We start from the raw sequence: 72,089 nt of genomic DNA on the forward strand, positions 1-72,089 counted from the left end.
TAATATCCCGAGGAAGCAGTACCTTTATATCTCGAGCAGACAGTATCTATATATCCCGAGGAAGCAGTAATGTTATATCCCGAGGAGACAGTACCTTTATATCCCGAGCAGACAGTATCTATATATCCCAAGGAAGCAGTAATGTTATATCCCGAGGAGACAGTACCTTTATATCCCGAGCAGACAATACCTATATCCCGAGGAGTCAGTACCTTTATATCCCGAGGAAGCAGGAACGTTATACCCAGAGGAAGCAGTACCTTTATATTCCGAGGAGGCAGTAACGTTATATCTCGAGGAAACAGTACCTTTATATCTCGAGCAGACAGTACCTATATATCCCAAGGAAGCCGTACCTTTATATCTCTAGGAGGCAGTAACGTTATATCCCGAGGAGGCAGTAACGTTATATCTCGAGGAAACAGTACCTTTATATCTCAAGCAGACAGTACCTTTATATCCCTATGAAGCAGTACGTTTATATCTCTAGGAGACAGTACCTTTATATCCCGAGGAGGCAGTAACGGTATATCCCGAGGAAGCAGTGCCTTTATATCTCAAGCAGACAGTACCTTTTTATCCCGAGGAGGCTGTACCTTTATATCCCGAGGAAGCAGTACCCTTATATCCCTATAAAGCAGTACCCTTTCATCCCTAGGAGGCAGTACCTTTATATCCCGAGGAGGCAGTAACCCTATAGCCTGATGAAGCAGTAACGTTATATCCCGGGGAAGCAGTACTTTAATATTCCGAGGAAGCAATACCCTGATATCCCGAAGAGACAGTGCCTTTATATCCCGAAGAAGTAGTCCTTTTATATCCCGAAGAAGCAGTGTCTTTATATTCCGAAGAAGCAGTGCCTTTATATCCCGAGGCGGCAGTACCTTTATATCTCGAAGAAGCAGTACTTTTATATACCGAGAAGGCTGTACCTTTATATCCCGAAGAAGCAGTACTTTTATATCTCGAGGAGGCAGTACCTTTATATCACGAGGAGACAGTACCCTGATATCCCGAGCAGACAGACCCGTGAAGATCCGGGGTAGAATAGGTCTTCAGCAACCCATGCTTGCCGTAAAAGGCGACTATGCTTGTAGAGGCGACTAACGGGATCGGTTGGTCAGGCTTGCTGACTTGGTTGATGCATGTTATCTTATCCCAATTGCGTGGATCGATGCTCATGATATTAATCACTGGATTGTTTGGTCCAGACTCTATTATTTACAGACCGCCATCATATAGCTGGAATATTGCTGATTGCGGCGTTAAACAACAAACCAACCGACCGAGCAGACAGTACCTTTGTATCCCGAGCAGACAGTAACTTTATATCCCCGAAGAAGCAGTACCTTTATATCCCGATGAAGCAGTACCTTTATATCTCGAGCAGACAGTACCCTGATATCCAGTGGAGGTCAATTTGGTATTTTAATCCACGTTGAGCGGATCCTGACACGGAGGGAATGAATGCGTTGTTTATTACAGTATCACGTTATAATTGCATCTACATGTACATACAAGGTCACGGACATGTTCATACAAAGAGACAAAAGTTAAAATATGTGAAAATGTTTACAAAATAAGAAGCAAAATTGAGTTAGCTTTAAAACGAGTTTTTCAATTTTTTGGTGTAAAATAACATTATTTAACTTTATTAATTTCATTTTTACATCTGTAGTGTTATTAATAATGCCTGATTATTGAAACCATTTGGTAATGGAACGAATGTTAACAGAGGATGGCTTTGGAAATGTAATGCTTTTCAACGCCGTTTAAACACAATTTAGAAAATCTTTCATTTGGTGATGAGGGGGGTTATTACAACGACTTAGCGTTTCTATTTTTAGTTTTAAGGAGCAGCTTCTTAGAGATGCTAAAATAGAAATTCTGTAACTCGGGAGCATAAGGTCATATTCTGTGCTAAAAGACGACTTGTATGGTCTTAATTGGGCGTCGATTGAACCACGGATGACTTAGACGCACATTACACGCCCGGACGTGTGTGACCCCATAATATACATGTAAGAACGTATTGCAATTTGAAATCGATGGCGTTGCAATATGCTTCGTCTTATACGGACATGCCCGAGGGGTGAGGTATTAAATTTTCGGTGCAGCCATATCTTATAGTCAATACCAATGGAGTTATAAGATCATATTGGCTTTTGAAAATGGTGTTTGCTTGTTGCTTAACGCCACATACGGCAATATTACAGCTCTATGAAGGCGGTCTGTAAAATAATCCAGTCTGGACCAGACAATCCATTGATTGACATCATGACCATCGATCCACGCAATTGGAATACGATGACATGCATTAACTAAGTCAGCGAGCCTGACCAATCGATCCCGTTAGTCGCCTCTTACGATAAGCGTAGTCGCCTTTTACGGCAAGCATGGGTTGCTGAAGACCTATTCTACCCCGGATCTTTTGAAAGAGGTGAGAAGCCAATACGCTGTGTCTTAAAGGGAGGATGTACGCTCTAGCACCCATCTCTAGTCTAGGTTTAGACGTTGTAAGTTTGTTTAACTTACGACTAACGGGATCGGGTGGTCAGGTTTGCTGACCTGGTTGATGCATGTCATCGTATCCCAATTTGTAGATCGATGCTCGTGATGTTAATCACAGGGTTGTCTGGTCCCGACTCGATTATTTACAGACCGCCGCATTATAGCTAGACTATTACTGAGTGCGGCGTTAAACAACAAACAAACAAAAGAAACAAACAAACATTTAGAGTACGAGTATCAGAACGTTGTGACTTAAAACACGCTGTTTCTCAAAGAGCCAACCTAATTAGCCAATGGCTGAGTTTTATGACGAACCAGCACGGATCCATATACTCCTAAGTGTGAGTATACAGTGCAGACACCGATGACTATCGACACTGAAACAAGCATATTGAGAATCAGTGACTTTGTAATCAAAGTTTCACGTCAGGACAATCCCGCCCCCACCCCTCGAAACCTGTGAAGATAGATTTCCACATCGGTCAATTTCGCACATAACGAAATCAGCGGAATGTATGATATATGTTTAATACAGACATTTACCTCCGACTAGTGATAATTAATATGGCTTTGAGTGAAAAGGGAATTGTCTTAAAAAGGCGTTTCAAAGTTCTTTAGGGCTTCGATGGATCGGAAGAAAAATGTCTAGCGACTGTGTACGTTTCCAACCCTCGCCACTTGAAATAGAATCACGAAGTTCTGATTAATTAACGAAGATAGCTGCATGTGTGCTTATGCTTATAAAGTCGAAACATGCCGGTCCGCCGATAAGGTGAGGTGAGGTGAGGTGAGGTGAGGTGAGGTGAAGGTGAAATGGGGTTGAACGTCGCGTCCAAGATTATTGCACTTATATAGCGACGTGCATGTACGTGTGTGTGTGTTTGTGTGGCTGCTTGTACTAGTCCGGACTGATGCCGATTTATAGTGCTAGCTCACTGAGATACCATGCCGCAGTTTAACATGAATATTCCACTCAGACACTGTATACTGACTCCGAGCTGACCAGTCCTTGTTTTAGCCCCTTAATGCCGAGCGCCAGACAGGGTACCAACAAGTACCATCTTTTAACGTCTTTTGGTATGACGCGGCGGGGATCGAACCCCGGACCTTCCGCTCTCCGGGCGGATGCTCTACCACTAGACCACGGAGGCGGTCCCGCCGATAAGGAATATTACTTCTGCAACCCATGCAGGGGCGACTAACGGGTCGGGGGTCAGGCTCGCTGACTTGGTTGATGCATGTCATCGATCCCAATTGCGTAGATCGATGCTCATGATGTCAATCACTGGATTGTCTGTCACCTTTGTCAGCGTGCCTGTCTACCCGACTCCGCTAGTCGCCTTTTACGGCAAGCATAGTGCACTTTATAAGTATTAGCGCACATGCACCGATCTTCGTTAATATATCATCGCGATATTTCGTGATTCTATTTCAAGTGGCGAGGACTATGGTAGGCATTTGGCATTTTGGTTGAGAATTATATAACGTTGCGCTGTGTTTACTTCTATCACCGTAAGATATGCTGTATTTTGTTTAGTAAGACGTATTAAGGTTTTTAAAATATCGATGAACCCCGATATCGATATATCGCCAGGATAATGGCGATATATCGCCCGGGATCAATCGTATTCCGATGACCCTCTTCTGAGTAACACACGGTTATAGCAACGCGCCCCCAACCACACCCGACCCGTGAAGATCCGGGGTAGACTAGGTCTTCATAACCCATGCTTGCCGTAAAAGGCGACAATTCTTGTCGTAAGAGGCGACTAACGGGATCGGTTGGTCAGGCTCGCTGACTTGGTTGAAGCGTGTCTTCGTATTCCAATTGCGTGGATCGATGCACATGATATCAATCACTGGATTTTCTGGTGCGGCGCAAAACAACAAACCAAACCACCACATTAATGCGGACTTAGGGTTGCGTATATCAGGAGTATATTATCCAGACAGTGCGTCGGATGTAGTGCAGATGGTGATGATATTGTGCATAAAACGGAGTTGGACTTTGTGAACGTCAGTGGTGGGCAATTTCCACACGGAAGCGTGTTGTAAGTGATTAATCCAGCGCTAACAGGATCTCAGTAAGAGGCTCTTGTCCAATGAGAGCTCGTTATTTGATAATGTTGAGTACAGTTTATATCCCCATATATATCAATATCAATATATATTAGGTTTTTTTTGTCATCATTGATCAACTGGCCGATCATTGAAAGGTGGTTAAAGATGTGTCAAATAGACACTAAGATAGATAGATAGATAGATAGATAGATAGATAGATAGATAGATAGATAGATAGATAGATATATAGATAGATAGATCTAGAACGAAAACATTGATATCCAAATAAAGTAACATACTGTCACTCGTCCTGTGTGTAGTACATTACAATATCATGTCTGTCTATTGATTTATTTAAAATCCCTAAGGTTCCCGACTGGAATTGCCATACAATGTCAAAAATGTCATGTTCGTGGCATGCAAGGATCCTGCTTTCATGAATCGGACATTTCGGACCCAAGTTCAATTCATGGGACCAGTGACGAAAATGTGTGTGTGTGTGTGTGTGTGTGTGTGTGTGTGTGTGTGTGTGTGTGTGTGTGTGTGTGTGTGTGTGTGTGTGTGTGTGTGTGAGAGCGATATGTGTGTGTGTGTGTGTGTGTGTGTGTGTGTGTGTGTGTGTGTGTGTGTATATATATATATATATATATATAGAGAGAGAGAGAGAGAGAGAGAGAGAGAGAGAGAGTTGCTTATTGGATGCTTCTGTTGACCTTCATTGAGCTTTTTATCCAAAATAAGCGAATTATGTAACCGCGTCAAGTACCAACAATATCATCACATACCACATTATCAGGTTTCCAGTTAATTCAAGCTTTACTGTAACAGCACAGTGTATTATAGTTTTCTGAAACGTCATTCATTCTTGCGTGCAACGACACACGTGCTGGGCTGATGGTTACCATCATCATGACTATTGACGGGACACGTCTCATACACTGATTCTGTGACGAACTTTATTGACAACCTAAACCTTCTGTGCAAACCCGCGCGTAGCCTTATGGTCGTTTCTAACAGCACGGTGTTCAGGAGAACCTTGAATATCCGGATGTTTATCCTGAAATGGGTGATTGACATGAAGCATTACTACTACGCTTGGTCTTGAAATGCTGTGCATGATTAAACAAATAAACACATGCAATTATGCAAATATAGTTTTGTCACCTATTTCCTGAACTCATAGATGGTCTTAGAGCATGCTCTATTTCCGCGTGATATGTAATGAACCTTCCTCCCATCTTGTTCCGTGTTCTTGGGATAACATCCCGTAATGTCTCAATTTACTTGGACATCATCACGTAATGTCTCAGTGTACTTGGACACCATCCCTTAATTTACTTGGACAACGTCCCGCAATGTCTGAATTTACTTGGATACCATCACGTAATTTACTTGGACAACGTCCCGCAATGTCTGAATTTACTTGGATACCATCACGTAATTTACTTGGACAACGTCCCGCAATGTCTGAATTTACTTGGACATCATCACGTAATTTACTTGGACAACGTCTCGTAATGTCTAAATTTACCTCACACCTGTACCCCTACTCACCTCACACCTGTACCCCTACTCACCTCACGCCTGTACCCCTACTCACCTCACACCTAAACCCCTACCCACCTCACACCTGTACCCCTACCCACCACACATCTGTACCCCTACCCACCTCACACCTGTACCCCTACCCACCACACATCTGTACCCCTACCCACCTCACATCTGTACCCCTACCCACCTCACACCTGTACCCCTACCCACCTCACACCTGTACCCCTACCCACCACACATCTGTACCCCTACCCACCTCACACCTGTACCCCTACCCACCACACATCTGTACCCCTACCCACCTCACACCTGTACCCCTACCCACCACACATCTGTACCCCTACCCACCACACATCTGTACCCCTACCCACCTCACATCACACCTATGATCCACGGCCATCATGCCACGACTCAACAACATATATGCCTACTCACCTCACGCCTGTACCCCTACTCACCTCACACCTGTACCCCTACCCACCTCACACCTGTACCCCTACCCACCTCACACCTGTACCCCTACCCACCACACATCTGTACCCCTACCCACCTCACACCTGTACCCCTACCCACCACACATCTGTACCCCTACCCACCTCACATCTGTACCCCTACCCACCTCACACCTGTACCCCTACCCACCACACATCTGTACCCCTACCCACCTCACACCTGTACCCCTACCCACCTCACACCTGTACCCCTACCCACCACACATCTGTACCCCTACCCATCTCACATCACACCTATGATCCACGGCCATCATGCCACGACTCAACAACATATATGCTTCTGCCCGTGTCATATATCATTCACAAGTGTCTTCCAACACCCCAACCACACACACACACACACACACACACACACACAAACACACAAATCCTCCCTGCACACAACACTTCAAAACACACAAACATACCCTCTCCGCTAACACAACCCCCCCCCTCCCTACTCACCTCACACCTGTACCCCTACTCACCTCACACCTGTACCCCTACTCACCTCACGCCTGTACCCCTACTCACCTCACACCTGTACCCCTACCCACCTCACACCTGTACCCCTACCCACCTCACACCTGTACCCCTACCCACCACACATCTGTACCCCTACCCACCTCACACCTGTACCCCTACCCACCACACATCTGTACCCCTACCCACCTCACATCTGTACCCCTACCCACCTCACACCTGTACCCCTACCCACCTCACACCTGTACCCCTACCCACCACACATCTGTACCCCTACCCACCTCACACCTGTACCCCTACCCACCACACATCTGTACCCCTACCCACCTCACACCTGTACCCCTACCCACCACACATCTGTACCCCTACCCACCTCACATCTGTACTCCTACTCACCTCACACCTGTACCCCTACTCACCTCACACCTGTACCCCTACCCACCTCGCACCTGTACCCCTACCCACCTCACACCTGTACCCCTACCCACCACACATCTGTACCCCTACCCACCTCACACCTGTATCCCTACCCACCTTACATCTGTACCCCTACTCACCTCACACCTGTACCCCTACCCACCTCACACCTGTACCCCTACCCACCACACATCTGTACCCCTACCCACCTCACATCACACCTATGATCCACGGCCATCATGCCACGACTCAACAACATATATGCCTACTCACCTCACGCCTGTACCCCTACCCACCACACATCTGTACCCCTACCCACCTCACACCTGTATCCCTACCCACCTTACATCTGTACCCCCACCCACACCCACCCACTCTCTTTGGTAACACACACACACACGCACACACACAAAAACAACAACACACACACACAAGGACACACACAAACACACACACATGGACACACGGACACACTCACACACACACACACACACACACACGGACACACACTCACACACACACACACACTCACACTCACACACACGGACACACACACAAACACACACACAAACACACACATCCTCCCTGCACACAACACTTCAAAACACACAAACATACCCTCTCCACTAACACAACCCCCCCCCCCCCCCCCCCCCCTCCCTACTCACCTCACACCTGTATCCCTACCCACCTTACATCTGTACCCCCACCCACACCCACCCACTCTCTTTGGTAACACACACACACACGCACACACACAAAAACAACAACACACACACACAAGGACACACACAAACACACACACATGGACACACGGACACACACACACACACACACACACACACACACACACACACACACACACACACACACACACACACGGACACACACTCACACACACACTCACACTCACACTCACACACACGGACGCACACACACACATACACACACACACACACACACACACACACACACACACATACACACACTCACACACACACACACACTCACACACACACACACACACACACACACACACGGACGTCCGCATCAGACCCATCTGACACAGGCCGTGTAGACAGCGGCTGTCTGGCTTCCCCGTACACGAAATGTGATAATGATTACCAGACATCCAACATGCGTGCCCCAACACTGAGCCAAATCCTCTTCACTTGTCTGTCTCGCAGGCTCCACATGCTATAGGTACGGCCAGACTGTGCAGGGAGTGATCATCAAGGCAATGTGCACGTGGGTCACCCACTTCCGCCGCTAATCAGGACAATCTGCTCCCGTTGATTACACAAACCAAAGGTCCACACCTCGACCACTTCCAGTCTCGCGACGTAAGGCTTCTTTTTACCTATCTACTTACATCTTACCTCACATAAAAAACGAAATGCCACAGCTGGGGTTTTGTTTAGTTAGTTACTCGACTCTTTTATTCCTCCAAAACAAAATTACTAATTACCAAGTTTATTCCTGTGGGGAATAAACCGGTATGATTAAGGCAACGTTTAAGTAACGGCTTGCTCAATGCTCAAATTGCTCTGTCTTCAAACCCGGGGCTGATATACACAGATGGTCCACTGTTAAGCTAATTACACATTCATTAATCAACTCTGTCGTAGTTAGGGGTGGGGTGGGGGGGGGGGGGGGGGGGGGGGGGGGGGGGGCGCAGATGCGAAGATGGATGCTCATGATGTCAATCACTGGATTGTCTGGTCCAGACTCGATTATTTACAGACCGCCGTCATTTAGCTGGACTATTGCTGACTGTGACATTAAACAACTAACAAACAAACAAACAAACAAACAGAAGCCCTACACTGTGTTTGATTCATTTCTGTGTTTGCTAGAGGCACGTTTATTTCCGTTATTTGCTTTGTAACCGATATGGTCAAAAGACGTAACTCGCAGGATCCAATCCAAATATTTAACAATAAATGTATTAGGTCAGTTCCGTATTTGTCAACACCGTGTATTGCTACTTCATGGGGGTTTCAATCAATATTTTATATAAAGCAGACATCAAGGCATAACAGTAACACGTTGTAGATGATGAGGTTAGTTTGTTGTTTTACGCGTCACTCTGATAGTAATGATGATGATGATGATGGTGATGATGATGGTGATGATGATGATGGTGATACCGCTGAAAATAAGACTACCATGATTATGATACTGATACTGATTCTTCAACAATTTTTATATTGAGAATCTTGAAAACCCCCAAACTACAGTGTAAAACAGTGTAAAAAACGTTCCTTGCTTATCATCCGCATCCCTGTTCGTTGACAGTTGACGAAGACGTATCTTGACCTCAGTATTCATAAGCGACGACTCTTGTAAAATATTTACAAGCGATGAATGTAGCGATTTTTCACAAACAATCTTGAGATTAAATTGGTTGGTAAGTCTGTCTGTTGTAATCGTTAGTTCTTTACAGGCGTCCGGAAATGTAGGAATTACAAATATCTTCCTCTTTAACGTACAAGTTACGTTTGATGTTCAAGGAATAACGCCCTTCTACATACTTCTAAGATTCGTCTTTGCCTCCATCATCGAAGGTTCATGTGAGAAAAGCATCACACAGAGATTGTTCATATTCTTAGACTGTTGACATTCTGGTCACCTTACACTATATTCCCTTACAATGTCCAGTCAATGTCATCACTGTCACCTTACTCTATATTCCCTCACTATGTCCAGTCGATGTCACCGCTGTCACCTTACTCTATATTCACTCACAATGTCCAGTCGATGTCACCGTTGTCACCTTACTCCACATTCCCTCACTATGTCCAGTCGATGTCATCGCTGTCACCTTACTCCATATTCCCTCACTATGTCCAGTCGATGTCATCGCTGTCACCTTACTCAATATGCCCTCACTATGTCCAGTCGATGTCATCGCTGTCACCTTACTCTATATTCCCTCACTATGTCCAGTCGATGTCATCACTGTCACCTTATTCTATATCCCTCACAATGTCCAGTCGATGTCATCACTGTCACCTTACTTTATATTCCCTCACTATGTCCAGTCGATGTCATCACTGTCACCTTACACTATATTCCCTCACAATGTCCAGTCGATGTCATCACTGTCACCTTACTTTATATTCCCTCACTATGTCCAATCGATGTCATCGCTGTCACCTTACTCTATATTCCCTCCATATGTCCAGTCGATGTCATCACTGTCACATTACACTATATTCCCTCACTATGTCCAGTCGATGTCATCGCTGTCACCTTACTCTATATGCCCTCACTATGTCCAGTCGATGTCATCGCTGTCACCTTACTCTATATGCCCTCACTATGTCCAGTCGATGTCATCGCTGTCACCTTACTCCATATGCCCTCACTATGTCCAGTCGATGTCATCGCTGTCACCTTACTCTATATTCCCTCACTATGTCCAGTCGATGTCATCGCTGTCACCTTACTCTATATGCCCTCACTATGTCCAGTCGATGTCATCGCTGTCACCTTACTCTATATGCCCTCACTATGTCCAGTCGATGTCATCGCTGTCACCTTACTCCATATGCCCTCACTATGTCCAGTCGATGTCATCGCTGTCACCTTACTCTATATGCCCTCACTATGTCCAGTCGATGTCATCGCTGTCACCTTACTCCATATGCCCTCACTATGTCCAGTCGATGTCATCGCTGTCACCTTACTCCATATGCCCTCACTATGTCCAGTCGATGTCATCGCTGTCACCTTACTCTATATGCCCTCACTATGTCCAGTCGATGTCATCGCTGTCACCTTACTCCATATTCCCTCACAATGTCCAGTCGATGTCATCGCTGTCACCTTACTCCATATGCCCTCACTATGTCCAGTCGATGTCATCGCTGTCACCTTACTCCATATGCCCTCACTATGTCCAGTCGATGTCATCACTGTCACCTTACTCCATATGCCCTCACTATGTCCAGTCGATGTCATCGCTGTCACCTTACTCTATATGCCCTCACTATGTCCAGTCGATGTCATCGCTGTCACCTTACTCCATATGCCCTCACTATGTCCAGTCGATGTCATCGCTGTCACCTTACTCTATATGCCCTCACTATGTCCAGTCGATGTCATCGCTGTCACCTTACTCTATATTCCCTCACTATCTCCAGTCGATGTCATCACTGTCACCTTACTCTATATTCCCTCACAATGTCCAGTCGATGTCATCACTGTCACCTTACTCTATATTCCCTCACTATGTCCAATCGATGTCATCGCTGTCACCTTACTCCATATGCCCTCACTATGTACAATCGATGTCATCGCTGTCACCTTACTCTATATCCCCTTAGAGTGTCCAAACGATGTCCTCGCTGTCACCTTACTCCATATTCCCTCACTATCTCCAGTCGATGTCATCACTGTCACCTTACTCTATATTCCCTTACAATGTCCAGTCGATGTCATCACTGTCACCGTACTCTATATTCCCTTACCATGTCCAGTCGATGTCATCACTGTCACCGTACTCTATATTCACTTGCAATATCCAGTCGATGTCATCACTGTCACTTTACTCTATATTCCCTCACTGTGTCCAGTCGATGTCATCGCTGTCACCTTACTCTATATTCCCTCACTATGTCCAGTCGATGTCATCACTGTCACCTCACAGTACACTATATTCCCTCCCTATGTCCAGTCGATGTCATCGCTGTCACCTTACTCCATATTCCCTCACTATCTCCAGTCGATGTCATCACTGTCACCTTACTCTATATTCCCTTACAATGTCCAGTCGATGTCATCACTGTCACCGTACTCTATATTCCCTTACCATGTCCAGTCGATGTCATCACTGTCACCGTACTCTATATTCACTTGCAATATCCAGTCGATGTCATCACTGTCACTTTACTCTATATTCCCTCACTGTGTCCAGTCGATGTCATCGCTGTCACCTTACTCTATATTCCCTCACGATGCACAGTCGATGTCATCACTGTCACTTTACTCTATATTCCCTTACCATGTCCAGTCGATGTCATCACTGTCACCGTACTCTATATTCACTTGCAATATCCAGTCGATGTCATCACTGTCACCCTACTCTATATTCCCTCACTGTGTCCAGTCGATGTCATCACTGTCACCTTACTCTATATTCCCTCACTATGTCCAGTCGATGTCATCACTGTCACCTCACAGTACACTATATTCCCTCACTATGTCCAGTCGATGTCATCACTGTCACCTCACAGTACACTATATTCCCTCACTGTGTCCAGTCGATGTCATCGCTGTCACCTTACTCTATATTCCCTCACGATGCACAGTCGATGTCATCACTGTCACCGTACTCTATATTCCCTTACCATGTCCAGTCGATGTCATCACTGTCACCTCACAGTACACTATATTCCCTCACTGTGTCCAGTCGATGTCATCACTGTCACCTTACTCTATATTCCCTCACTATGTCCAGTCGATGTCATCACTGTCACCTCACAGTACACTATATTCCCTCACTGTGTCCAGTCGATGTCATCACTGTCACCTTACTCTATATTCCCTTACAATGTCAAGTCGATGTCACCGCTGTCACCTTACTCTATATTCCCTCACTATGTCCAGTCGATGTCATCGCTGTCACCCTACTCTATATTCCCTCACGATGCACAGTCGATGACATCGCTGTCACCTTACTCTATGTTCCCTCACGATGCACAGTCGATGTCATCGCTGTGTCACCTTACTCTTTATTCCCTCACAATGTCCAGTCGTTGTCCTCGCTGTCACCTTACTCTATATTCCCTGTTGGGTGGTCAGTAGGTGAGGTGTTGGGTGGTCAGTAGGGTGGTGTTGGGTGGTTTATTGGTGGTCAGTTGGGTGGTCAGTAGGGTGGGGTGGTCAGTAGGTGAGGTGTTGGGTGGTTTATGGGTGGTCAGTAGGGTGGTGTTTGGTGGTCTGTAGGGTGGGGGTGGTCAGTAGGGTGGTGCTAGGTGGTCAGTAGGAAGGTGTTGGTTGGTCAGTAGGGTGGTGTGGGGTGGTCTGTAGGGTGGTGGTGGTGGTCAGTAGGGTGGGTCTTCAGTAGGGTGGTATTGTGTGGTCTGTAGGGTGTAGGTGGGTGGTCAGTAGGTTTGTGTTAGGTGGTCAGTAGTGGGTGGTGGGTGGTCAGTAGGGTGGTGTTGGGTGGTGGTGGGTGGTCTGTTGGGTGGTTTTGAGTGGTCAGTAGGTTGTTGTTGTTGTTGGTGGTGGTGGTGGTCAGTTTGAAGGGTGGTGTTGGGTGGTGTTGGGTGTTTTTTGGGTGGTCAGAAGGAAGGTGTTGGGTGGTCAGTAGGGTGGTGTTGGGTCGCCAGTAGTGTGGTGTTGGGTGGTCAGTAGGATGGTGTTGGGTGGTCAGTAGGATGGTGTTGGGTCGTCAGTAGGGTGGTGTTGGGTGGTCAGTAGGGTGGTGTGGGTGGTGTTGCGTGGTGTTGGGTGGTCAGTTGGGTGTAGGTGGGTGGTCAGTAGGGTGGTGTTGTGTGGTTAATTATAAGAACCGGGAGCGACCACTTCCCCTTCCTTTTGTCATTTTGTAGATATTTCATAATATGTATAAAGGCAACATTTCTGTTCTACTCTCCTGTTTTACTGAACACACAGGTCCATTTATGTGGATCTGAATAAACGATAGGCTGAGTTTATGTATCCCACACACCACGGATTACGGAGCAGAATAGGCCCTCAGCACTCATACCTGTCGCAAAGCCGAATAATAAGGATTGGGAGGTTACACTGTGCGACCTGCCTGAATATCGGTCATCGTGTCCCGATTTCCCAGGTCAATGTTCATGCTATCAACCACTCGTTTACCTCACTAGACTTGCTATTTTCTCGCCATATCAACAACATGTTTGACTTTCGAAACCACCTGTAGCCGTATATTGACTTTTGTGAAACTCAAAACTCATAGGTTAAAGTTAACGTCGTTATACTTTTATCGTGTGTGGTTATTTTTAGAAAAAAACATAACCCACCACCTTTCCCTTATTCTTTGTAGATTGAAAGTAACCAAGGCAAAAGAAAGCATGCAGCCTTGGTTGATAGCGGCTAAAATAAAACAAACAAGAATATTTTTTTTTCCATTGTGATGTATTTGATACGGATGTCATAGTTGTGCTTGGACCTTATGTGTGCAGGGTTTTGGCGACTATTTTCAGTCTAGTTTTTGTTTGTTTGTTTGTTTGTTGTTTTACGCCGCACTCACCAATACTCCAGCTATATGACGGCGGTCTGTAAATAATCGAGTCTGGACCAGACAATCCAGTGATTGGGATCGATGACATGCTTCAACCAAGTCAGCGAGCCTGACCACCCGATCCCGTTATGCGCCTCTTACGACAAGCATCGTGGCCTTTTAAAGTAAGCACGGGTTGTTGAAGACCTATTCCACCCCGGATCTTCACGGGTCTTTCAGTCTAGTAACGTTTAGATAACGTTTGTAATGCTATGATCAAATCCAATACCAAGTGTATACTATCTTTGTCCCCGCAGGTTATATTAATGCTTAACTGACATTAAAATGGACCCATGTGCTATGTCCAATTCATGTTCAAAACAATGTTTTGTTCTGTTCACAAGCCATTGTTTTTTCGCTCCCTATTGATAGATTGAAAATGAAAACAAAACATAGATACAACTAATAAAATAATTAAAGCTCACCTGATCTGTCTTAAAAAGTGTTTTTTGTGCACATATAACGATTAATATCAATGAAATAATCATGCCCGCGCGTATATAAGCGTTATCCTATAACCTTACATCACGATGCTCTTTGGCGAGCATAGATTCAATGAATCACGTTAACAGTTTCCGCTGGTCTCTCTAGCCTTGCTCCAAGGCTTTACTGAATGACAATTCCGTGGATGTATGGTACAGTAAACTACGGTTATAACGAACTCAAAGGGACTACTTATTTTAGTTCGTTATAACCGTAATTCGTTATAAGCATATATACAGCATAACTACAGCATATAGTCGGGACTAAAAAGTTAGTTCGTTATATCCGTTAGTTCGTTATAAGCGTGTTCGTTATAACCGTAGTTTACTGTAAATCAGATTCCGATTCAGTTTATTCAGAATTCCAGGCCATCTGACCCATAGCACATTACATTTATCTAAAATTTATAGGTGCATCTTAATATCTCCTTTGATACAAAGAACTGTTTTACAATTAAGCGATTTTTGTGAATTTGTTGATTTACATAATCTGACTATATTTTCCAATGTAGAGTTACAAATAGTTGCATTTTCACGCAAGTACCAGTTACGTTATACTGCCCAATATAGGCAATAAGAAAACACAAGACTTTCATCTTCTATTACAAACCAGATTTTACACAAGACTTCAGGATCATAATATTCGCATTTACCTCACGGAGTTTTGTATACCAAGATAACACACAGAGCTAATATCTGTTAAATACAGTTCACACTTAAGTATAGATTTACATAAAGTGTAGATTTCAAGAGATCGACGGTCACACATCGAGGCATGCCAATCTTGTTTAGCAGAATCTACAAGTTGCCGAAATGATTTAAGAAACTTATTACAATTTTCTACTTCCTGCCATAACCAAATATAACCCAAACAATTATTTGTAAAGAAGATTTTTAACATGAGTAGCCCAATTTCTTAACATCATGTAAGTTTATCTGGCATTGAAGATCGAAACTATTCGGACCAAGAATTTTATACAATTCACATTATATTTATCAAAAAGTGGACGTCTGCCACTTTCTCCAGATGTAACAGGATTTGGTGTAATATAACTAGTATATAAAATAAATTCTATCCTCAGTAGGGGCGCGCGTGGCCAAGTCGTTTTAGGCCACACCAGGAATCTATAATCATGAGTTCGAATCCCGGTTTGCTCCGATTATGTTTCTAGGTTTGTCTGCTCATGGGGTTCACCAAAGTGGTAATTGTCTGAGACCTGCATCACTTCGGGCTTTCCTCCCACATCAAGCTGACACGCCGCGATATATCCAGAATATTGTTTAAAGCGGCGGTAAACCCAACCCCTTTACTCACTTATTTATAATAGGCAAGTCTAGATAAGCTGACACTACATCCAGTCTTTTATAGGGACAGCATGTTCTTATTATTCATATAATCTAGGAATCATGATTTCAAACTAATAATTTCCATAGAGACTTGTGCAAGTCTATAGTTTCTCATACAGAACTGGTAACAAAAATATCTGTAACACCCAAGCAAGTCTACAATACTTGAAAATGAAAAGATTCCCTGGGATCCTGTTATATACTAAAAGGCAATTTAAGAAAACAAATCTTCAAATATTTTCATTTCAGAGACTTAATGTTAGTCTAAGCTACCACTTACGTTTATAGAACCTTGTCTAAATACCAGATCAACGCGATGACTGTTGCTCTGTTTTAGCCCAAACAGCGTATGAACCCCGACTCTTTGGCACGATAAGAGTTCCACTGTTGTTGTTTGTTATTTGAGAAAGCGGTACTCTGACATTAGGTTCACAAACCTAGACCAACATTAGACTGTGTCTTTCTCACATTTCAGCCTGTAAAGGGTGACAATCGTTTTACCATTTTTTTGTCGTGAACAGGATACATGTTTCAGGTGGGAGGCCGCGCGATGTCCAACCGCTTCTCGCATCAGGAAAATCCGCGGTTACGTCAACGACACAAACAACGAAACACAAAAAAAACGTCTTCTGCTGTGACGATCACGCAGTTAACGCTACAGACGCCGGTGTGAGTGTCCGCGAACAGGAAGTGTTCCGCCTTCGTCCGCGGCTTGCTGCTGTAATGTGTGAAATAATTAATTAATAAACTACGAGTGAATTCATCTCTAGTTAGAATCCTGTTTCGGAGGCGTTTTAAGTTAGTTATTAATTTGTCTTTATTTACACTGGTGAAATCCTGTTTCCATTTTGTTTTACACACTGTGTCAATAGATTTCTGAAAATATTCATCAGGTTCACTTACGACTACCGTTTTCATATTGTTCAATGCACAGGGCGAGACAGGTTTTCGACAACATATTGATATCACCGTACAATGGAAAGACATGGAAAACATGTTACATATCATTGCTTTTTCGCCTGTTTGCACATGTGGTATTTGTGAAAGATCGACAATTTAATTAATCATTTCAATAACAAAAATAATCATGTGGGTGGTGGTTATGATGATGATGATGATGTTTATGTTGTTGTTGTTGTTGATGATGATGATGATGTTGTCGTTGATGATGATGATGATGATATTTGTGAAATATCGACAATTTAATTAATCATATAATCAACAAAAATAACCATGTGGGTGGTTGTTGGGATGATGATGATGATGATGATGATGATGATGATGATGATGAAATACCAACTGAATACATATTGTCAACGACAATGATGACAATAATGAAAATGACGATTGCGATCGTCAAACACTGAATACAGACTACCCAAACTTAGACCCACAAAGCGTGGAAACACAGCCACTTTGTATATATGACACATCACACAGAAACCATACGCTGCTGATTCGCCCCAAATGCTCTTGGCCTCACAGAGGCGGCAAACAAAGGAGAGTGTTGAAGCAAGGCCCACTTGTTGGCTCGATACATCACCGGGTCATGTTGCAAGCCGGGGTTATATGAGAAGAACGGGAATACTCGAACTGGTGGGCACGGGATAGAAACTGCTTTAGTCAAGATTAGATCATGTGTGAAACGTGAACACTGTACTACAAGCTTACAAGCCTACAGCAGTTTCCGGGTGAGCGGTTCGGGGCACTGGCAGGAAGTTCTTGTGGTTTTGATGGCATTGGTGAATTTTGTTTGAGCTTGTTTGGGGCTTTGTGGAAGGCGAACGAATCTAATTTCTGGAGACAATCTCACTCCCCGAGTCTCTTTTGTTGTCCCGCGTGCCGATTGCACAGAACCTGACTCTTCATAAATACTCGTGTTTAGCGCCGACTCCAGTGTGTGGCTTTTAGATTGCTACAAATCTTGAGTCATCGTGTTGATAATTATAATTTCTGTTCATGTTTGCATTTTTAATTCAGATGATAGATTTCGGCCATGGGATGCTGGCCTGCTTCTGAAAGTGTCCGTACTCAGGATAATCAAGATACGATCGCTGCCGAATTATGACTGTAAACAGATCCGTCATCAGGATATCGTTTACACATTCTGTAGACCGATTGCACGTCCTAGGTCTGTCTGTCTGCCTACCATCTAGGTGTCCTAGGACTGTCTCTCTGCCTACCATCTAAGTGTCCCAGGACTGTCTCTCTGCCTACCATCTAGGTGTCCTAGGACTGTCTCTCTGCCTATCATCTAAGTGTCCTAGGACTGTCTCTCTGCATATCATCTAGGTGTCCTAGGACTGTCTCTCTGCCTACAATCTAAGTGTCCTAGGACTGTCTCTCTGCCTACCATCAAAGTGTCCCAGGACTGTCTCTCTGCATACCATCTAGGTGTCCTAGGACTGTCTCTCTGCCTACCATCTAAGTGTCCCGGGACTGTCTCTCTGCCTACCATCTAAGTGTCCTAGGACTGTCTCTCTGCCTACCATCTAGGTGTCCTAGGACTGTCTCTCTGCCTACCATCTAGGTGTCCTAGGACTGTCTCTCTGCCTACCATCTAAGTGTCCCAGGACTGTCTCTCTGCCTACCATCTAGGTATCCTAGGACTGTCTCTCTGCCTACAATCTAAGTGTCCTAGGACTGTCTCTCTGCCTACCATCAAAGTGTCCCAGGACTGTCTCTCTGCATACCATCTAGGTGTCCTAGGACTGTCTCTCTGCCTACCATCTAAGTGTCCCAGGACTGTCTCTCTGCCTACCATCTAGGTGTCCTAGGACTGTCTCTCTGCCTACCATCAAAGTGTCCCAGGACTGTCTGTCTGCCTACCATCTATGTGTCCTAGGACTGTCTCTCTGCCTACCATCTAAGTGTCCCAGGTCTGTCTGTCTGCCTACCATCTAGGTGTCCTAGGACTGTCTCTCTGCCTACCATCAAAGTGTCCCAGGACTGTCTCTCTGCATACCATCTAGCTGTCCTAGGACTGTCTCTCTGCCTACCATCTAAGTGTCCCGGGACTGTCTCTCTGCCTACCATCTAAGTGTCCCAGGACTGTCTCTCTGCCTACCATCTAGGTGTCCTAGGACTGTCTCTCTGCCTACCATCTAGGTGTCCTAGGACTGCCTCTCTGCCTACCATCTAAGTGTCCTAGGACTGTCTCTCTGCCTACCATCAAAGTGTCCCAGGACTGTCTCTCTGCATACCATCTAGGTGTCCTAGGACTGTCTCTCTGCCTACCATCTAAGTGTCCCAGGACTGTCTCTCTGCCTACCATCTAGGTGTCCTAGGACTGTCTCTCTGCCTACCATCAAGGTGTCCTAGGACTGTCTCTCCACATCGAGGTGTCCCAGGTCTGTCTCTCTGCCTTACATCTAGGTGTCCCAGGACTGTCTCTCTGCCTACCATCTAAGTGTCCCTGGTCTGCCTCTCTGCCTACCATCTGAGTGTCCGAGGTCTCTCTCTCTCTCTCAACATCTAGGTGTCACAGGACTGTCTCTCCACATCTAGGTGTCCCAGGTCTGTCTCTCCACATCTAGGTGTCCCAGGTCTGTCTCTCTGCCTACCATCTAGGCGTCCCAGGTCTGCCTCTCCACATTTAGGTGTCCCAGGTCTGTCTCTCTGCCCACATCTAGGTGTCCCAGGACTGTCTCTCTGCCCACATCTAGGTGTCCCAGGTCTGTCTCTCTGCCCACATCTAGGTGTCCAAGTTCTGTCTCTCTGCCTGCCATCTAGGTGTCCCAGGACTGTTCTGCCTACCATCTAGGCGTCCCAGGTCTGTCTCTCTGCCTACCATCTAGGCGTCCTAGGGCTGTCTCTCCACATCGAGGTCCCAGGACTGTCTCTCTGCCTACCATCTAGGTGTCCCAGGTCTGTCTCTCTGCCTACCATCTAGGTGTCCTAGGACTGTCTCTCCACATCTAGGTGTCCCAGGTCTGTCTCTCTGCCTACCATCTAGGTGTCCTAGGACCTTCTCTCTTCCTACCATCTTGGTGTCCCAGGTATCTCTCTCTCTCTCTCTCTCTCTCTCTCTCTCTCTCTCTCAACATCTAGGTGTCCCAGGACTGTCTCTCCACATCTAGGTGTCCCAGGACTGTCTCTCTGCCTACATCTAGGTGTCCCAGGACTGTCTCTCTGCCTATCATCTAGGTGTCCCAGGACTGTCTCTCTGCCTACCATCTAGGTGTCCCAGAACTGTCTCTCTGCCTACCATCTAGGTGTCCCAGGACTGTCTCTCTGCCTACCATCTAGGTGTCCTAGGACTGTCTCTCTGCCTACCATCTAGGTGTCCCAGGACTGTCTCTCTGCCTATCATCTAGGTGTCCCAGGACTGTCTCTCTGCCTACCATCTAGGTGTCCCAGGACTGTCTCTCTGCCTACCATCTAGGTGTCCCAGGACTGTCTCATTGCCTACAATCTAGGTGTCCCAGGACTGTCTCTCTGCGTATCATCTAGGTGTCCCAGGACTGTCTCTCTGCCTACCATCTCGGTGTCCCAGGACTGTCTCTCTGCCTACCATCTAGGTGTCCCAGGACTGTCTCTCTGCCTACCATCTAGGTGTTCCAGGTCTGTCTCTCTGTCTGCCATCTAGGTGTCCCAGGACTGTCTCTCTACCTTACAATTCCCGTGCCCTAGGACAGGATTTATATGTTAAAGATTTCTGGCAGCCACACATTCACACGCACACCTGACGCGATACGGATACGTGGAAAGAATCACGTATTGACTTTTTGTTGGTTGTATCAGTTTCTTTTCACGACTCCTGTTCTGAAATACACAAAGCATTTACTCAAGGGCGTGTGCATATATTCCCAAACAATGATCCACTTGGCAAATACATAACCTGGTCTTTGTATAACTGCCAAGTACAATTTATGTAGGTCAGCGACCCATATATCTTAGCCTAGATGCATTCCTCTGATCAAACCGTCAATATACATCCCATTACATCCTCTTGAGTGGAGGTCGGCAAGGTCGACGTAATGGATTAATGGCTCCACTATCCCAACTCATGACCGGCGTCATGGATGTGAAGTGCCATCAATACTATCTTATTTGCTCATACAAAGCCGTCCAAACGAGGACAACAGACCCGCGGGTCATATACGTCAATACGAACGAGAAAATTAATAAATCATACATTTATTATTTCTCATGTTATTACAATATAACTATCTTCCGATACCGGCGGACGGGGCTGCGGATAAGCTATGACGAAGCTTGTTATGTGAAAATCGAATGAAGAGTGATTAACCGTATTCAACGAACAAAGCGTGAGTATTGTTTTATGCCGCTTTTAGCGATAAATAAAATGAATAATCCAGCAATATCACGGCGGGGGACACCAGAAATGGCCTTCACACATTGTACCCATGTGGGGAATCGACAAAGAGAGACATTTACAAATAAAGGAGTATATTTACACTGAGATTTTCCGAAGGATTCATTTTATTGTATACAGTTTATTGTACACTTCTTAGTTCAATTACGCTGATTAAACCATACTCCTGGGCAACATAACCCCATAACGTCGTGCTTGTGCATGGTCTAGCTAAATGTGGATCCTATGGTTAAAATGTCTGCTCGCTATGAACCGTATGGACAGATGACAACCAGGAAAGCCCATCCTGCCCAATACACCAAGTTGATTCTGTGAATTGTTGTTCGAATAATCGTTTACCAGGTTGTCGAGTAATATTTCAGTAATATTGCTGCTAACGGTGTGAAACTCACTCACTCACTCCGGGCATGAAGTGACACTTGCGTCGTCTGTATAAGATAAGAGGTCAATCACCAAGATACTACTCGGGGAAAGAGGCCGGCCCATTGATCGCCATAACAATACCACTATCACACTGACAAGGTAGTAACAATTACGACAACACCGACCCGCCGAGATCTGTCGGGGGTCCCTCGAGTCTGATTATCACCACCGTAATATATGGCGTCTGTTGTACGTGCTATAATCAATAAGCCTCACGTCGGTGGATCTGTCGCTGGTATATTGAGAGTGAACATTGTCCTGTTCTATTGTTACACTTGATAGTAACATATGTTTAATATGCATGGTAAGCACATTCCAAGCTTCGGCCGACAGGTGTCGCCATATATCTGTACACCCACGTTCACTGTGTTAAACTGCGATCTATGGGAATGGTACTTCCCGTTGTTAAATTCGCGTGACAATTAACCTCATTGACTGAGCTAGCATGACATCATTGACTAGACTAGCATAATGTTTGTTTGCTTGTTGTTTAACGCCGCACTCAACAATATTCCAGCTATATGACAGCGGTCTGTAAATAATCGAGTCTGGACCAGACAATCCAGTGATTGATATCATGTGCATCCGTCTACGCAATTGGGATACGATGACATGCATCAATCAAGTCAGCGAGCCTGACTACCCGATCCCGTTAGTCGCCTTTTACGGCAAGCATGGGTTGCTGATGACCTATTCTACCCCGGATCTTCACAGGTCATTCAGTCTAGTAACGTTTAGATAACGTTTGCAATTCTATGATCAAATCCAATTTTCAAGTGTATGCTCTCTTTTTACCACAAGCATTGGTTGCTGAAGACCTTTTCTAACCCGGATATTTTTGGGTACTAGCATTATGTAATTGACTTGACAAACATAACGGCATTCACTAGTCTAACATAACGTCACTAACTTGACTAGCGTAACATTATTGACTAGTCTAGCATAACGTCATTGACTTGCATAATGTCATTAGCGTTGATTGTGCGTAAACCAGTATCACCTCCATCAATTCCATAGTTATCACCACCATGTAAACTTAAACCAGCCAAGACCCATCCACGTTTTCCTTCGATCCCGGATCAAGACTTGTCGGGTCCACTTGGATAGATTGCGTGTTACAGTGAACACCCGTCAGCACGAACCCCTTGAAATTATAGAGGCCGCACATCGGACGGTTCAACAGGGTTTCCAGAATAACAGGGTTTCGCAGTATAAAGGTTTGTGAACTGACAACTTAACAAGTACCCTTAATTTAAACCTGATTGTGTGTCATCTTGAGCCGACCGGAAGGACTAGACAAACGCTCAGTCTCTGAAAATATATAATGTTGATAGAAACAAGCACCTACATTTAAATTGAAAAGTAACCCGGATGAGAGGAACCTTTGGAAAATCTAGACTTGCTTTATTATTTACTGATATGGTACAGGGACTGTGAGACAGACTAGGTGGAAGCTGGACGTCAGTCTCACAGTCCCTGAACCATATCAGTTTCCTTTCCGCCCATTTACTATAATGCTATAGCCCTAAATAAAGCAAGTCTAGATTTTCCCAGTCTGAATCTCCAATCTCACTGGGCTCCTTTTCAATTTAAATTTCGTTATTTGTTTCCATCGAAATTATATATTTTCAGGGACTAAAGGTTAGTCTACCTTATTGATTGATTGAGTGTGGTTTTGTGCCGCTTTTAGCAATATTCCAGCAATATCACGGGGGTGTACACAAGTAATGGGCTTCACACATTGTACCCATGTGGAGAATCGAACCCGGGCCTTCTGCGTGACGAGCGAACGCTTTAACCACTAGGCTACCCCGCCGGCCCTAGTCTACCTGAACGTCTACTTTTATTAACATAAGAATAACATCATTACACCGTCACTGATCTGTGTAAAACCTGCTTGGAGAAAAACTATTTATGTGATTTATAGAATTATTACCCTTAACCTTTCGCAAGACAAAACTGAAATAACTTACATGTGCGGACATGCATGTGACGTCAGCTAGGGGCACCACAATGACGTGACGTCACGGCCTCGTTGTTGTTAGCTGCAAGTAGCGCCATTCACGCCAATGCCTGCAACAGGCACGGAGGCCGAGGCTTGATAAATCAATACAAACTTATCAAGCCCTAAAATAGCACACTAACACGCGTCATGGAACAGATATAGGTGACTGAAGTTATTTGTAGGAGTTGAAATATTATGCCGCGAAACAATGGAATGACGCTACAGGTTCTATTCTAACAGCAGAATCAATATTGAGGAAGGAAACTTTATTCTGAGGCTATTTCTGACGTGATGACAGAGCTCTTGTAGACGCAAGTGCTTCCACAAAGTGTTCAGTGTCAGCATAAAACGGAAGACTCCAGACCACGTGTTTTGTTACTATGCTAAAATAATCACCATCAAGACTGGAATAATTTATGCCTGTGGGAATTCCGAAATATGTCTCAATACCTCATGTTTGGCGTACGAACAGACTAGTGGGGATTGGCTGGGCACAATGGTGTTGTTGCTTCATTGGTTTGACAGACCAATACTCGATTATGTGCAGACCGCTGTGGTATACCGTGTTTTGTTTGTTTTGCTTGTTGATTAACAGCACTCAGCAATATTCCAGCTGTATGATTGCGGTCTGTAAACAAACGAATATTGACTAGACAATCCAGTGATTGGCATCATGAGCATCGTTCTACGCAACTCGGATACGATAACATGCATCAACCAAGTCAGGGAGCCTGACCACTCGATCCTGTTATTTGCCTCTTACCACAAGCACACTGCCCTTTTACGGCAAGCATGGGTTGCTGATGACCTATTCTACCCCGGGTGCATTCCGTTATAGTAGCGGTACTGCAGTGGTGACTGTAAATGTGGTTCATGGTAACACACCCTTACAATAATACAGGTGAGGTGAAATGGGGTTTAACGTCGCGTTCAAGAGTATTGCACTTATACAGCGACGTGCATGCACATTTGTGTGTGTGTGTGTGTGTGTGAGAGAGAGAGAGAGACACAGAGAGAGAAAGAGAGAGAGAGAAAGAGAGAGAGAGAGAGAGAGAGAGAGAGAGAGAGAGAGAGAGAGAGAGAGATGCCTAGCGCCTGGCAGGGAAATAAGTATGGTATGACGCCAGGGGTTCGAACCCACGACCTTCCGCTCTCCGGCAGACGCTGAACCACTGAGGCGGTCCAAAATAATACAGTTTAAGTCACGTTTTTTGTACGGCATTTTTTTTACAGTGTATTGACATAGTACTGGGGAGACACCCAATAGACTGTGGTAATGTTAGCCTGATTCGATTTCTTTAACATGGTCTGTTAAAAATCAAATAAATCAAATATTCTTTTAATGATTGAGTGACTAAATGAGGGAGTGGATAGGTTTTAACGCCGCTTTGAATAATTTTGTAGTAGTTATATCTGAATCTCCCATCTCATTGGTGCTCCTTTTCAATTTAAATTGAGTTATTCGTTTCTATGAAAACTATATATTTTCAGAGACTAAACGTTAATCTTCTTGTCAGCGAAAGGAAATCCCAAAGTCCGGCTTAGCTGCTTTCCACATTGCTATAATCAAAGAGCCCTTGGCGCACACAGACCAAGGGTGACCCTGGCGACACTCGATCTGCGGATCCTGGCGCTTCCAACACACATAACTCTTCATGTGCCTTGCGAATTGTGGCGCGGTGCAAGTCCTTAAGGTTTTAAACAACTGTTACCACCAACTCCAGTACAAACTGCAATTATATGTTCCAAAAACTATTTTTTTAGTAATCCTGTGACATCCTCGCGAAATTTGAGTCATGTGGCGACAGTCAGAAACAGTTCTTGAAACAATCAAATAGATAAATTAGAATTGACAAGACATGTTGAGAAACAAATTAAAAATGCCAAGAACGTTTTTTTTCATTCTTTACGTTCGCATCACATGACAGAAATGGATATTTTTTAAATAGAAAATAGATACACGCGGAACAAAAGCGTAAAGAATGCGAAAACAAATATATTGTATGGAGGGGAAACAAAATGAATAATGACAGCAATGTACATCTATAGATTATATATTTAATTTGTCACATGTAGCAGTCACACCTTCCTGTCAAAATCCAATCTTATTTGATAAATAGACCAAACTAGAAAGCATACGTGACACGTGACATTCCATCGTTTGACCTAGTTGTCAGATTACAAATCGCTAAAACTGGTTGACAAATATGTCAGCCGCCCTTATTCTGCTCACGTGCGCTACTAATATTTCCTAAATGAAATTAATTATTTTGATTGATTCATATGAAGATCTATGGTAATTTTGTTTCCGAATGAGTTTTCCCCTCAACATCCCACACGCGTCATTAAAGTCAAAATTGTAAGGTGCACGCCGATACGATCCGTCACAGCGCTGTCTCACGTGCATTATGACATCTTGTGCACGTGCGGCACGGGATAGTCGTGCCGGTGATTGCGAGTGTGACGCGTCAGACACAGGTGTGATGTTGGGAGGCGATTGAATAGCGTTTGAGGAAAATGCGTTATTTGAACATTTCAATAGCCTAATTTCTGCTCTTGTGTAATCGGAGACAGTTCTTATGTTATTGTGCAACGGCTGCGATGCACTACGTCTGATAACAATCTGTCTGGGGAAGCCGTCAGCTCATGATGATGTCAAGTGCTGACGCTGATGAAACGATACGGTAATGCACAAACAGGGCCCTTGTGATAAGGCCATGAGCCCTTGCCGGGGATGATAATTGACTTCTGGCGAGAGTGGTCCCATCAAGGCAATTGAGTTGGAAGGACCAAAATGTATGGATAAGCACAAAATGGTGACATTTGTATTTTCTGTTTTTTTCTAGAATACTCCACATACATAATGTGTTTTGCACAAAAAGAGTCTTTATCGTGTTTAGGGTGAGACATTTATATACATGTATATAGAATTATGGTTGTTTTCGAATGAAGTGTTAATCACGTAAACCTACAATTGTGGAGCATTGTTTTTAAAACGAACCAAAACAAAAGAATTATAAAGACTGATGTCGTTTTATTGGGAATAAGGGGCGGTCGGGTAGCCTGGTGCTTTAATCGTTTGCTCGTCACGCCGAAGACCCGGTGTGGTACAGACGCGGCGAGTTAACACTTTAACCACAAGGTTCCTCATTTGCATGTATGTCAAGACTTAACGATGTGCACATGCTGTTAATTGAAAGAAAATCTTTTCAGAGATGTGAGGCTGCTAATGGACGTGCAATACAAGTCAAATGCAACAAAAATTTGGCTATTACCGTGGAATAATCAACATTTTTCGATTTCCCAGGGAATTGATGGGTACAAACAGATTCATTGTTCATACCGATACGCTTTATCGTGCTTCAACCATCAGCAGCAGGGATGATGTGCCGAAAAGAAAACGGGCAAATATAGCAACCAAAACTGCAGATCTTGTTATTTATTTATTGAATTTCAACATCAAAGCAACAGTTTTATTGAAATGCAAATTTGACATAATAAACTTCACCACCAACGCGCCTTCGCCAAGAAAACCACAACGCGGGGTAAATGCAAATCTGAGCAAAACGTCAACGACAGGCTAAACATTACCCCACGCCAACGACAGCAATGACGCCTCTGCGGCTTCTGCGCACGTCTGTGTAACGGCAGTTTGGACGCTTATTTAGATATAAACAGTTCTTGATTGCCGTCCGTGGCATTTATGATAAACCCATGCATAAGATATGGAGGGTTTAACGTCGGGACTGATATATTCTTTTGTCAGCCAAACAGGTTTTTTTTATCAAGTTCTTTTGTAATAGATGTAACACTGAAATATGAGTACGTAATTTGAAAACGACAATGGTTGAAAATGGGACGAGCTGAGGAACAGCTCAGTGTAAAATGGCAGGAGATAGTTCCACAACTCTGTGTGTCAATAGTTTAGTAGAATAATAACCAGTATCTGGGTTTGATTGGTTCTGTGTGTTTTGTGGGTATAGGGTCCACTCCGCTAAGGCGCCGGAATTTGCTGAGCGTCTCTTAGACGTGCCAGAAACCTGTGAATTTGGATTCGAATCCCAGAATAACACTGTTCATGTTTCAAGGTTTATCAGCACCACACCAGTGCTCGTGTGCTTATCAAATGTCAAACGTCTTCTCTCATTAGACCGACATGTCGTGAAATCACTCGATCACCCACTCACTCACTCACTCAGCGGTTGGACAACGGTTCACGTCACCGGGGTACAATGACATTTGAACTACGTGACACATTGACCACTCGATACTCGTTTAATCCAGAGGCGGATCCAGGATTTAAGAAATGGAGATATTCCACTTGGACCATTTGTACCTCAAGTTGGAGACCCGTGAAGATCCGGGGCAGTAGGGCTGGGACGGGTAACTCGGGTACTCGGGTGGGTCCTGAGTAGGACCCGGGTACCCACAGGACTACCCGGACCCGTGGTTAGTCACGTGATATATTGTTTAATGACAAAAACTTACTGCAGTGGTTACCCGGGTTGGGTCGGGTAATAGGGATCGGTAGTAAATTTGGACTCGTCCCAGCCCTTCGAGATAGAATAGGTCTTCAACAACCCATGCTTGCCGTAAAAAGCGACTATGCTTGTCGTAAGAGGCGACTAACGGGATCGGGTGGTCAGGCTCGCTGACTTGGTTGATCCATGTCATCGTATCCCAATTGCATGGATCGATGCTCATGATGTCAGTCACTGGATTGTCAGGTCCAGACTGGATTATTTACAGACCGTCGTCATATAGCAGAGTGCGGCGTTAAACAACAAACCAACCGACCTTAAGTGGGAGTGGGGGAGTCTCAAAAATCTGAAACACGATATATAAACCATTTTAAAGTTTTGCATGTTATCAATGAGAATCAAACGTTTTAGTTGTTAGGTAGGCTTGAGGAGAAATGAGGATCAAACGTTTTAGTTGTTAGGTAGGCTTGAGGAGAAATGAGGATCAAACGTTTTAGTTGTTAGGTAGGCTTGAGGAGAAATGAGGATCAAACGTTTTAGTTGTTAGGTAGGCTTGGGGAGAAATGAGGATCAAATGTTTACGTTATAATTTTTAAGGTAGACTTGGGAAGAAATGAGGATCAAATATTTTAGTTGTGAGGTAGACTTTGGGGAAATGAGGATAAAACGTTTCAGTTGTGGAGTAGACTTTGGGGAAATGAGGGTCAAACGTTTTAGTTATTATGTAGTCTTTGGGGAAATGAGGATCAAACGCTCGGTTATTAGTTAGAATTGCGGGAAAAGTAAGAGTTTCAGTAATGAGATATATTTGGGGAAAATGTGGATAAAGAAAAAGGTACTTCTTGAAACGTGTGTTATTATGTCAACATACTATCGACAAACAAATAGAAAGTAATTCTCACCATATCACCGTTGAAAAAAATTTAATTAGGCATTTTAATCCAAGTAATGGTATTGAACATCATCACCCGATGTAGTTTCATTAGTCCGAACCCCGTTAATCCTTCCTTCCGGATAATTACTGCTGGCAGCGCGTATATGTACAACGTATTCAGTACCCATTGCTCGTTTGTCCGGAAATTGTTAAACCGGGCGATTTCAGTGGGAACACTACTGTCCCTATTAAATTACAATTTCAAATTTTCACGCATTAGAGACTAAACTGAGAGCTGATGCAATTCCCTTTTTTACTTGTACCATATGTTCCGTGTTTTTTAAGGTGAATGATTGACTTGCCTTTACGTGTGTTTGTGACGGGTGCCACCGGTGGAGCAGGATGCGCACATCTTTTCGCGAATACTTGGTATCATCACTATGATAGTGATTCATAAACGCTTGCTCATGTAAAAGTCTGAATCGTACAAGCGAGTCTGCTTTTTGCAGAGATTTCGTATGATTATGGAATTAATTTCGTCCCTTTTATTTTATTTACAGTAGTCATAGCTGGTGATCCAGAGGTTTGTTTGTTTGTTTGTTGGTAACGCCGAACTCACCAATATTCTAGCTATATGACGGCAGTCTGTAAATAATCGAGTCTGGACCAGACAATCCAGTGAATGAAATCATGAGCATCTATCCAGGCAAATGGGATACAACGACATGCATCAACCAAGCCAGCGAGCCTGACCACCCGATCTCGTTAGTCGCCTCTTACGACAGGCATAGTCGCCTTTTACGGCAAGCATGTGTTACTGAAGACCTATTCTATCCCGGATCTTCACGGGTCTTGAGGTGAGGTGAATGGAGTGTGAGGTCGCGTTAAAAATTATTGAGCGACGTCCATGCGCATGTGTGTGGCTGCCAGTACAAGCCCTGACTAATGCCGGTTTTATAGTGCACTGCGATACCATGCCGCAGTTTAACATGGGTAACCTATCCAGACAGTCTTCTGACTCCGAACAAACCAGTCCTTGTTATATCCTCTTATTGCCGAGCGCAAGGCAGGGAAACAACAAGTACATATATTAACATATCTTGGTATGACACGACCGGGGATCGAACCAATGACCTTCCACTCTCAGGACGGCGCTCTATCCATCACGGATGCGGTGGTGATCTTGAAGTAAAATTCAGCAATAAACAACACTAGATATAAGCGTAGCAGCAGTTGCATGGTGGCAATACAAACAATCCGAGCACTGTAAGCTGTTGTTGTCGTCGTTCATACAATAGCATTGGAGTTGTTAACATCACATTGGAAACGAGCAGTTCTATAGCCGCATTGTTACAAACCTAAATGTACGATATTAAATGGTTATATTTCCCCTTTCCGCATGAATGACCTGAATGTTTGAAATTGATTTCAGTTATGAATACAGCAAGTGCTGTGCATATGACCCACATAAATGCATTTCCTTCAGCGTCTGCTGATTTAATTAGTCGCGCAGCTGTTGACGTGATCGCGCTTTGACAGCATCATTACGACGTGACCCAAGCAGTTTAACCTTCAAATGTTATTTACAATATAAACCAAGTTCGCAACACATGGCTAAACCTCAACGTTACAATGACATGATATTGAAATTGCAAAATAGCTCACCATATTTTTATACAATGGATTTGACAGCCGTCCTCTTGTAGGATCGTCCGATAATATCGATCAATGTTAAACATTGTTCAGTAATATTAATTTTGTCATTTGTATTCAAACCTTATGCATCTCAAGTAAACGTATATTTACAACAGCCGGGCGCTATATCATGTCCTTATTATTTATGAATCCATACATATAAGTAGGTACGTGGTTAGAGTATTTGTTATAGCGGCATGCGGTTTTTTGTGGTTTTGTAGAAGCACACAATGTTTTTACTGCTTTTTCTGCTGACACTGCAATGTCGGTCAGTCCGCCGACGTCATCACAACAACTGGTACTACTTCTACGATTTACACAACGGGTAATGCGCGTGCGCTGCAGACACATGTGGCATTGAGAGGATTATTTGCATATTCCTGTATGCAAGAAATCGGTGACGGCTCTCGTTGACACTTGCGGTTGCTCTCTCGGATCGCTTCAGTGGTATAGCGGTTGAGCGTCTGCGCGGAGAACGGAAGGTCGGGGGTTCGAACCCCAGTCGTCATACTCTCTCTCTCTCTCTCTCTCTCTCACACACACACACACACACACACTCACACACACACACACACACACACAAATGTGCATGCACGTCGCTGTATAAGTGCAATAATCTTGAAGGCGACGTTAAACCCCATTCCCCCTTACCAGTATTATTGTAAGGGTTTGTTACCATAAACCACGTTTACAGTCACCACTGCAATACCGCTACTTTAACGGAACGCACCCAGGGTAGAATAGGTCATCAGCAACCCATGCTTGCCGTAAAAGGCCACTGTGCTTGTCGTAAGAGGCGACTAACGGGATCGTATCCCAGTTGCGTAGATCGATGCTCATGATGTCAATCACTGGATTGTCTAGTCAATATTCGATTGTTTACAGACCGTAATCATATGGCTGGAATATTGCTGAGTGCTGTTAATCAACAAGCAAAACAAACAAAACACGTTATACCGGTCTGTACATAATCTCTCTCTCTCTCTCTTGGTTGATGCATGTCATGGTATCCCAATTGCGTGGATCGATGCTTATGATATCAATTACTGGATTGTCTGGTCCATGCTCGATTATTTACAGACCGCCGTCATATAGTTGGAATATTGCTGAGTGAGGCGTTAAACAAACAAACAAACAAACAAACAAAACAGATTAGCAATGGCAATTAAATGATGTTAGATATAGACATGTTAGGGCTACAGGGTATTTAGCCTTTGCGATTAAATGTTCATTCAGACAAAGGTACTCCCAAATTGGTCGCTATGACACGACTACACAGTTCCGAGAATACCATCCATTATCTAATCCCCGTGAACCCCGCGTTAGAATTAGCGTCTTCGACAACCTATGCTTGTCGTACGAGGCGGATAAATGGATCCGGTGGTCAAGCACGGTCAAGCTTGATTGCACGTCATCGTCCCCTGACGCCGTGCGGGACGTTGCTTGTAATATCAATCACTATATTGTCGGGTCCAGACTCAATTATTTACGGCCGCCCAGGGCTGACATGGGTCGGATTAAGAGATGCACACAGTGTCACCAGGCCGACCCTGTGGCAAGCCTTTAGCCCCGTGTTGTGGTAAGACAGGGGCCATCTCACAACAATATTCCAGTATTCCAGTTATACCACGGCGTGTCAGCTTGATGTGGGAGGATGCAGGTCTCACACGTTTACGTCTTTGGTGAAACCCACGAGTAGGGTGTAAGGTGCTGACAAACCTAGAAACACAATCGGGGCAAACCTGGATTCGAACCAACAATCATAGGTTTATGGCGTGGGCAAGGGACGAGGCTGGGGCAAGATCCCCCCCCCCCCCCCCTCCCCGAAGAGACGAAAGTACAGACAGCTGGAGACGAGATTCTAGCGCTGAAGAAGAGACACCGCACAAACATGATTTCCATGATGTAATTTCCGGATAAGTATTCCGTTGGCTTCGTCTTGGCTGATTTGGAATAGTATTCAAGGTCTCCAGCCCAAAGTACTTGTTTACCTGTCATCATTGATCTACAATGTTTAAACATAAATATATACATAAATAACACGCTCTGTTGTGCGCAACACTTCAGCCATACTTGTAGTATTATGAGCATTATATGATGAACTCTGTTCCAAATAAATATATGGTATTTCTGCATTGACTTTTATGTCAGTGGATGGATCAGTTAAAACATTTACAATAATATTGATTGAGATTTTAAGTTTTATTTTTGTCCCCATGCTTGCCGTATTTTGTAGAAATGTATTTTTAGACATGATAACTTTATTTCTGGGACTAAATGTCAGTCTATAACTCACTCATTCAGTAACTACGATACGAGGAGACCCGTGAAGATCCGGGGTAGAATAGGTCTTCAGAAACCCATGCTTGCCGTAAAAGGCGACAATGCTTGTCGTAAGAGGCGACTAACGAAATCGGGTGGTCAGGCTCGCTGACTTGGTTGATGCATGTCATCGTATCCCAATTGGGTGGATTGATGCTCTTAATGTCGATCACTGGACTGTCTGGCCCAGACTCGATTCTTTACAGACCGGGGTCGTATAGTTGGAATATTGGTGAGTGTGGCGTTATACACCAAACACACAGTGGCTGACAGCACTGACAGGTTACAAAGCCTTAACACCCAATCCTCATTTACGTCGGGACCTGTAAACTAGTGTTTGATATCATGAGCAACGTGTCAGGATACGATGACACGCAATGAAGTTACCGAGTTACCTGCTAATTAAATCGCCTCTTAAAACAACCATAGGTAACTGGGTTCTTTTCTAACTCCGAATCTCCGGGGGTGCACTTGTACTCTGTACAGCATCATACTGATACCAGACACTAATGGGTCGTTATCTTCATCCTTTCGCGGGGTTCAGAACTTCTACAACATCCTCAACGGAAGCTGCGTCCCTCTTTCGCCCTAGGAATGTGCATGTAAAGATAATATGTAACGTTATTAGAATTATTGCCACCTACTCCCTCTGATTCAGCATTATGTGATGTGTTTCTCTCAAGATGAGTGTTACATCGCTGTCCTTTGAGCGTTAACGATGTTCATGTATGTATGGAACCCATGCAACATACTTCCTAATGTCAGAAAGTCTTGAGGCTACTTAAAATCCATTCGGACCTGTTGTAATCGCACGTGCTCACCCAGCAACACACTACCAAGCGCCCCTTATCTTATCAGTGCCTTAGCCTCCGCTGTTGCTGCAACAGAGATGGTGCGTGAGAGGATGGGGGAGGAGAGGGTTCATGCAGATGTCGGACGCTGGTCGGCGGTCGGACTAGAATAGACATCGTCATACCTCACATACCAAGGGTCAGCAAGCTGTACTGGTCATATGTTAATCCAACCGAACATGTCTCGAATATCATTGTCCATAAGGCGAGTTCAGGTGATCCAATCGAACATGCCTTATTAAGCAGGATTGAGCATGGCGATGGCGAGTTCAGTTACGATGAAGATGCCACAAAACGATGCGGTATTCAAAGACTAATAGTTGTTTATGACCGAACCAGCTGTGTCGAACACTCTTTGCAAGAACATATAGGTTTATTGACAAAATGTCGACTGTGGAATTTTCGACTGGCGTTACTGTTAATAGAACTCTTTGTAGGATTTTTTATTTAATATTCAATAATGTTTTGCCTATATGATGTGGAATATATTGCTACCCATATCAACATCAAAGTTTCATTATGGATTCTAAAGTGTACATATTGGAAATGTGCAATCCACGCACCGGTACATATCCATATGTTATTAAAATGCCTCGTATGACGGCCTGACGCTCCAATCTAGATCAAAGGGACAACTGATATGAGGTTATTAAAACCATCTTACTGAACTATGTGGGTGTCTACAAAGATGAATATCATTTTCTATTAGAATGCCTACATTATAGCTTAAATAGAACATAAACCACAGAAACACTGGTTACATTTGACCACTTTCTAAATGGCATTGTGTGTTCAAATTTGATTATGCTTATTTAGCCATCACTCACCACAACAGTTGGTAAAAATAATCTGTGACTGGGTAATTTTTAAAAAATAAATTGGTTTAATGAAGACTGAGGAAAGAAATGAATTTGCAACCATATGACCCTAACCATGTTTGAAATGTAAATTTGTGTCGTAAAATGCAAATTGTTTTTTAAAGATAACTAAGATACCCATCGGCTGTTGTGTTTTTGTGCGGACATTCTTTATAAATTTTAAAGTTTAAAATCAAATTATATGTTTTTAAAAATAAAACTGCTCCTCAGTCGGGCTGTCAGGAGAAGACATGCTATTCCCTTATGAGTTAATACGATAAAACAAAGCTATGAGGGTTTTACGAGTGTTATATTGTCAGTCAAAACTGACAATGTACCTCTTTTTATTAACATGCAAAACGACAGGAAAGTTCAAAATAACTCGTAGAACTTTGAATAGAGATGCAAAATCAACATCAAAAATGCATTTTTGGTTCTGAAGTTTCATATCAACAAATCGAAAGTTACATATCCTGTTTGTTTGTTTGTTGTGTGACACCGCTTGTTGTGTGACACCGCACTGTAAATAATCGAATATGGACCAGACAATCCAGTGATTGATAACATGAGCATCGATCCACACAATTGGGATACGATGACATGCATCAACCAAGTCAGCGAGCCTGACAACCCGATCCCGTTAGTCGCCTCTTATGACAAACATAGTCGCCTCTTACCTCAGCATCGGTTGCTGAAGACCAATTCTACCCCGGATCTTGACGGGTCTTACATTTCCTGACACATCAGAATACATACTATAATCATTGTATTCATTAAACCGTTTTTATTTATGATTGAATCGATAATAAAACTAATTAGCTTTAACGCCGACGCCACCAGCCTGGGGTTTCAGTCGGAATGGTAACCTTGGTTAACCGAAGTCTGACGTCATTAAGTTAACATGTGCTAACGTTGGTCAACTTAAGATTACTTGGGTTATATACTCGTCAACTCAGACCACCTGGGTCGTCCAGGGTTTTGACATCGAACGCAAGCACTGCCTGCCTGCATTGCACACCGAAGACCGCCTTTAAATTCCTTAAATATCACTGCTACGTTGTAAAATAAAAGACTGTATACTACCAATTTCCCATACTTGTGTCCTAACATGTGTTTATAATTCCGAAAGTAAGACTCTAAATTTTTAATACGTTTCTATAAACCTATCATTGTGAATACTTATATTGTTTCTAGAGTGCTGTGAAGCACGTTGTCGAATGTCTTTCATTGCCAATCCCTTTTTTTTAATTTCCCCAGTGCAATCAATCCACAAAGATCACGCTGTCGGTTGTTTTCACCTATTCATAAATATATAATTGATTGATTTTAACGAGGCTGGTTTCACAAGAAAGAGATCGGTTGTATTCCATGGTAAAAGTGATCTCCTCTCGCGGCATGTTTCGATGTTACACGAGATTTGGAAAGCCAGGCTTTTCAAGATCAACCAATGTTCGCGCATGCCAGCTCCGATAATTCATTTATTATTGTGATTACAAACCTGTCCTTACCACTCCCTAGGGGGCGCTACTCGGAGAAGAACACTGTATTGATTAGGATGCAGGGACTTCTGCTACGCGTCCGCCATCTTAATTTCAAAAGAGGCCATTAAATTTCTGAATTCGTTCAGTTTGACGTCTTTCCCAACAGGCAATGGTTAGACTAATATTTTCTGTACATAGTGTCAACCAAGGGTACGAACCTGCGTATATATTTTTCTATTTATATACCGTTAATATTTTTTTTTTTTTTTAAAGTCTTTTAAATAATTTTTTTTATATCTGTAGTGAACAAAATGTCCATTCATATGAATTCATTATTGCGTGAAGAACACCAGTCAATCATTCTCGTGGAGTAGATCACAAAATGAATGTGTATATATTTGTATTAATATAAAATATTTGACCAAGGTAAAATTTATTAATCAATGAGTCATTCTCTGAATGAATCTATATGCAAATTAAGATGCATCATCGGCAAGAAAGAGAAAACCCCTGTAGACTGTTATCTGTGAAAGAGGGAAGCCAGCCACAAGGAATATTACACCTAACTTGAATGAAAATGGACGTTTTTTAACATTTTGTATGTAGTGTGATTAATAGTCTTCAGACATTAGCCGCGACCACGACGCCACCTGCTCCATGCGTCTCCAACGTCGATGATGTTGCTGTGATACGACGCACGTCTGTGGTCTTGTTTACACAGAGCCGACGGTCGCGGCCGATTCTGTTGGATGTTGTCTTTCCTCTTTCGCGACTTTAACGATTAACGATTACTGGTTAGATAACATGGCAAATAGTTAATGATACGTGAAGATCTCGACCAGCAACCAAACAGCAAGTAAAGTCCTTATGTCTTAACCGTCAGCATTGAATTGAAATGGCCGGATTTATTCGTACATCAATCTTTCGATGGGCTATCAAATATGTTACATGAACTATTGAACATATTTCATTTCATTACCCAAGTTACATTCATCAAAAGCCAGTATGTACATTCACGCGAAAAACCCTTTCCATATTAATAGAATTGGGTTTAACGTCGCTTTTATCAGTATTCCAGTTATATCACGGCCTGGGAGACGAAAGCCCGAAGTGATGCAGGTCTCGGACGTTTACCACTTCGGTGAAACCCACGAGCACGGGTATGGTGCTTATAAGCCTAGAAACAATCGGGGCGAACCGGGATTTGAACCCACGATCATAGGTTTCTGGCGTGCCCAAGGGACGCAACTCTGCACAGCGAATCGCGGCACCTTAGACGAATGGGCCACCCGTGCCCCCTCCATATTCATAAGAAATCTCTGCTAATATGGAGTCCATTTTACGATTCCGACTATATCATGAGCATGTGTTGATGAATCACTTAAATAGTGATCATACCAATGTTCGCGAAAAAGTGAACGTATCCAGCTCCACCGATGGCACCCGTCACAAACACATGCAAAGGCAAGCCAAAGGTTCAACTGAAAAAACACGGGAATCTAGAACAAGTCAAAATAGGGAATTGTATCGGACATAATTTGGGCAGTAAATTGGAAATACCCTCCACATGTCTACCATAAAATATTTTGAAAGCTTTACTTACTTTTGAAAGACTTGAATGTTGTAACCTTGAACTTTTAGCAAGAGTGAGTGAGTTGGGTTTAACGCCGCTTTTAACAGCGGTTCCAGTTATATCGCGGCGTGTCAGCTTAATGTGGGAGGAAAGCCCGAAGTGATGCAGGTCTCGGACGTTTACCACTTCGGTGAAACCCACGAGCTAGAGTATGGTGCTTATAAGCCTAGAAACAATCGGGGCGAACCGGGATTTGAACCCACGATCATAGGTTTCTGGCGTGCCCAAGGGACGCAACTCTGCACAGCGAATCGCGGCGCCTTAGACGACTGGGCCACCCGTGCCCCCTTTGAGCAAGAGGCGTATGCTGTCTTTGTAAAATTCGTAGAAATTGCATGCTCGATCTTCTTTAAAAATATGAAATGCAGACACCAAATGCTGGAATATTGCTCGCCATAAAATAGAAGTTGAAGATTACTGACTTAAGCACGCATTGCGCGTATTACGCAAGTTGTAATATTGTGCGGCGTTAAACACTATACACTCCACTATACAAGAACAGCCTTGCACTTCCCGATATGAACATAGATAGAAACTGACAAGTAAATTGACACCTGAGCATGATTAGCACGTGAACATCATGGACGCACATTTTTCACGTGTTTGACAAGTTACGCGCTTGGGGCTTGTATTTCTGTCATGTAATGGCCCGCTCTCCGTGTCAGACCGTGGGGCGCGTGGTGCTATTTTAAGCTCAATTTACAAGTGGTATTTTGTATTGCAATTTCGTGGGGTTTCCTTTGGCCGAAGAGATGTCAGTTATCCAAGAGTGTGTACGTCTGTGATGTGGGCACGTTGGTCCGTTCGTGATCAGGCGTAGTCTGTCTTACTGACCCTGATACAAATATATATCAAATACAGCCCATGCAAGTCTATATTGTTTGGCAAGTCTAGATTACTGCACTGAAGAGAATCACTGGGCTCCCTTTTATTATATTTTTATTAAGATAACTGAACAACTGTTTTCTTCTGTGCCATATGTTCATTTCAGAGACTAGATGTTAGTCCAGATCAGTCGCAGTGACTTGGTAGATTGTGTGTCATCATACCCAGAATGGCGTTGCTTATAATATCAACCACTAATTTGCATGGCCCAGACGGTATATAGCTGGGATATAACAAACACATAAAGTAGTGTTTCTTGTTATGTCGTGGTCTCATCAATCAAATCGTTTGTTTGTTTGTGTGTTTAACGCCGCATTCAACCATATTCCAGCTATATGACGGCGATCTGTAAATACTCGAGTCTGGACCTGACAATTCAGTGATTGACATAATGAGTATTGATCTACACAATTGGGATACGATGACATGCATCAACCAAGTCAGCAAGGCTGACTACCGATCCCGTTAGTCGCCTCTTACCACAAGCAAAAACCATGAGTGAGTAGTAGTTTTCGCCGCTTTTGTCAATATTCTAGCAATATCACAGCGGGTGACACCAGAAAAGGGCTTCACACATTGTACCCATGTAGGGAATCGAACCCGGGTCTTCGGCGTGACGAGCGGACGCTTTAATCACTAGGCTACCCCACCGCCCCTCCGACTAGGGTGAGAGAAGGCGGGTGTTGGTGTTGGCGGTGGCGTGTGTGTGTGTGTGTGTGTGTGCGCGCGCGCGCGTAGAACAACAAACAACATTCTGTGATAGGTGTTTTTAAAGTATTATGATTCTGTTTTATGTATTACCATAAAGCTCCTAAAAATAAGACCTTTCCACTGCTCCTCTTAACAGGTATACAAATAGGCCGAGAGAGTACACGAAACAACGATAGTCCAGGGCCCTGTTCCACAAAGCGATCTTAGCACTACGATTGTCGTAAGTCAGTGTTAAAGAATGGGAGTTACGATCGACTTAGCGCTAAGATCACTTTGTGGAACGGGGCCCGAATTGCCTTACAAAGACCAGGTTTCTATTACACTGACCACTGGTCAATTAAGCACGCGTCCAGCATGTGTATATATAGCTCCTGTAGACGTATCATATATCGAGACAATCAAAGCGATACCTGGAGGTCAAACAGCCCAGGAAGAGATCCAGTCTAATTATCACCAGCTGACAAAGTGCAGCCGCTATAACGACCAAATATATTGCTACCAGACTTACTGACAGATTTGGGGAACATTTCATTGACACACCCGCTGTCCAAACCACATCTCACAATGAGATGTATACATATGTATTAATAAATATGTTTGTATTGACATAGTGATTACATGTAACAGTTTCTAAAAGAGTGTATTTGCTGTTAAACACAGTATATAACGTTTGACTGTGAACAGCATGGAATGTCACGTGTTTTCGATGCAATGATCGTTTCGCAAAGGGCAGCGACAAATATTAATGGTCTATACAATATTTATAATTGATAATTAATACCATATGAATGATAATACAATCTAATTCCATTTTAAGGCATATGCTTCTAAATCGATACTTTGATCGCCATTTTCATACTTGAAAAGAGACTTTACTTCAGGTGGAGGGACCGCCTCCGTGGTGTAGTGGTAGAGCGTCCGCCCAGAGAACGGAAAGTCCGGGCTTCGATGCCCGTCCGCGTCATACCACAAGACGTTAAACGATGGTACTTGTTGTTACCCTGCCTGGCGCTCGTCTTAAAGGTGCTTAAATAAGGACTGGTCGCCTCGGAGTTAGTATACTGTGTCTGTGTGGGGTATCCATGATAAACTGCAGCATGGTATCTCAGTGAGCTAGTACTATAAATCGGACTATAATTAGTTCCGAACTAGTGCAAGCAGCCACACACACACACACACACACAGAATGTTGTTTGTTGTCTTACGCGCGGGCGCGCGCACACACAAACACACACACACACACACGTCGCTATATACACCTCACCTCACCCAAGTGGTGGGTTGTTATATATGATCTGACGGGATGACTTCATCTAATTTATCTACTTTAATTGACAACATATGTTATATTTTTGCGTGGATCGATGCTCATGGTGTCAGTCAATGGATTGTCTCTATTGCCGAGTGCAGCGTTAAACATCACACGCACACATGCACGCACACGCACGCACGCACGCACGCACACACACACACACACACACACACAAACAAACAAGAAACGTAGCCATGCCAGATATTTTGACGAATTACTACCATGTATATAAACACAGAGCTTCAAGGATCGCGTGACACGTGTCTTGGGAACGCCGGGTCTTGGCCTCGCCAACAACGAGACAACGCTTGACACCCAATTGGGATACGATGACATTCATCAACCAAGTCAGGGAGCCTGACCACCCGATCCCGTTAGTCGCCTCTTACAAGCATAGTCGCCTTTTACGGCAAGCACGGCTTTCTGAAGACCTATTCTACCCCGGATCTTCACGGGTCTCTTGGTATCGTCCTTCCTGAATGAGTGAGTTATAGACTGACATTTAGTCCCAGAAATAAAGTTATCATGTCTAAAAATACATATCTACAAAATAAAAAAAATCCAAATGGAACCCCAAACCATGCTTAGTTTTAGCTGGAACTGAGGCAATCTTGTTGCCTACACGCCGCTTTCAGCAGTACCCGAGCAGTAACACTTAGGGTTACACCAGAATGACATGAACACACTTTATTTTAATGTCGTGTATACTTATTTCAGTGAACTGTATGTAGATTTCTTCACGTAACTGGCTAAGTTGGGTTCATCGCCGTCTTATTTCAGTTATATCACGGCGTGTCAGCCTCATGTGGGAGGAAAGCCCGAAGTTATACAGATCGAAGACGTTTACCACTTAGGTAAAACCATTAAAGTATGATGACATTTCGTTTACGTCTTGGTGAAACCCACGAGTGGTGATATGTGCTGTGAGTCGTAAATACATCGAGTCATCCGCACTTCGAGACAAACGTAGGTTTCTATTCTTAGTTGTTGTATACCGCATCAGTCAGCTAGATGACAAGCGTGGTGCTGTTTTGCATTATAGATTATTACGTTTTCTATATTTCTAGTTTATATAAATTTAACATGTTAATGTCTGTGAACAACTCCGATACAAATATTGGAATGTTTATTTTTTAGCTAATAATTTCAATAAATATATATAAAAATTGGCTGCAGCACTGTTGCAAATGGGCCGATGGCCTACATTTCGTGAAAATGATGACGACGATGATGATGATGATGATGATGATGATGATGATGATGATGACTGTTTGGGACTCTATATTAACAATAATGATTTCGTCGGTACCATACAATTACATCGTTTTAAACGATAGCAAGTATATGGAATTGGTTTTTGTTTTGCCCTTCAACAAAAACATCCTGACACATGTGCATGAACCGAATGACGTTTCTGATGTCCGGGAGTCTTCTCACCAATGGCCGTCAAACTACTTGCCTATCACTGGGCTCCGGTTTCGTGGTCTATAATGATCATATGTGGCCTTAGAAGGAGCCATGTTGACCGTATACCATGTCAGTCTGCCCCGGGGGTCCCAGCTGCAGCCTGCACCCGTGTTAACAATGGTATAGAAGCAGCTTGACTGGTTCCCACGTCGGTATGCGCGTCCACCTGGATGCAGTCAGCGAACCGAGCGCTGGGACTTTGAGTCGGGCAACCCTACATTTGAGATCGTGTCTTTCGTGGTTTATAAAACCCTGTAGGGGGATAATAAACTAACATATTCGATTAAAAAGTGTTTTTCATTTAGCAATTAAAGAATGATTTTTTTAATACTTTTCTACAGATGTTGAGTTTTGTAAGTGAAGTCGTGCCCAGAGTTTAGGGTGCCATGTATCGCTGTAAGGAGCTTGTTCATGCACTGCAACTTGTTGATCATCTCAAAGCCCGCCATGACTGATGTGAGGGCACTTTGTTGTGTTAGATAAGAAAATGATGTCAATTACTGGGACAATTTTTTCAGTGTCACACACGAATAACCGAATTACTATAAACCGAAATGAACCAGCTTAGGCCGAAATGAACCCAAACACGACCCGAGTCCTAACTTTTGACACCAACATGGCGAGAACATATTTCAACTTGTTTTTCCACGAGGTATTTTTTGCGCTTGGGCTTATTGTTTTGCAGAGTGTAGCCCCGTTTAGCATGAGCAAGTCGCCCAGTGTTGATCTGGTGTAATATGTCTGTGAACAGTTTACGCACTAGGTGTAATTAGTCGAGTGAAGTAGGTGAAAGGTCAACTTACAACAGCTGTGCGGTTGTGAGAGTCCCGCACATGGTAGCCATTGCAACAGCGCTCTCTGTTGTGATGGAGCAACTGATGAGGGAAACGTGATACCCCTCCACAGAGTCACTGCACTGGACAGTGTTTGATTAAATAACACTTAGACACGATCACTAGGACCGTGCATATGGAAGGAACACGATGGAGCGAGCCTACTGCTTTTATCTTGGCGTTTAAAGGCACATCAAGGCTTTAAACGGAAATTTCTATGACTATGAGGCTTCGTTCTGTTACGCTGTCGGTGGAAATTATTGTCCAATGCTGTGAGAAAAACACGATAGAAAATGAAGATATTCGCCTATTTGAACGTCTGAGTTTCGTAAACACGTGACAGATCTTAAATATCAGAGCTAATCGTTCACTACATGATTGAAAACACGTGCAAAGTTGTGTCACGCAGTATGCACGTGCATATAGACTGAGGTCCGTCTTACCTTATCTGACGGACCAGTACCAGAACCTAAGCTGTACTAGTTAATCGCCTTATTCGTGATATACGAGTAAAATATGAGTGAGTGTTGTTTTACGCGGCTGAAGTAAATAGATCAGCAATATTTGGCGGTGACAAAAAATCGGTAACTAACACATCGTACCCACGCATGGGGGAATCGAACCTGGGTATTCGGTGTTAGGGGGCACTGGTGGCCCAGTCGTCTAAGGCGCCGCGATTCGCTGTGCAGAGTTGCGTCCCTTGGGCCCGCCAGAAACCTATGATTGTGGGTTCGAATCCCAGTTCGCCCCGATTATGTTTCTAGGTTTGTCAGCACCATACCCGTGCTCGTGGGTTTCCCCAAAAACTGGTAAACGTCTAAGACCTGCATCACTTCGGGCTTTCCTCCCACATTAAGCTGACACGCCGCGATATAACTGGAATACTGTTAAAAGCGGCGTTAAACCCAACTCACTCACTCTTCGGTGTTAAGAGTGAAGTAGGTTAACCTAGCAGGCTTTTAGTCCGGCAACATGACCGTGGAATATATGTATATTGTGAAAACAAAACCTAGATTTATATAAAAGCAAGTCTAGCTAGCTCTATTATATTAAATCAGCAACCGGATTTTTTTCTAAGAGAAATGTATTGTGTAATAGAAGGTTTAAACAGGTAGGCATTGGATATGGCTTAAGCTGTCGATGTAGACGTAAATATGACATCAGTTGTTGAGAAGTAGTCACAGTAGTAGTAACAAATAATACCATAATAATCCCACACGCCAAACAGCCATCATCATCATCATCATCATCATCATCATCATCATCATCGCCACAGATAATTAGCCCGCCATGAAATCGGCACTTAGAGGCACATTATCATGTAGTAGATAGTAGTTATCAGCAGTACCGACAATGGCGACATGTAAATTTCCGTACCTTCATTGGTCATAAATCTTATATTATGCATGAGCCTGTAATCTGAACCAACAGCTTTTCATCGGCGAATTGTGTTTCTGTCCTACCTTAACTGCCCTAAACGAGTGGTATTAAATAAGGCGCACAGCTGGTGTATTTGTATATAGTAATACAACCTTGGATTACACATTACGTTGTTCTGTAGCGCCAAGTCAACAACGACTTGAAATATTGAATTTACAATATAATTTCTACGCTGAATGAGTCATTTGATTCACTTCAATACACATGTGGTTTGACTCCACTGTGTTATAGCTGCGATATGAAGTGGTAATAATTGTTGATACCCCTTATCGTCTCATCTATCCCCACCAGCTGGGGCAGGTTAGATACTGTCAGTGACAGTATTACAACAACAATCGTGGTTTCCTTATCAGACGCCAACATTTGCCTTTTTTTCATAGAGAAACCCAAACTCTCTACAATCTCATCTAACGCCCAGCCACCCTCGACCGTCCACCTTCAACAACGATGACAACGTCATCGCCGAGAAGCATTACGCCATCCACGCCGTCGGACCCCGATTACATTCGCCCTTCACTTAGCGCCACTGGCTTGCGAGCGCGCCCACCTGGAGCATATTCACGCCGTGCTGCAGTCGGCGTTCCTCGCCTGACATAATCATATGCTTAGACAGCACACAGGAGCCACTTGTTTGCTAGACGTTGTTGTAGTCAGTGTCAAGCTGAGCCGACGCTATAATGCTCCCCCCCCCCCCCCCCCCCCCCGTCCCCCATTACTCTTCACTTTGAGTAATAAATCAGAACAGAGGCTATATCTTGACTCAGATCATGACGTATTTCAGAACCATATTTTCGGTGAAATGATAATTTGGGATATTACATTTAAAAAATATTTTTCAGAAAGTAAAATCTTAAGTGTTTCCTTTGTGTAAACATCATTTTTGGTCGATCATTTAAGTGAGTGAGTTCGACTTTAATCAGCGAGATTGCTGAGAAGCCATTTTCAAAGGTCATTTACCATTCCCCTGACGTTAAGTGTTCCTGGAGACGGGTCGCGCGGGTGTGACATTTTTACCGCGGACCCCACGGGACTAAGGAACCTCCCCCTGGCGCATCCCCATCATTTATTGATGACTCGTTAGAGCCACACTGACAGGAACCCCAAATTCGATGACGTCAGATCGTGCGGTTACCGCCATATACGTTTAAGGACATCAAGTAATGTAAGCGAATGTGCAGAATCGGAATTCAGGTTAAACGGTGTTATTTTAATGATTGAGTGTTTTAGAAAATGAGGCCTATTTGTAAACGGATTAAATCGGCTACCGCGATCAGAGATATGACATTATTGTTACTATTAGACAAAATTAAATGATGCATTATTTGGTGATGTAATTTACATGAGTGTGTTGATTAATATGTAGACGAAATTTGTAAAAGTCATAAAATAATATTCAGACAAATTTAGACGATACTTTAAACTTCGAACAGAACAGGCTCGCTGACTTGGTTGATGCATGTCATCGGATCCCAATTGCGTGGATCGATGCTCATGATATCTCTCTCTGGATTGTCTGGTCCAGACTCGATTAATTACAGCCCGCCGTCATTAAGCTGGAATATTGCTGATAGCGACGTTAAACAACAAACAGACACCCACTCAATCGCTAGCCCCATGGTTTAGACGTTCGCTGGTCCCGCTGAAGGTACAGGTTCGAATCCCCACACAGGAACACATGAATCCCACCGCTGTTATATAGCTGAGTGCGGCGTTAAATAACAAACACACACACATGAATCACAATCTTGGCTTTCCCTGCTCATCTTCTTGAGGCAAGGGAGTTAACTGACTATGAAAGTCCAGTTTCCATCCTTACCGAACTTGACTGTCATTATGGAGTTAAATTTGTGCTGGAATAACGAGTCTATGCATAGTCCAATCAAAATTACATCCGATTCAAACAGCCGTGCAGATTTCGGTCGATTGTAGGATTTGCAAAACATGTGTACCGCCAGCTCGACGTCAGCAGATATTTTTTCAAGAGATTTCATGTTTTTAATCAAGGTGCTCATGTGATATGATGCACTTTGCGAAATAAGACCCGTTTTATCAGAATATAGATCTTTATTATCGATCAGTTGTTTGAAGCAAATGCAAGCGATATGAGAGGTGGTATCTGATTGGTCAATAGGATGGACATATAAGGGACATAACTCGTAATAGCCACTGGTGGCGCTACGATCGAGCCCAGAAATTCCAGCCGAGTTCGGCAAGGGTGGAAACTGGACTTTTATAGTCAGTTAACTCCCTTGACACGGGAAGAGGTCCCCTGCCGTGATATAGATACACTATTGCCGAAGAGACGTAAAACCCTAACTCAACAGGCATGTGTTCCAGGATGACACTAGTGGTGATATAATACACATGTTATTGGTGATGTATAAGTACAGCGTCGCCCCTCTGTCAAGTGCATCAGTTCCTGTGTATCAATGATGAAGATCTCCTTATCCTTATTGATCTTCTTCAGCAAGACGTGGTATTCTGCAATACGTTACATGTCACAGGTAATGACTGTTGGGCGTCTGTAGATAGCTTCAAATAATCCCCGTTGTGAAGCAGTATGCAGTAGCGGGTTTTCCTCGCTTGGGGAAACCGTTCACAATCGCCGAGCAGGCTCAGTGAGATTCAGTCAAAGACGTAACGCAGCTCCGACAAGAATATACAAGCAGGATTCTCACTCAACCATTTTCTGATATACTGTATGTCAAAAGCACTGAGATAATGGCATTGATCCTTTTGCATAAATACTTTTCATACTGTAATTCATATGTTCACCAATCTGGGAGAGTTATCTCCCCACTAGGGGGCTTAACGGAAGCGTTAGAAAACCAGGGCACGGTGTCACAAATCGACAATACATGATAGGTACTGCTGTACGAAGGGCGGTGGGGGTAGCGTAGTGGTTAAAGCGTTCACTCGTCACGTCTAAGACCCGGGTTCGATTCCTCGCACGGGAAAAGTGTGTGAAGCCCATTTCCTGTGTCTCCCGCCAGCGGCGTAAAAAGCATACTCATTCACTTTGCTATAAAGTACTATGATACCATCCCGCAGTGTGAAAGGCAACACAGATAGACACGAATATGCCATATATTACAGGTACAGATGAGGTGAAATGGGATTTCACGTCGCGTTCAAGATTATTGCTATTATATAGGGACGTGTGTGTGTGTGGCTGCTTGTATTAGTCCGGACATGCCGATTTTACAGTGCTAGCTAACTGAGATACCATTCCGCAGTTTAACGTGAATACCCCACTCTGACACAGTATACTGACTCCGAGCCGACCAGTCCTTGTTTTCGCTCCTTAATGCCGAGCGCTAGACAAGGTAACAACAAGTACCATCTTTTAACGTCTTTTGGAATGACGCGCCTGGGGATCGAACCCCGGACCTTCCGCTCCCCGGACCGACACTCTACCACTAGACCACGGAGGCGATCTTAAGACATAGTGCTGGAGAGACACTAGTCCTGCACCATGACCGTGGATTATATTTATTTTATGAAAAAATAATAATCTAGAAATGCATACAAAAGCAAGTCTAGCCAGCTCAAGCTAGCTCTATTCAAATCAGCATAGGGATTTTTTTTATTTTTAGAGTCAAGAAGGATATTGTGTAATATAAGATTTCAGAGGCTAAATGTAAGTCTAGAGAGACACGTAATAGACTGTGGTTGTGGTAGCCTGAAACGATTTCGTTAACATGGTCTGTATATAATGAACTAATACAAATACATATTTATTGAGACCCGTGAAGATCTGGGGTAGAATAAGTCTTCAGAAACCCATGCTTCCGTAAAAGGTATCTATGCTTGTCGTAAGAGAAGACTAACGGGATCGGGTGGTCAGGCTCGCTGACTTGGTTCATGCATGTCAACGATCCCAATTTGTGGATCGATGCTTATGTTGTCAATCACTGGATTGTCTGGTACAGACTCGATTATTTACAGACCGCCGTCATAAAGCCGGAATATTGCTGAGTGCGGCGTTAAACAACAAAGAAACACACATATTTATTGAATGAGTGAGTGTGTGAGCTAGTCACGATGGTGAACAACAAGAATGGTCTTCGGCACATGACGGGAATCGTGGTTTTGGCGTGAACAGATACACAGGCTCAGACAGGTTTGTTGCAGAAGGTCATTGATCTTAGCACAAGTTGCTCCCTTAACTTCTCAGGCCACAGATTAGCGCCGAGATAAGCGATTATCGAATGTAGTCCGGCTTGGAATAGGTGCTCATTGGCAATGCCGTGTGGGTATATTTAGGGAAACAATCTCACACTGAAGCCTCAACTGCAATCTCTTGAAACCTTTCCTTTTATGGGCTGAGTACGAAGTCTTAAACAGGGTGTTTCTGAGTGTCAGCTGTGACATGCTTATTGGGAAGCAATGTTCAAAGCAGATCATAGGCTTCTTTTAATCCCACGCTGTGGGGCCGGATCAAAGATGGGCGAGAGACGTGTGTATGTTCTGGAAACTCGAATTAACAGCAATGGTAGCCGGCCTCTGGTTTTAACAGGGCCTGACAAAAATGAAACTATTCACAAATCGACTTGCACTATAAATTCCCGTGTTTTTTTCGAGTGAACAATTGACTTGCCTTTGCATGTGTTTGTGATGGGTGCCTCCGGTGGGACAGGATACGCTCACCTTTTCGCGAGCACCTGCTACCAATAGTACCATCAGTGATTCATAAACATATACTTATGATAAAGTCGGAATCGTACAATGGACACAGCAGAGATTTCTTATGAATATGGAAAGGGTTTGGCCGCTTTTATTCACGAACTCGGTTGCATTTGACAAATACCTCAGGAAGGAGCTTCATCTCCGTGCGAAACTATGACGGAGTTGGGACTGGTGACCTTTCACCTTTACTATGTAGGGTTATCCGTGATGGTATGTTAAATGGACGACCCGACCCTAGCAACAGTGTCATTGTGTCAGAAATAATAAGATTAGTTTTTATGTTCTTTTACTACCTCTTACTCATTTGTATCCTTGAGCGAGTGAACACGTGTAGCCCTACAGATATATTCAAGCTAAGTAGACGCGTCCGGGCCCGACAAACTAACGGCTGATATAATGAGCGAAGATCTGTGCCGTGGGGATATGACACTCACTGAGCGGTGGACCTACAGTGAGTGAGTATGGTTTTACGCCGCTTTTAGCAATATTCCAGCAATATCACAGCGGGGGACACCAGAAATGGGCTTCACACATTGTACCCATGTCGGGAATCGAACCCGGGTCTTCGGCGTGACGAGCGAACGCTTTAACCACTAGGCTACCCGACCGCCCCTGTGGACCTACAGAATGACCAGAGAACCATGCACAGTGGACATTGTGACCACCAGATTATCATTTCCTCTTACAACTAAATTCAGGAGTACGCTCGTTATAACCATTCCCCGTTGCTTGTTGTTTAACGCCGCACGCAGCAATATTCCATCTTGATGATGGTTTTGTAAATAATCGATTCTGGACCAGACAATCCAGTGATTGACATCACGACAGTGACTCGCATCAACCTAGTCCGCGAGCCTGACCACCCGATCCCGTAAGCCGCTTCTTACGACAAGCATGGGTTACTGAAGACCAATTCTAACCCTGGTGTTCACGGGTCCATTCGCTGATTGAACGGACCTGTATGGGATGCTGGGGATTATCCCTGAATTAACACAGGGTTATAAATAGGAATGATTATGTCCAACTCTCAGTAATGTTCCAGCAATATGACAGCTTGCTGTTTATAATCGAGGTGAAGTGAAATGGGGCTTAACGTCGCCTCCAAGATTATTGCACTTATATAGCGACATAAATGTGAGTGTGTGTTTACGTGTGTATGTGTGTGTGTGTGTTTACGTGTGTATGTGTGTGTGTGTGTTTACGTGTGTATGTGTGTGTGTGTTTACGTGTGTATGTGTGTGTGCGTGCATGTGTGTGGCTGCTTGTACTAATGGCGATTTTCTAGTGCTAGCCCATTGAGATACGCATTTAACATGAATACCCCACTCAGACACAGTAAACTGACTCCAAGCCGACCAGTCCTTGTTTTAACTCCTTAATGCTGAGCGTCAGACAGGGTAACAACAAGTACCATCTTTTAACGTCTTTTGGTATGACGCGGCCGGGGATCGAACTCCGGACTAACCGTTGTCCGGGCGGACGCTTTCACTAGACCTCGGAGGCGGTTTATTAATAATCGAATCAGACAATCCAGTGATAACTATAATGAGCAAACATCTGCGCCGTGGGGGTATGACACACACCAAGAGGTGGAATTACAGAGTGATAACAATTTAAGTGTGTGTGTGTGTGTGTGTGTGTGTGTGTGTGTGTGTGTGTGTGTGCGTGCGTGCGTGAGTGCGTGCGTGAGTGCGTGCGTGTGTGTGGCTGCTTGTACTAAAGGCGATTTTTTAGTGCTTGCCCATTGAGATACCGTATTTAACATGAATACCCCACTCAGACACAGTATACTGACTCCGAGCCGACCAGACCTTCTTTTAACTTCTTAACTCATACATCTTTTGGTATGACGCGGCCGGGGATCGAACTCCGGACTAACCGTTGTCCGGGCGGACGCTCTGACTAGACCACGGAGGCGGTTTGTTAATAATCGAATCAGACAATCCAGTGATAACTATCATGAGCAACGATCCGCAATGTTGGGGTACAATGACACTTAATGAACCAAGCCATCGAAAATGACCATCCGACCCACTTCGTACGACCAACATAGGCTGCAAGGGACCCACTCCATCCGGGAGGTTGATGGGTGGGGGTGGCGGTGGGGATGGGGGGTCGGTATTGTTCCACCAAATCACCAGTTGGCCACTGAGAGAGGGCGTGTATTTGTCCTCACCAGTTGACAGAGCGCCTGCAGGGACGACACAAAGCTGAGACTACAGATGGTTCGCATGCGTCTCCTCTGTCAACATATTTTGCTGTGAGAAGATTATGAGTAATATCTGTGACAATGTGAGCGCAGCCGCGTCAATGCAGCCTCTAACAGGTTTGGTTGTCAGCGGCAGGTTGTCATCAGGCAATATCATCGCAAACAAATCATGAAGAGATTATGTAAAGATTTCGAGTCAGTTTGGATTGAATTGTATGAGCTCTAATTTCAGCGAATTGTGTAGTTCCATTATATGTCGATTACAATGATTAGACCCAGGTGCTCATTAACCCACTTCATCTGTCTGGTATGCAATCCTACGCTTCCTTCTTTGCATGTCGATTGTTCGTGTTCTAAGCAAAGCTTTCTTCTCTCTCTCCCTTTGTTTTCCCCTTCCTATAACTCCCACCTTCCCTTTACTCTCCCCCCTCCCCCTTTCATACTGAATTTGTTCTTCTCTCCAAATCTAAACTTTCACTTTCTGTCTATCTCGCCTTTCTTCTCCCTCACCCTCTCTCCTTTACAAGTCTCTATCATCTTTTTCCCCGTCTTTCCCCATACTTTCTCTTGCATGTTTTTCTTTCTCTCTCTCTCTCTCTCTCTCTCTCTCTCTCTCTCTCTCTCTCTCTCTCTCTCTCCCTCTCTCCTTTCCCCTTTCTCGACATTTATCGTAACCGTTATTTCAATGTCATTCCGCTACAACAGCCTCCCTTATACTCCCCATCCCTCCCCCCTCCCATCGACATCCGCCTCTCCATCACTTTTCATTAACGTAACGCACCCCGCAACACCTATCTTGTTGAACAAATATTACATAAAACATATCAATATTTTATTGATAACATAATGTAATGTAGTGTAACGGCACACGAATTAATCAATACAAAAACGCCATTAAGTGCGAGGCTGGTCTACGCATCCGCGCTCCCATAACCACAAATATTTACCTTCAGATGTAAGAACACACCTACACCACTATAGAAGCCAAGCACTGTGTAACGCACTCTATTATAAGAACAATCACCTCCCCTCCACAGCAGAGCCGATTCACCGGTGAATATTGGTCTAATCACACACAAGCAGAAAAACATCAACCGTACGGTACGGGACTATATCTCAGACTTTGGGAGCGGCGTCTATTCTAAGCTGGTCCTGCTTCCACAACCCGGCAACAAACAGCAAACGATTGATTCATCGCGACAAGAGCATGAATTCGACATTTCGTGGCAATCAGGTTGATATGGTGATGCAAAAAGGCATTACGTAATAGTGTTGTCTCACCAGCCCTCGGAGTCGGCGACGCGCATGCAGCAGGTCAGCTACGGTCGCATTCGTCACCACTCGCCCCTTTCCGTAACCTGCTATTCGGCTTGACTCGGAATAACACGAGCTGGCCACGTAAGCTTCGGTCGCAGCGCGTTCCGTGGGAGTGACGTATACATCGTTTCTGAGGCTTGGTTCGTGGATTCGGGCCAAAACGCCGTGTACTTGGTTCCCTTTCATATTTCAACACAGCAATTCTCATCATCATACTCATGTTTAGTTGTCTAGTTTCAAAACGAATGAAAACGACAATCAGTTGCAGTATCAATGTCGTGAGAAAGGCCTTTCAAAGATTTTGAAACAAAGACTATAAAACGTCAGCGTTATCAAGTTTTAGGAGTGAATTTATTTAAACGCCCCTTTGAACAGTATTTTGGTAATTTCACGTGTCAGCTTGATGATGGAGGAACATCCGAAGTGATGCAGGTCTTAGACGTTTAATTACCACTTTGGTGAAACCCACGGGAACATGTATGGTGTTGACAAACCTAGAAATATAATCATGGATCCGAACACATGGTCATAGGATTCTGACACGCCTAAGGGACGCTACTCTGCACTCCGACGACTCGGCCACCCGTGCCTCTTATTGTGTTCTTAATATGGATGAAGGGGCGGTCGGGTAGCCTAGTGGTTAAAGCGTTCGCTCGTCACGCCGAAGACCCGGGTTCGAATCCCGACATGGGTACAATGTGTGAAGCCCATTTCTGGTGTCCCCCGCCGTGATATTGCTGGAATATTGCTAAAAGCGGCGTAAAACCAAACTCACTCACTCACTAATATGGATGATCGGAATAGTAATATATATCTAAATATAACACACAAAATATAATATTTCCAAACATGCTTTGTTTGTAAATTCCTTAATCAAGCATTTATTTAAAACAGCGCAGTGTTTTTTTATTTTCGCGTTAATTACGATCCTAGTCATCGCCGAAGTATAACGCAATCATCTTGTAGGTAGGGGGTGGAACTTGAGTGGGATGGGGTGGTGGGAGCAATATCATTGTTTGTTTATTCTGCGTCTTCTTGGTGCAATCTCCACGTTCTTATGAATGCCAGTTTGTTTCGACTCAGTAAATATCAATAGCAAGATCCTGTAGCCAAGGGAGGTTACTCTATTTTCCAGCTGTGATAGGAATCACGTGAATTTATCATGTCAATGATGTGCTAAACAAATAATAACTGGAAAATTAATAGGATTCGTACTATTACATGATTCATTGAGAAATGTGTATAAACCGATTATATGCTGTGATTATTTACAACTGTCCTCACTTTATCTGTACTCGTTCACCGTCTCCATAGTGTAGTGGATAGAAGGCCTGCCCAGAGAGCGGAAGGTCGGTGGTTCGATCCCCTGGCCGCGTCATACGAAGAAACATGAAGATCGTTCTTGTTGTTGCCCTGTCTGGTGCTCGGCGTTAACAAAACAAGAACTGGTTGGCTCACTGTCGGTATACTGTGTCTGAGTGGGGTATCAATATTAACCTGCAGCATGGTATATCAGTTGGCTAGTTCTATAACATCGGCATTAGTCCACACACGCACGCACGCACGCACGCACGCACGCACGCACGCACGCGCGCGCCGCTTCACAGTGCAATAATTTTGAACGTGACGATAAACTACATTTCAATTATGATCCCTATTCTTGCGGCGATGCAGGTAATCACACACACAATTATGACAGGCATAGATTAGAACCAGCGATCATAGGCTCCTGGAATGCCTAAGGGAAGCAACCCCGCATAGCGAATTGCGGCGCCTTAGACGACTAGACAAACCTTTAATCCTGCTTCAGCCATTACTGCATCACTTCCTACAACCCTTTCTTCAAATTTTCCTTCGACAAATCATCCATATCTTCCTGGATATTAATGCAAAGTTGTTCCTCTGGTCTACCAAGTGTCCTTCCGAGTTATTGTGAGTGAGTGAGTCTGGTTTTGCTCCAACTTTAGCAATATTCTAGCAATATCACGGCGGGGGATACCAGAAATGGGCTTCACACATTATAGCCAAGTGGGGACTCGAACACGGGACTTCGGCGTTACGAGCCAACTCTTCAACCACTAGGCTCTCACTTGACCTGCCCGTGAAGATCAGGGGTAAAATAGGTCTTCATTACCCATGCTTGCTCTAAATGCCGACAATGCTTGTCGTATGAGACGACAAACGGTTGATGAAAGTCATCGTGTCCTAATTGCGTGGATCGATGCTTTCTGACTGCGGCGTTAATCCAACAAACAAATCTCAATTGACCACACACACACACACACACACACACACACACACACACACAATCCACCGAGTTTACAGATGTTATATTCACAAGAGCGTTTACCCAATTAGCGAGACAGCATACCGAGAGTATATTTTGAAAACTGGGAACGAAAATCACGATCTAATCTTTGTAATGAGGTGTCTCAATCAGCATTGATACCAACACCGATATCTCTCTTTTGCCAGATTTTAAAGGGTAAAAGACTTTTCAACTTTCCCTGCAACCACGTAGGAAGTAGGTGTCTCAGTCAACATCGACAACACCAAAGCCTCTCACGTTTCCGATACCTACCCACAGGGTTTATCTTGCATAGTGCAAGAACCTGTTATCCTAACGGTACATCGCTGGGGGATTATCTGCTTTACCATCAGTGTATGAAATGACTTTTTTATGACTCGGGAGATACAGGCATGGTCATACGAATCGACAGCCAATATTTTATGGACGTCACACAAATCGCAATGGGGTATTTTCGGGTTGAGAAGATCTCTCGAGATGGCTTGTCGCATTTAGGTAATCAGTTTTGTATATACCGTAAATCTTTGAATAAAGGCCTGCCTTAATAAACACCGGGTCCAAGGACACTGTCTTATAATACACGACTGCATTATATGTAAGCAACACTATGGTAACTGTCCACGGGACCTCCCAAAATAAATATTGCGGGGCGTTTATTCAAGGATTTATGGTATTTTCCTTTGAAAGATATACACAAAGGTATTTGTAGCAGTTCATCTTCCTGTCCGGTAAATTATTCTAAATTAGTGACTGGCTAGATGCAGTAGAATGAAAATATATCTCATGAATATGCAGAGCCTGAGTTAAAATAAGGGACTTGAAGCCGTCTTAGCGCTAAGATCGCTTTGTGGAACCAAACAGTGCTTGGTCCATCACATGTATATTGGCGGTATCTTAATTTCAAGAGGGGGCACGGCTGGCCCAGTCGTCTAAGGCGCCGCAATTCGCTGTGCGGAGTTGCGTCCCCTGGGCACGCCAGAAATCTATGGTTGTGGGTTCGAATCCCGGTTCGCCCCGATTATGTTTCTAGGTTTCTCAGCACCATACCCGTGCTCGTGGGTTTCACCGAAGTGGTAAACGTCTGAGACCTGCATTACTTCGGGCTTGCCTCCCACATTAAGCTGACACGCCGCGATATAACTGGAATATTGTTAAAAGCGGCGTAAAACCCACCTCACTCACTCACTTAATTTCAAGACAATCGGGTAACCAAAGCAATAGCTTTGTATGTCAGTTTCGTGTTTATTGTAACACGCATGCCACCAGCTATTATTTGTTCAACGAGGCCGTGTTGGCGTGAGATATTATTTGATGGATGTTTGGGTTTTTTTAAAATGACAAATAAATGCCACCATTCTCAAAGGGCTTGTTTGGGGGATATGATTCTACAGATCGTCTTTTTTTTGCTGAATAAAAAGTGGCATATTTTTATCAAAGATATGAGATCCATGCAAATTCCTCACAAGATTCTGTTGTTAACAGACCCGCCATCTCACTACAACCAAGTTTCACAGTTTGGAGCAATTCTGAGGTCGAATCCCGGCTTCACAGATTATGTTTCTAGGTTTGTCAGCACCATACCCTTGCTCGTGGTCTTGAGCAACGTCTAAGACGTAGTGAATCACTTCGGGATTTCCTCCCACATCAAGCTGACACACTGTGATATATCTGGACGACTGTTGAAAGCGTCTCACCCAATTCACTCACTCACTGAAGCAACACACATCACTTTGGACCCGTGAAGACCCTGGTCACAATAGGTCTTCAGCAACCCATCCATGTCGTAACAAGCTTGTGCTATTTCTTGTTTGTTGTTTAACGCCGCACTCAGCAATAATCCAGCTATGTGACGGAGGTCTGTAAAATCATCGAGTCTGGACCAGACAATCATGTGATTGACATCATGAGCATCGATTACCGCAATTGGTCGCCTCTTACGACAAGCATAGTCGCCTTTTACAGCAAGCATGGGTTTCTGAGGACCTATTCTACCCCGGATCTTCACGGGTCTGTCGTAACAGGCAACTATGCTTGTCGTAAGAGGCGACTAGATGGATCGGGTGGTCAGGCTCGCTAACTTCGTTGACGCAAGTCATCGTATCCCATTTGCGTAAATCGATGTTCATGATGTCAATCACTGGATTGTCTCATCCATACTCGATTACTTGCAGACCGCAGGGGGTACGGGTGGCCTAGTCGTCTAAGGCGCCGCGATTCGCTGTGCAGAGTTGCGTCCCTTGGGCACGCCAGAAACCCATGATTGTGGGTTCGAATCCCGGTTCGCCCTGATTATGTTCTAGGTTTGTCAGCACCATACCTGTGCTCGTCGGTTTCACCGAAGTTGTACTTCGGGCTTTCCTCCCACATTAAGCTGACACGCCGTGATATAACTGGAATACTGTTAAAAGCGGCGTTAAACCCAACTCACTCACTCACTCACTTACAGACCGCCGCCATATAGCTGAAATATTGCTGAGTGCGATGTTAAACAACAAACACACACATTTACAACCAACTGTTGGGCTGCTCTGGTCGTGAGGCTGCTATGTTGATAAAAACCATAAAACCATTCAACGCCCGACATGAATTTATATACCAGAAGTACACACTGATAGAGGAGCCATCCTGACAACGAGACCCCAAGGACGCCTCAAAAGAATTTCCAAATATCCTGCGAGGGGTACAGACAGCACCAAACCTCTCCCTAACGCGGATCAATAATAGCGAACGAAACGAACTAGGATTAATCATAAAATAACATTTCAAATATCCCTTCCTTATTTTGCTACTACTGCTGTGTTGGAACCAATGGACAAGCACGGAGTCCCTAGCGACCAGACAATACAAGCGAACCCCGGGAGTATTCAGTCAAATGTTTCATTACAATGAATTACTCTCCAGTACAAGCACTGGCTGTACGTGTGTAAGAGCGACTGCGTTCACACACACTGATAGTGGCCGACAGCGATGGAAAGGGGATTGGCCAACGACGTGGGCAGAGCAGCAACTATGCTCTGTAGGTAAGGCGGCTGATCCGGAAACACAGCATCAATAGGAACCAACGAGATGGCGTAATGGCTGTGCCCTACCGTCTGGCATCTTCCTGAGTCAAGGGCGTTAACTGACTATAAAAGGCCAGTTTCCATCCTTCCCGAACTAGGAATATTGCTAAAAAGCGGCGTAAAACCACACTCACTATAATATGTGACCGCCTCCGTGGTCCAGTGGTAGAGCGTCAGTCCGGAAAGCGGAAGGTCCGGGGTTCGATCCCTGGCCGCGTTATACCAAAAGACGTTAACAGATGGTACTTGTTTATTTCATTGGGCTAGCACTATAAATCGGCATCAGTGCGGACTAGTACAAGCGCACACACACACACACCCACACACGCACGCACGCACGCACGCACGCACGCACGCGCGCGCGCGCGCGACGTTAAACCCATTTCACCCCACCCCACACCACTATAATATGTGACCCGAATGATGGAATTATGCCCGGTCATTATGGACAGTTTCTAATGGTTTCACTCGCTGACGTAGTGTCCTATTCTACCTCTAAATCCTCTTTAATACTGATATCTGTCGTGCAAACAACGCCCACTCACTCATTCAAGTGAATAGCACATTTCGGCTATAATGAAGTAATATATATAATACATATATATACAATATAATATATATATAGTTGTTCGTACTCTTGTATATGAAAGTAGGAATGATTGATGTCGAAGTGGATCAAACGGAATATAGCATAATTTTTTTACCAAAAAAATATGTTCAGCGCAAAAAAGTATATCCTCGTAAAAGAATAAAACTCTTCAGGTATCAAAGCTGCAATCAAGTATTGCTAAAACGAACCTAAGTGTATCCTTGGTTGAAGTTTAATTTACTGCATATCTTAAAATAGCTTTGCATAAATAGAACGGGCGTTTAGATACAGTGAAGAGCTTTCGATAAATATTTATTCATTAAGACTCGTATAATGCGTAAAATGTTTTATCTATCTACCGATACATGCCTCCTTTCAGCCAGTTGCTCGGGAGAAGCATGCTATTTTTTTCTTTATCCTTCACTGACATAAATAACTTTGAAACGTCGCGACATTGGTATAATAGAAACAAGTAGTGACCTCGACCACAGTCCCAGATCTGCAGCGTCAGGGATAATCTAAGTCAGATAAGCCTACATAAAGGTTGGAGTTGCGTTCGAAGAACTATCCAACGTCCCCGGCCAGTTATGTCGACCTGTGTACTTTGTCCCTGCAACCATGAGGTCCGTTCACGAAGCGATCTTAACTTACTTGTAGTGCGCCCATACTTGCGACTACCGTAACTCTCAAATATTCATACATACTAACGACTGTCCTAACACAGATTTACGACTATCGTAACTCCCATATATGCACACAGATTTACGACTATCGTAACTCCCATTCATTCACACAGATTTACGACTATCGTAACTCCCATATATGCACACAGATTTACGACTATCGTAACTCCCATATATGCACACAGATTTACGACTATCGTAATTCCCATACATTCACGCAGATTTACGACTATCGTAACTCCGAAATGGTCACACAGATTTACGACTATCGTAACTTTTATATATTCACACATACTAACGACTATCGTAAGTCCCCTACATTCACATAGACTTACGACTATCGTAACACCCATATACGCACACAGATTTACGGTTGTCGTAACTCAGATACATTCACACAGATTTACGGTTGTCGTAACTCAGATACATTCACACAGATTTACGGTTGTCGAAACTCAGATACATTCACACAGATTTACGGTTGTCGGAACTCAGATACATTCACCGAATTTACGACTTTAGTAACTACCATATGGACACACACATTGTAAGAACATTTTGTTGTCAGAAACACCAAAGCGACCATACTGTCTTTATCCGATACTATAACACACATTATACGACAGTCGTAGTTATCAGATCCCATTGAGACCCTTTCGGCATAGACGTTCAGTCTGCCATTTTTAAACACAGGCTTACACTCAAGGTGGCAACGATGTTTGCCCAAATGATAGTCCGTCTCAAATCAAAACGAGAAAGATCTGTCAAGTCTAGATTGTCTCAGCATTTGGATTTTAGTTTATGCACGAGTGTCGTAAACATAGTATGACATGAACACGAATATAATGTTCTATTTATTACCGAAGAAGATGTCTGCATAAAGAGACGAATTTAAGTGTTTACCAATAAGGACAGCAAGTCGCAACAGCAGCGGAACCACAATTTTTCGAATGGCGTCTACAATCTTCAGCTTTGATGTCGTTTCTATTGCGACGTCATTCCGGCCTCACGTCACAGTAGGATTCGAATGACGTCAACAATGTCGTCCGGATGAGGTGAGGTGAGGTGAAATGGGGTTTAACGTCGCGTCCAAGATTATTGCACTTATATAGCGACGTGCATGCACGTGTGTGTGTGTGGCTGCTTGTACTAGTCCGGACTGATGCCGATTTATAGTGCTAGCTCACTGAGATACCATGCCGCAGTTTAACATGAACATCTCACTCAGACACAGTATACTGACTTTGAGCCGACCAGTCCTTGTTTTAGCCCCTTAATCCCGAGCGCCAGACAGGGTAACAACAAGTACCATCTTTTAACGTCTCGTCCGGATGACGGAAACATGACACTTTTGTCTCGTGACGTGATATGACCCGAGAGCATATGATTTTTATGAGCCCCGACATGTTTGCCCTCGTAGGTAATAAATGGAGTAATGACAGTCGGAAGTCAGTCCGAATACATGAGTTCAATAGACGTAACATTACGATTGTTATGTGGAATAGGGATCTGGATGTAACCTAGAAATAAATTCCGACTCGAAAATGCACGCCATAAGCCGTTCAAAAGAATATCTTCCCAAAGACCGACGTGGGCTGTTTTATGCTATCGAGCCGGTGCAAGTGATTATGACACGTGTTCTGATCTATGCATAGATACTGAGAATGATTGACGGGGTGGGATTAGGACATGTGACACAAGATGACGGTGCTTCAAATATTTATCTCTCATCTCTTGTTGCAGTCGGGTTCAGGGCAGACATTATGGTGGTATAAATGACTTGACGTTGTTTTTGCAACAGCTGTCCTTCGTGCTGGAAACCATGCTTAGTGCAAAAGCTGTCATTCAATCTTTGAAATGTCTATTTCTGAAGTACGTGGAGCACATGTCGTGTCCCTTTAGGCAAGTGACTTTGTTCGAAATGTGCCTTGGGTTGTATATTCCCCAGGGAGCTGAGAATGTAAATCGAGTGCTCACTGATCCATTGACCGGGGTTATAATGTTAGCGCTGTGGGCATGGACCTTGCGCATGGAGGCTAACGCAATAAACTATACATATTATAATTTATTATTATTTATGTCCTTGATAATCATCGAGTGACGATGTCGTTAGAGTGAGTGAGTATGCCGCTTTAGGTAATATTCCAGCAACATCACGGCGGAGGACACCAGAAATGGGCTTCACACCTTGTACCCATGTCGGGAATCGAACCCGGGTCTTCAGCGTGACGAGAGAACCACTAGCCTACCCGACCGCCCCACAATGTCGTTAGAGTGAGTGAGTGATATGGTTTTACGCCGCTTTTAGCAATATTCCAGCAATATCACGGACGGGGACACCAAAAAATGGGCTTCACACATTGTACCCATGTCGGAAATCGAACCCGGGTCTTCGGCGTGACGAGCGAACGCTTTAACCACTAAGCTACCCGAAGTCTTTCTTCAGACTTTTCGTTGTTTTTACTTTTGTGAAACATGCATATTTGAGTGGGTAAACGTTTAATCCTTTTTGTGTTCACAATGCGTCGTTGTTGAAACATGTTTTTTTATGACCACCCGGTGCTTGGCTTAAATATACCCATCCTTTATTCCGTGTGACCAACTCATCCAGCATCTCCATCCTTTCTGGTGACCACGTGGTGTCGTTGCTTGTGTTAAACATGTCAATCCTTTCTGGTGACCACGTGGTGTCGTCGCTTGTGTTAAACATGTCCATCCTTTCTGGTGACCACGTGGTGTCGTTGCTTGTGTTAAACATGTCCATCCTTTCTGGTGACCACGTGGTATCGTTGCTTGTGTTAAACATGTCCATCCTTTCTGGTGACCACGTGGTGTCGTTGCTTGTGTTAAACATGTCAATCCTTTCTGGTGACCACGTGGTGTCGTCGCTTGTGTTAAACATGTCCATCCTTTCTGGTGACCACGTGGTGTCGTTGCTTGTGTTAAACATGTCCATCCTTTCTGGTGACCACGTGGTATCGTTGCTTGTGTTAAACATGTCCATCCTTTCTGGTGACCACGTGGTGTCGTTGCTTGTGTTAAACATGTCCATCATTTCTGGTGACCACGTGGTGTCGTTGCTTGTGTTAAACATGTCCATCATTTCTGGTGACCACGTGGTGTCTTTGCTTGTGTTAAACATGTCCATCCTTTCTTGTGAGCACGTGGTGTCGTTGCTTGTGTTAAACATGTCCATCCTTTCTGGTGATCACGTGGTGTCGTCGCTTGTGTTAAACATGTCCATCCTTTCTGGTGACCACGTGGTGTCGTTGCTTGTGTTAAACATGTCCATCATTTCTGGTGACCACGTGGTGTCGTTGCTTGTGTTAAACATGTCCATCCTTTCTGGTGACCACGTGGTGTCGTTGCTTGTGTTAAACATGTCCATCATTTCTGGTGACCACGTGGTGTCGTTGCTTGTGTTAAACATGTCCATCATTTCTGGTGACCACGTGGTGTCGTTGCTTGTGTTAAACATGTCCATCCTTTCTTGTGAGCACGTGGTGTCGTTGCTTGTGTTAAACATGTCCATCATTTCTGATGACCACGTGGTGTCGTTGCTTGTGGTAAACATGTCCATCATTTCTGGTGACCACGTGGTGTCTTTGCTTGTGTTAAACATGTCCATCCTTTCTTGTGAGCACGTGGTGTCTTTGCTTGTGTTAAACATGTCCATCCTTTCTTGTGAGCACGTGGTGTCGTTGCTTGTGTTAAACATGTCCATCCTTTCTGGTGATCACGTGGTGTCGTCGCTTGTGTTAAACATGTCCATCCTTTCTGGTGACCACGTGGTGTCGTTGCTTGTGTTAAACATGTCCATCATTTCTGGTGACCACGTGGTGTCGTTGCTTGTGTTAAACATGTCCATCCTTTCTGGTGACCACGTGGTGTCGTTGCTTGTGTTAAACATGTCCATCATTTCTGGTGACCACGTGGTGTCGTTGCTTGTGTTAAACATGTCCATCATTTCTGGTGACCACGTGGTGTCTTTGCTTGTGTTAAACATGTCCATCCTTTCTTGTGAGCACGTGGTGTCGTTGCTTGTGTTAAACATGTCCATCATTTCTGATGACCACGTGGTGTCGTTGCTTGTGGTAAACATGTCCATCATTTCTGGTGACCACGTGGTGTCTTTGCTTGTGTTAAACATGTCCATCCTTTCTTGTGAGCACGTGGTGTCTTTGCTTGTGTTAAACATGTCCATCCTTTCTGGTGACCACGTGGTGTCTTTGCTTGTGTTAAACATGTCCATCATTTCTGGTGACCACGTGGTGTCTTTGCTTGTGTTAAACATGTCCATCCTTTCTTGTGACCAGCCGGTGTCACCCTAGGAGTATCATCTACGCCTCACATTGTGCATTTGGACAGACTCTCACAGAGATGATGTTAAAAAGGAAACACATATCCCAATTGCGTGGGTGGATGCTCATGATGTCAATCACCGGATTGTCTGGTCCAGGCTTGATTATTTACAGACCGCCGTCATGTAGCTTGAATATTGCTGAGTGCGGCGTTAAACAACAATCATACAATGCAGGACGGAGGGTTGAGAATTACATGCCATGGAAGATTAAATGGATAAAAAACAATAAATTACGCTACTGTCATGTGTCATTATTAATAATTTATGAATATGAAGATAAGGAAAACTGATTTTTTTTAATAATCAACATACTTGGAAACAATGTACTTTTTTTCAATAACGACAACGATGGGCATTCGTGCCAGAGTGAGGAAACTGAATTATGATGTTGCCGTCGAAATCAACAATAATAGCTTCAAAAGTAGCATGAAAGTCATATTCGACGGTTTTATCTGTCAACATGAGCAATATTGTCTTGAAAACTGAAGCTTAATTTCCAGATTCATATTTGAAACGAGGACAACTCAAAACAGATTGAAGATTAAGGAGTTTTTCAGCCTGGTGTCATAGTGGTTTTTCAAAGACGCGAAGACAGTCTAGGAAAAATTCAGAAGATCGCGATTTCGGCGGAAATGGATGCACTGAAGTAGGTTGCTGGGCATCCCCTTTAACGGAAACCGAAACCCTTTCAACTTCTATTCCCAGACAGATGCTTGGATCATTTCAGACGTGAGCAGGAAAAATTAGAATTTTGATTGAAAAAATCTATCGTGTCCCCGCGCTACAAAAGAATTTGATATATGTTCTTAGACGTCTTTGCTCGTTAGAAAGTGACCATGTGTCGGAAAACCAGAGTGACTTATGGCGACAACGGAGCCATACGTTCTGTGATAATGAGAGCCATGGCTTTTGAAATGGAGTCTATGTTAATGCAGTGCATATATTTTGGACAGACACTGTCTCTCTGACCGTACAACATACTTAAACAGCCGGAATGGCAACAAGTGACCTTGGAAAAAGCGAGGTCACTTAAACTGGAGATAGAAGCTTTAGACAAAGTCTATGAATCAAATACGCAGGTCTGTTAGGCGTGATGGATGGAGAGCGAACGCAGGCGACAGAATCGCTTAAGATTAAAGATTTATCATCATCGCTTAAATGAAGCGGCATGCTACCAGCAATGATATAAATAACCAGGCCCTAATGCGTATTCTATAGGTGCCATTACCATTATTCTAAATACAAGAATGATACTTCTATCTTTGACAAAGTCCGCATTCAGGAAAATCGATTTACGTTTCGGTTTCTTGAAAAACATGTTTATTTATTGAGGTATAGAAACATGTTCTATGCAGTGTGCCGGGAATAAGAGATGCTCTTCGGACGGAAGATTAATCGAAACTCAAGATATTCACAGGCGGTAAGTGTATGGACGTTGTATTTTAACAACAGGTCTGGTTAGATACAGTAGAATTTCAAATAGACGTTTAGCCTAAGATTGCAGTGTACAGGCCGATAAGGTTGATAATTGAATCTTCTTGAAGGGGATTGACCGCCTCCGTGGTCTAGTGGTAGAGCGTCCGCCCGGAGAGCGGAAGGTCCGGGTTCGATCCCCAGTCGCATCATACCAAAAGACGTTAAAAGATGGTACTTGTTGTTAGCCTGTCTGGCGCTCGGCATTAAGGGGCTAAAACAAGGACTGGTCGGCTCGGAGTCAGTATACTGTGTCTGATTGGGGTATTCATGTTAAACTGCGGAATGGTATCTCAGTGGGCTAGCACTATAAATCGGCATCAGTCCGGACTAGTACAAGCAGCCACACACACGCGCATTCACGTCGCTATATAAGTGCAATAATCTTGGACGCGACGTTAAACCCAATTTCACCTCACCTCACCTCTTGAAGGGATCACTTTCTAATAAGGATTTAAGTGTTGAGTTAAAGGAAATGGGTTAAAGAAAGTAAATCATCATATTTTTAAAAATTAAGCTTATATTTATTAATTTTCTATTTCGGACCGTTTGTACAAGAAGGGAGGCAGGACACCATGCTCCCTAAATCACATATCAGTATCTATCGTCAGTACTCGAAGGCAAACGTGAATCTGTGTTCTTTTTTATTAATATCAATTGAGTTCATATTTCTAAAAATCATTAAATTTGTTTATATCAAGTTCAAATCCTGCTAAGGTTCTAATCTTTACACTCGTCATGATTAAAAAAGTGGCCTTTCATTTCCTTGTAGAAACATACACAGGTTTGACAGGGAAACATATTCTGATAAATGACTTTCTTTCTAACCCACTTCGCATCAAAGCGTCATCCGACTTCCCTGATCTATCCCGACAAAGGGTTTGTTATGTTTACGTTAAGAAGATTGATGAATCGGGACGAGAATATAGTTATTATTATAATAATCATCGATATTTCGTAATCAATAAATTCACACAAGCACAGCTACTGCTGCTGTTGATTATATGTGTTTATGATTAATGTTATACATTTTAATCCGATGGCTTATGATGGGAAAAAAAACTACGAGGGCTTTATCGTGTATATGCTTCTTGTGTGCGTGGACGTTTGTGTAGAGATGATCATTTATCTTCGTCAGGTTGTTTATACGATACGCCTAGATGTTTGCAAATGAGTTTTCTTCAAAGTATCAATTTTTCTCCGGTTCGCCAACATCGCATTGGAACTCCCCGTCTCCTGCGTCTTCATCAAAGAATCCTGATGATTAACGTCTATTATTGTGTTCTTGATACAAGTCGTGTTGTTTCTATGTTACAGGTTAAATGGGCTCAAAGCACTGACTGTCGTATGGGGGATGGAACTAAAGACATGCCCCTGCAGGTGCATTGTCACACATTAGTGTTACACATGACAAATACAATGTAAATTATGCCCCCTGGGCATCAATATTGTAATGTGATTAACTGAATAGATAAATACCATAGATACACGAAGTCTGATGGTCATAATGGCCAAGGACGTCTGAATAATTGGAATTATGAGAAAAAGCCTAGTACAGATATGCCAAATAAGTTCGATCAGGGCCTGCGATCGTATTATGGTGTCCCCTTTCAAGGATATTACGCTCCTAAGGCTATGGCTCCATGTGAGGAATGACTTCCGGGTTTGAGCCGCGAAGCCGTCTCCTAGATTTAGCGAACCCCTCACTTCTGAGGTTATAAGGCTGCAATCAGTGGATCTGATGTAAGTGCACGACATGCCGTGTGAAGGAGAAACCTACACTATGGCAGTATTTGCGTGAATGGGTACATGTGCACGGGAATAAAAATGAAAGTTATTTTTCCATATAGGGGGAACAATATGAATGGAATTCTTCTTCTTCTTCTTCTTCTTCGAGAAGACCGCCTCCGTGGTCTAGTGGTAGAGCGCACGCCCGGAGAGCGGAAGGTCCGGTCTTCGATCCCCGGCCGCGTCATACCAAAAGACGTTTAAAGATGGTACTTGTTGTGACCCTGCCTGGCGCTCGGCATTAAGGTGCTAAGACAAGGACTGGTCGGCTCGGAGTCAGTATGCTGTGTCTGAGTGGGGTATTCATGTTAAACTGTGGTATCTCAGTGACCTAGCACTATAAATCGGCATCAGTCCGGACTAGTACAAGCAGCCACACATACACACACACACACACACACACACACACACACGCACGCACGCACGCACGCACGCACGCACGCACGCACGCACGCACGCACGCACACGCGCGCGCGCGCGTCGATATATAAGTGCAATAATCTTGGACGCGACGTTAAACCCATTTCACCTCACCTTTTCTCCGAGATACGTCCAAATCATCGTTATCATCAACAATATCAGCAGCAGCCTCTGCAACAGCATCTTGAGATTTATATTCACTTTAACGGCTGTAACAACATGATATCTTTTTTCTTCACTTTATTCTTCTTCAATGTTTCTTCGTCAACTGCGTTCCTATTTAGGAAATCGTGTATGTCATCCAAATCTCAGAATTACACGCAAGACTACGTATATCTTCCGGCCACCTCACATGTCACATTAGTCCCTCTCCCAGCCCTAGACAATAAATTAAGGCAGGACTCAAACCCAAGACTAGAATGATAGGGCAGCCCTAGGATGAAATTAAGACTTCGTCAAGGCTCAAGGTTCGGATACTATTATTTGTATTTTGTAGATATACATGTGTAAATTTGATAACTGTATTGCTAGGACTAAATGTCTAGTGTAACACATGAGTGTGTTCATCATCTGCTGCCCATCCCCTTTCCATCCCCCTGCTCGCTGTATTGTCCTCTATCCTCTTGAGATCGATACTCCATCTACTGCTTGCTATCCTGTAGCTATTGACAAGCAGGTATTGGGTATGTGTCAGCGGCAATGCTAGTCCTTGTAAAACTGACATTAGATGTTTGCTTTCATTTATGCTTATTCAACTAAGACCCTTGGCACAATTCCGCTATGTCTCCTGTATCGCTGTGTGTGGGCTGGTGCGGGGGACAGTCGTGCCGCGCTCCTTGTCTCGGGGGAGGCAGTGATGTGGTGGGGGTGGTGGTGGTGGTGGAGGAGACGACGTTCAGTTGAGAGCCTTAAGCAGGTGTTTTGTAGGTTAGTTTAGAGTCTAAGGCAGGTGTTTTGTGGGTTACTTTAGAGCCTAAGGCAGGTGTTTTGTAGGTACTTAGCTTAGAGCCTAAGGCAGGTATTTTGTAGGTACTAAGTTTAGAGCCTAAGGCGGGTGATTTGTAGATACTTAGTTTAGAGCCTTAGGTAGGTGTTTTGTAGGTACTTAGTTTAGAGCCTAAGGCAGGTGTTTTGTAGGATAGTTAAAAGCCCGAGGCAGATGTTTTGTAGGTTAGTTAAGAGCCTAATGCAGGTGTTTTGTAGGTTAGTCCGCGCTCCTTGTCTCGGGGGAGGCAGTGATGTGGTGGGGGTGGTGGTGGTGGTGGAGGAGACGACGTTCAGTTGAGAGCCTTAAGCAGGTGTTTTGTAGGTTAGTTTAGAGTCTAAGGCAGGTGTTTTGTGGGTTACTTTAGAGCCTAAGGCAGGTGTTTTGTAGGTACTTAGCTTAGAGCCTAAGGCAGGTATTTTGTAGGTACTAAGTTTAGAGCCTAAGGCGGGTGATTTGTAGATTCTTAGTTTAGAGCCTAAGGTAGGTGTTTTGTAGGTACTTAGTTTAGAGCCTAAGGCAAGTGTTTTGTAGGATAGTTAAAAGCCCGAGGCAGATGTTTTGTAGGTTAGTTAAGAGCCTAATGCAGGTGTTTTGTAGGTTAGTTAAAAGCCCGAGGCAGGTGTTTTGTAGGTTAGTTAAGAGCCTGAGGCAAGTGTTCAGCTAAGAGCCTGACGCCGGTAATATGAAGTAGTTAAGAGCCTGATGCAGGTGTTTGTAGGCTAGTTAAGAGCCTAGAGCTATAGTGTTCTAAATGTCAGCTAGAGCCTTAGGTCAGTGTTTTGTAGTTATAAAGCAAAGGACAGGTGTTCGGCAGGCCAGGTAAGAGCCAAAGGTGGGTGTTTTGTTTGTTTGTTTGTTTTCTAATGCCAAACATTCTAGCTGTATGACGACTGCCTGTAAATAACGGACTCAGGGCGAGACAATCCATTGATTGATAGTATGAGCAACGATCCGGGCTACTGTGACAGGAAGTCAACCGATCCACCTAGTCTGACCATCAGATCCATGAAGTCGCAGATGTAACATACATCAGATCCTAGAGGAGAATGCGGCTCGATCTGCTTCAGATCGGATCACAGCGGCCTATAAGTCATGTCAGATCAACGATCAGCTCCGGCCACGCTTCTACTCTGAACCGACTGTCATACGCACTCTATTGTCCCTTCACTCCCAGAGAGCGGGGCTCTTCTCTGTGCATTCTGCAGTTATTCTCGACCAGATATACATCTGACTATGATGTGAGCAAGTAACCTTAATGTGGACTAGGTCATGGCCCGGAAAACGTGCACAGATGAGATCATCCAGAACATCGAGGTCAAGGTATAATTGTCTTTTGTGGCACAAGCTACACTTATTGGGGAAACCAATTAGGAGTGAAGGTATGCTTAATAGCTCAGAGGGTGAGGATCAGATTTCAGAACTGGAAGTCTATCTGAAGTAGAGGAGAATATGGGTTTGTCGGTGAGAGATGCTGACCATGGACCACATAGTCCCAGTAATCCTTGGTCAGATGCAACCTCCATCATGTTCTTGTGGGTTTTACCAAGTCTGCACTGTGTTCTTGTGGGTCTCATCCAGTCTGCTCTGTGTTCTGGTGGGTCTCATCCAGTTTGCTCTGTGTTTTTGTGGGTCTCATCCAGTCTACACTGTGTTCTTGTGGGTCTCATCCAGTTTGCTCTGTGTTCTTGTGGGTGTCATCCAGTCTGCTCTGTGTTTTTGTGGGTCTCATCCAGTTTGCTCTGTGTTCTTGTGGGTCTCATCCAGTTTGCTCTGTGTTCTTGTGGGTGTCATCCACTCTATCCTGTGTTCTTGTGGGTCTCATCCACTCTATCCTGTGTTCTTGTGGGTCTCATCCAGTCTACACTGTGTTCTTGTGGGTCTCATCCACTCTATCCTGTGTTCTTGTGGGTGTCATCTACTCTATCCTGTGTTCTTGTGGGTCTCATCCACTCTATCCTGTGTTCTTGTGGGTGTCATCCAGTCTACACTGTGTTTTTGTGGGTCTCATCCAGCCTACACTGTGTTCTTGTGGGTCTCATCCAGTCTACACTGTGTTCTTGTGGGTCTCATCCAGTCTACACTGTGTTCGTGTGGGTCTCATCCAGTCTACACTGTGTTCTTGTGGGTCTCATCCAGTCTACACTGTGTTCTTGTGGGTCTCATCCAGTCTACACTGTGTTCTTGTGGGTCTCATCCAGTCTACACTGTGTTCTTGTGGGTCTCATCCAGTCTACACTGTGTTCTTGTGGGTCTCATCCAGTCTACACTGTGTTCGTGTGGGTCTCATCCAGTCTACACTGTGTTCTTGTGGGTCTCATCCAGTCTACACTGTGTTCTTGTGGGTCTCATCCAGTCTACACTGTGTTCTTGTGGGCCTCATCCAGTCTACACTGTGTTTTTGTGGGTCTCATCCAGTTTGCTCTGTGTTCTTGTGTGTCTCATCCAGTCTGCTCTGTGTTTTTGTGGGTCTCATCCAGTCTACAATGTGTTTTTGTGGGTCTCATCCAGTCTGCTCTGTGTTCTTGTGGGTGTCATCCACTCTATCCTGTGTTCTTGTGGGTCTCATCCAGTCTGCTCTGTGTTTTTGTGGGTCTCATCCAGTCTACACTGTGTTTTTGTGGGTCTCATCCAGTTTGCTCTGTGTTCTTGTGGGTCTCATCCAGTCTACAATGTGTTTTTGTGGGTCTCATCCAGTCTGCACTGTGTTCTTGTGGGTCTCATCCAGTTTGCTCTGTGTTCTTGTGGGTCTAATCCAGTCTACAGTAGACAGTAGGTGTTTGTGAGTCCCGTAAAGTAGACAGTAGGTGTTTGTGAGTCCCGTACAGTAGACAGTGAGTGTTTGTGAGTCCCGTACAGTAGACAGTGAGTGTTTGTGAGTCCCGTACAGTAGACAGTGAGTGTTTGTGAGTCCCGTACAGTAGACAGTAGGTGTTTGTGAGTCCCGTACAGTAGACAGTAGGTGTTTGTGAGTCCCGTACAGTAGACAGTGAG

Source organism: Haliotis rufescens, unplaced genomic scaffold (genome assembly GCF_023055435.1).
Source record: "Haliotis rufescens isolate VD_foot unplaced genomic scaffold, xgHalRufe1.0.p SCAF_74, whole genome shotgun sequence".
NCBI classification, from domain to species: Eukaryota; Metazoa; Mollusca; class Gastropoda; order Lepetellida; family Haliotidae; genus Haliotis; species Haliotis rufescens.